Source organism: Schistocerca piceifrons, chromosome 8 (genome assembly GCF_021461385.2).
Source record: "Schistocerca piceifrons isolate TAMUIC-IGC-003096 chromosome 8, iqSchPice1.1, whole genome shotgun sequence".
In the NCBI taxonomy this organism is placed as follows: domain Eukaryota; kingdom Metazoa; phylum Arthropoda; class Insecta; order Orthoptera; family Acrididae; genus Schistocerca; species Schistocerca piceifrons.
The window spans coordinates 481,161,617-481,233,705 of NC_060145.1; positions in this window are offsets into that span (position 1 = coordinate 481,161,617).

The window sequence follows — 72,089 nt, forward strand, 5'->3', positions numbered from 1 at the left end:
TACAGGGGATGACTGCGTGAATAATTAGTGTTTGGATAAGTAACAGCTCGATATTTAATTTTTTTTCATTATCCTTTTGAATACAGATAAATTTACACATTGAGGTGACATTAGATTGCGCTATTGATTGCATTTACTTTCGTTAGCAGGTTGACAAGTGATGTGTGGGAGCGGTGACATATTCTAGAAGAAAATCGCTAGTGCTGCGCGCATAGCATTCTTCACACCGAATGTATCTACGTACAGGGGATGACTGCGTGAATAATTAGTTTTCTGGTAAGAAACAGCTCGATATTTAATTTTTTTTCATTATGCTTTAGAATACAGATAAAATTACACAAGCAGGTGACTTTGGATTGCTCTAATGAATGCATTTTCTTTCGTCAGCAGGTTGACAAGAGATGTGTGGGAGTGGCGACATATTCGGCAATAAAATCGCTAGTGCTGTGCACATAGCATTCTTCACACCGAATGTAACTACGTACAGGGGATGACTGCATGAATAATTCGTTTTTGGGGAGGAAAGAGCTCGATTTTAAAATTTCACTCATTATGCTTTAGAATATAGATACAATTACACATTCAGGTGACTTTGGATTGCACTAATGAATGCATTTTCTTTCGTCAGCAGGTTGACAAGAGATGTGTGGGAGTGGCGACATATTCGGCAATAAAATCGCTAGTGCTGTGCACATAGCGTTCTTCACACCGAATGTACCTACGTACAGGGGGTGACTGCGTGAATAATTAGTGTTTGGATAAGTAACAGCTCGATATTTAATTATTTTTCATTATGCTTTTGAATACAGATAAAATTACACATTCAGGTGACATTGGATTGCGCTATTGATTGCATTTTTTTTCGTTAGCAGGTTGACAAGAGATGTGTGGGAGCGGCGTCATATTCTAGAAGAAAATCGCTATTGCTGTGCACATAGCATTCTTCACACCGAATGTACCTAAGTACAGGGGATGACTGCGTGAATAATTAGTGTTTGGATAAGTAACAGCTCGATATTTAATTATTTTTCATTATGCTTTTGAATACAGATAAAATTACACATTCAGGTGACTATGGATTGCGCTATTGATTGCATTTTTTTTCGTTAGCAGGTTGACAAGAGATGTGTGGGAGTGGCGACATATCCGGCAATAAAATCGCTAGTACTGTGCACATAGCATTCTTCACACCGAATGTACCTACGTACAGGGGATGATTGCGTGAATAATTAGTGTTTGGATAAGTAACAGCCCGATATTTAATTTTTTTTCGTTATGCTTTTGAATACAGATAAAATTACACATTCAGGTCACATTGGATTGCACTAATGAATGCATTTTCTTTCGTCAGCAGGTTGACAAAAGATGTGTGGGATTGGCGACATATTCGGCAATAAAATCGCTAGTGCTGCGCACATAGCATTCTTCACACCGAATGTAACTACGTACAGGGGATGACTGCATGAATAATTAGTTTTTGGGGAGGAAACAGCTCGATTTTAAAATTTCACTCATTACGCTTTAGAATACAGATAAAATTACACATTCAGGTGACTTTGGATTGCACTAATGAATGCATTTTCTTTCGCCAGCAGGTTGACAAGAGATGTGTGGGAGTGGCGACATATTCGGCAATAAAATCGCTAGTGCTGTGCACATAGCATTCTTCACACAGAATGTACCTACGTACAGGGGATGACTGCGTGAATAATTAGTGTTTGGATAAGTAACAGCTCGATAGTTAATTTTTTTTCATTATGCTTTTGAATACAGATAAAATTACACATGCAGGTGACATTGGATTGCGCTATTGATTGCATTTTCTTTCGTTAGCAGGTTGACAAGAGATGTGTGGGAGCGGCGTCATATTCTAGAAGAAAATCGCTAGTGCTGTGCACATAGCATTCTTCACACCGAATGTATCTACGTAGAGGGGATGACTGCGTGAATAATTAGATTTTGGTTAGAAACAGCTCGATGTTTAATTTTTTTTTCATTATGCTTGAGAATACAGATAAAATTACACATTCAGGTGACTTTGGATTACACTAATGAATGCATTTTCTTTCGTCAGCAGGTTGACAAGGGATGTGTGGGAGTGGCGACATATTCGGCAATAAAATCGCTAGTGCTGTGCACATAGCATTCTTCACACCGAATGTACCTACGTACAGGGGATGACTGCGTGAATAATTAGTGTTTGGATAAGTAACAGCTCGATATTTAATTTTTTTTCATTATGCTTTTGAATACAGATAAAATTACACATTCAAGTGACATTGTATTGCGCTAGTGGTTGCATTTTCTTTCGTCAGCAGGTTGACAGGAGATGTGTGGGAGTGGCGACATATTCGGCAATAAAATCGCTAGTGCTGTGCACATAGCATTCTTCACACCGAATGTATCTACGTACAGGGGATGACTGCGTGAATAATTAGATTTTGGTTAGAAACAGCTCGATATTTAAAACTCATTCATTATGCTTTAAAATACACATAAAATTACACATTCAGGTGACTTTGGATTGCACTAATGAATGCATTTTCTTTCGTCAGCAGGTTGACAAGAGATGTGTGGGAGTGGCGACATATTCGGCAATAAAATCGCTAGTGCTGTGCACATAGCATTCTTCACACCGAATGTATCTACGTAGAGGGGATGACTGCGTGAATAATTAGATTTTGGTTAGAAACAGCTCGATGTTTAATTTTTTTTTCATTATGCTTGAGAATACAGATAAAATTACACATTCAGGTGACTTTGGATTACACTAATGAATGCATTTTCTTTCGTCAGCAGGTTGACAAGGGATGTGTGGGAGTGGCGACATATTCGGCAATAAAATCGCTAGTGCTGTGCACATAGCATTCTTCACACCGAATGTACCTACGTACAGGGGATGACTGCGTGAATAATTAGTGTTTGGATAAGTAACAGCTCGATATTTAATTTTTTTTCATTATGCTTTTGAATACAGATAAAATTACACATTCAAGTGACATTGTATTGCGCTAGTGGTTGCATTTTCTTTCGTCAGCAGGTTGACAGGAGATGTGTGGGAGTGGCGACATATTCGGCAATAAAATCGCTAGTGCTGTGCACATAGCATTCTTCACACCGAATGTATCTACGTACAGGGGATGACTGCGTGAATAATTAGATTTTGGTTAGAAACAGCTCGATATTTAAATCTCATTCATTATGCTTTAAAATACACATAAAATTACACATTCAGGTGACTTTGGATTGCACTAATGAATGCATTTTCTTTCGTCAGCAGGTTGACAAGAGATGTGTGGGAGTGGCGACATATTCGGCAATAAAATCGCTAGTGCCGTGCACATAGCATTCTTCACACCGAATGTATCTACGTACAGGGGATGACTGCGTGAATAATTAGACTTTGGTTAGAAACAGCTCGATATTTAATTTTTTCTTCATTATGCTTTAGATTACAGATAAAATTACACATTCAGGTGACTTTGGATTGCACTAATGAATGCATTTTCTTTCGTCAGCAGGTTGACAGGAGATGTGTGGGATGGCGACATATTCGGCAATAAAATCGCTAGTGCTGTGCACATAGCATTCTTCACACCAAATGTAACTACTTACAGGGGATGACTGCATGTATAATTAGTTTTTGGGGAGGAAACATTTCGATTTTAAAATTTCACTCATTATGCTTTAGAATACAGATAAAAGTACACATTCAGGTGACTTTGGATTGCGCTAGTGGTTGCATTTTCTTTCGTCAGCAGGTTGACTAGAGATGTGTGGGAGTGGCGACATATTCGGCAATAAAATCGCTAGTGCTGTGCACACAGCATTCTTCACACCGAATGTACCTACGTACAGGGGATTACTGCGTGAATAATTAGTGTTTGGATAAGTAACAGCTCGATATTTAATTATTTTTCATTATGCTTTTGAATACAGATAAAATTACACATTCAGGTGACATTGGATTGCGCTATTGATTGCATTTTTTTTCGTTAGCAGGTTGACAAGAGATGTGTGGGAGAGGCGTCATATTCTAGAAGAAAATCGCTATTGCTGTGCACATAGCATTCTTCACACCGAATGTACCTAAGTACAGGGGATGACTGCGTGAATAATTAGTGTTTGGATAAGTAACAGCTCGATATTTAATTATTTTTCATTATGCTTTTGAATACAGATGAAATTACACATTCAGGTGACTATGGATTGCGCTATTGATTGCATTTTTTTTCGTTAGCAGGTTGGCAAGTGATGTGTGGGAGCGGCGTCATATTCTAGAAGAAAATCGCTAGTGCTGTGCACATAGCATTCTTCACACCGAATGTATCTACGTACAGGGGATCACTGCGTGAATAATTAGATTTTGGTTAGAAACAGCTCGATATTTAATTTTCTTTTCATTATGCTTTAGAATACAGATAAAGTTACACATTCAGGTGACTTTGGATTGCACTAATGAATGCATTTTCTTTCGTCAGCAGGTTGACAAGAGATGTGTGGGAGTGGCGACATATTCGGGAATAAAATCGATAGTGCTGTGCACATAGCATTCTTCACACCGAATATACCTACGTACAGGGGATGACTGCGTGAATAATTAGTGTTTGGATAAGTAACAGCTCGATATTTAATTTTTTTTCATTATGCTTTTGAATACAGATAAAATTACACATTCAAGTGACATTGGATTGTGCTTGTGGTTGCATTTTCTTTCGTCAGCAGGTTGACTAGAGATGTGTGGGCGTGGCGACATATTCGGCAATAAAATCGCTAGTGCTGTGCACATAGCATTCTTCACACCGAATGTATATACGTACAGGGGATGACTGCGTGAATAATTAGATTTTGGTTAGAAACAGCTCGATATATAAATTTCATTCATTATGCTTTAAAATACAGATAAAATTACACATTCAGGTGACTTTGGATTGCACTAATGAATGCATTTTCTTTCGTCAGACGGTTGACAAGAGATGTGTGGGAGTGGCGACATATTCGGCAATAAAATCGCTAGTGCTGTGCACATAGCATTCTTCACACCGAATGTACCTACGTACAGGGGATGTCTGCGTGAATAATTAGTGTTTGGATAAGTAACAGCTCGATATTTAATTTTTTTTCATTATCATTTTGAATACAGATACAATTACACATTCAGGTGACATTGGATTGCGCTATTGATTGCATTTACTTTCGTTAGCAGGTTGACAAGTGCTGTGTGGGAGCGGTGACATATTCTAGAAGAAAATCGCTAGTGCTGCGGGCATAGCATTCTTCACACCGAATGTATCTACGTACAGGGGATGACTGCGTGAATAATTAGTTTTCTGGTAAGAAACAGCTCGATATTTAATTTTTTTTCATTATGCTTTAGAATACAGATAAAATTACACATTCAGGTGACTTTGGATTGCACTAATGAATGCTTTTCTTTCGTCAGCAGGTTGACAAGAGATGTGTGGGAGTGGCGACATATTCGGCAATAAAATCGCTAGTGCTGTGCACATAGCATTCTTCACACCGAATGTAACTACGTACAGGGGATGACTGCATGAATAATTCGTTTTTGGGGAGGAAACAGCTTGATTTTAAAATTTCACTCATTATGCTTTAGAATACAGATACAATTACACATTCAGGTGATTTTGGATTGCACTAATGAATGCATTTTCTTTCGTCAGCAGGTTGACAAGAGATGTGTGGGAGTGGCGACATATTCGGCAATAAAATCGCTAGTGCTGTGCACATAGCATTCTTCACACCGAATGTACCTACGTACAGGGGGTGACTGCGTGAATAATTAGTGTTTGGATAAGTAACAGCTCGATATTTAATTATTTTTCATTATGCTTTTGAATACAGATAAAATTACACATTTAGGTGACATTGGATTGCGCTATTGATTGCATTTTTTTTCGTTAGCAGGTTGACAAGAGATGTGTGGGAGAGGCGTCATATTCTAGAAGAAAATCGCTATTGCTGTGCACGTAGCATTCTTCACACGGAATGTACCTAAGTACAGGGTATGACTGCGTGAATAATTAGTGTTTGGATAAGTAACAGCTCGATATTTAATTATTTTTCATTATGCTTTTGAATACAGATGAAATTACACATTCAGGTGACTATGGATTGCGCTATTGATTGCATTTTTTTTCGTTAGCAGGTTGACAAGTGATGTGTGGGAGCGGCGTCATATTCTAGAAGAAAATCGCTATTGCTGTGCACATAGCATTCTTCACACCGAATGTACCTACGTACAGGGGATGACTGCGTGAATAATTAGTGTTTGGATAAGTAACAGCTCGATATTTAATTTTTTTTCATTATGCTTTTGAATACAGATAAAATTACACATTCAGGTGACATTGGATTGCGCTATTGATTGCATTTTCTTTCGTTAGCAGGTTGACAAGAGATGTGTGGGAGCGGCGACATATTCTAGAAGAAAATCGCTAGTGCTGCGCGCATAGCATTCTTCACACCGAATGTATCTACGTACAGGGGATGACTGCGTGAATAATTAGTTTTTTGGTAAGAAACAGTTCGATTATTAAATTTCACTCATTATGCTTTAGAATACAGATAAAATTACACATTCAGGTGGCTTTGGATTGCACTAATGAATGCATTTTCTTTCGTCAGCAGGTTGACAAGAGATGTGTGGGAGTGGCGACATATTCGGCAATAAAATCGTTAGTGCTGTGCACATAGCATTCTTCACACTGAATGTACCTACGTACAGGGGATGACTGCGTGAATAATTAGTGTTGGATAAGTAACAGCTCGATATTAAATTTTTTTTCATTATGCTTTTGAATACAGATAAAACTACACATTCGGGTGACATTGGATTGCGCTATTGATTGCATTTTCTTTCGTTAGCAGGTTGACAAGAGATGTGTGGGAGCGGCGTCATATTCTAGAAGAAAATCGCTATTGCTGTGCACATAGCATTCTTCACACCGAATGTATCTACGTACAGGGGATGACTTCGTGAATAATTAGATTTTGGTTATAAAAAGCTCGATATTTAAATTTCATTCATTATGCTTTAAAATACAGATAAAATTACACATTCAGGTGACTTCGGATTGCACTAATGAATGCATTTTCTTTCGTCAGCAGGTTGACAAGAGATGTGTGGGAGCGGCGACTTATTCGGCAATAAAATCGCTAGTGCTGTGCACATAGCATTCTTCACACCGAATGTAACTACGTACAGGGGATGACTGCATGAATAATTCGTTTTTGGGGAGGAAACAGCTTGATTTTAAAATTTCACTCATTATGCTTTAGAATACAGATACAATTACACATTCAGGTGACTTTGGATTGCACTAATGAATGCATTTTCTTTCGTCAGCAGGTTGACAAGAGATGTGTGGGAGTGGCGACATATTCGGCAATAAAATCGCTAGTGCTGTGCACATAGCATTCTTCACACCGAATGTACCTACGTACAGGGGGTGACTGCGTGAATAATTAGTGTTTGGATAAGTAACAGCTCGATATTTAATTATTTTTCATTATGCTTTTGAATACAGATAAAATTACACATTCAGGTGACATTGGATTGCGCTATTGATTGCATTTTTTTTCGTTAGCAGGTTGACAAGAGATGTGTGGGAGAGGCGTCATATTCTAGAAGAAAATCGCTATTGCTGTGCACGTAGCATTCTTCACACGGAATGTACCTAAGTACAGGGTATGACTGCGTGAATAATTAGTGTTTGGATAAGTAACAGCTCGATATTTAATTATTTTTCATTATGCTTTTGAATACAGATAAAATTACACATTCAGGTGACTATGGATTGCGCTATTGATTGCATTTTTTTTCGTTAGCAGGTTGACAAGTGATGTGTGGGAGCGGCGTCATATTCTAGAAGAAAATCGCTATTGCTGTGCACATAGCATTTTTCACACCGAATGTACCTACGTACAGGGGATGACTGCGTGAATAATTAGTGTTTGGATAAGTAACAGCTCGATATTTAATTTTTTTTCATTATGCTTTTGAATACAGATAAAATTACACATTCAGGTGACATTGGATTGCGCTATTGATTGCATTTTCTTTCGTTAGCAGGTTGACAAGAGATGTGTGGGAGCGGCGACATATTCTAGAAGAAAATCGCTAGTGCTGCGCGCATAGCATTCTTCACACCGAATGTATCTACGTACAGGGGATGACTGCGTGAATAATTAGTTTTTTGGTAAGAAACAGTTCGATTATTAAATTTCACTCATTATGCTTTAGAATACAGATAAAATTACACATTCAGGTGACTTTGGATTGCACTAATGAATGCATTTTCTTTCGTCAGCAGGTTGACAAGAGATGTGTGGGAGTGGCGACATATTCGGCAATAAAATCGTTAGTGCTGTGCACATAGCATTCTTCACACTGAATGTACCTACGTACAGGGGATGACTGCGTGAATAATTAGTGTTGGATAAGTAACAGCTCGATATTAAATTTTTTTTCATTATGCTTTTGAATACAGATAAAACTACACATTCGGGTGACATTGGATTGCGCTATTGATTGCATTTTCTTTCGTTAGCAGGTTGACAAGAGATGTGTGGGAGCGGCGTCATATTCTAGAAGATAATCGCTATTGCTGTGCACATAGCATTCTTCACACCGAATGTATCTACGTACAGGGGATGACTTCGTGAATAATTAGATTTTGGTTATAAAAAGCTCGATATTTAAATTTCATTCATTATGCTTTAAAATACAGATAAAATTACACATTCAGGTGACTTCGGATTGCACTAATGAATGCATTTTCTTTCGTCAGCAGGTTGACAAGAGATGTGTGGGAGCGGCGACATATTCGGCAATAAAATCGCTAGTGCTGTGCACATAGCATTCTTCACACCGAATGTACCTACGTACAGGGGATGACTGCGTGAATAATTAGTGTTTGGATAAGTAACAGCTCGATATTTAATTTTTTTTTAATTATGCTTTTGAATACAGATAAAATTACACATTCAGGTGACATTGGATTGCGCTATTGATTGCATTTTCTTTCGTTAGCAGGTTGACAAGAGATGTGTGGGAGCGGCGTCATATTCTAGAAGAAAATCGCTATTGCCGTGCACATAGCATTCTTCACACCGAATGTACCTACGTACAGGGGATGACTGCGTGAATAATTAGTGTTTGGATAAGTAACAGCTCGATATTTAATTTTTTTTCATTATCCTTTTGAATACAGATAAATTTACACATTGAGGTGACATTAGATTGCGCTATTGATTGCATTTACTTTCGTTAGCAGGTTGACAAGTGATGTGTGGGAGCGGTGACATATTCTAGAAGAAAATCGCTAGTGCTGCGCGCATAGCATTCTTCACACCGAATGTATCTACGTACAGGGGATGACTGCGTGAATAATTAGTTTTCTGGTAAGAAACAGCTCGATATTTAATTTTTTTTCTTTATGCTTTAGAATACAGATAAAATTACACATTCAGGTGACTTTGGATTGCACTAATGAATGCATTTTCTTTCGTCAGCAGGTTGACAAGAGATGTGTGGGAGTGGCGGCATGTTGTTTGTTGTTGTTGTTGTGGTCTTCAGTCCTGAGACTGGTTTGATGCAGCTCTCCATGCTACTCTATCCTGTGCAAGCTTTTTCATCTCCCAGTACCTACTGCAACCTACATCCTTCTGAATCTGCTTAGTGTATTCATCTCTTGGTCTCCCTCTACGATTTTTACCCTCCACGCTGCCCTCCAATACTAAATTGGTGATCCCTTGATGCCTCAGAACATGTCCTACCAACCGATCCCTTCTTCTGGTCAAGTTGTGCCACAAACTTCTCTTCTCCCCAATCCTATTCAATACTTCCTCATTAGTTATGTGATCTACCCATCTAATCTTCAGCATTCTTCTGTAGCACCACATTTCGAAAGCTTCTATTCTCTTCTTGTCCAAACTATTTATCGTCCATGTTTCACTTCCATACATGGCTACACTCCATACGAATACTTTCAGAAATGACTTCCTAACACTTAAATCAATACTGGATGTTAACAAATTTCTCTTCTTCAGAAACGCTTTCCTTGCCATTGCCAGCCTACATTTTATATCCTCTCTACTTCGACCATCATCAGTTATTTTGCTCCCCAAATAGCAAAACTCCTTTACTACTTTAAGTGCCTCATTTCCTAATCTAATTCCCTCAGCATCACCCGACTTAATTAGGCTACATTCCATTATCCTTGTTTTGCTTTTGTTGATGTTCATCTTATATCCTCCTTTCAAGACACTGTCCATTCCATTCAACTGCTCTTCCAAGTCCTTTGCTGTCTCGGACAGAATTACAATGTCATCGGCGAACCTCAAAGTTTTTATTTCTTCTCCATGAATTTTAATACCTACTCCGAATTTTTCTTTTGTTTCCTTTACTGCTTGCTCAATATACAGATTGAACAACATCGGGGAGAGGCTACAACCCTGTCTTACTCCCTTCCCAACCACTGCTTCCCTTCCATGTCCCTCGACTCTTATAACTGCCATCTGGTTTCTGTACAAATTGTAAATAGCCTTTCGCTCCCTGTATTTTACCCCTGCCACCTTTAGAATTTGAAAGAGAGTATTCCAGTCAACATTGTCAAAAGCTTTCTCTAAGTCTACAAATGCTAGAAACGTAGGTTTGCCTTTCCTTAATCTTTCTTCTAAGATAAGTCGTAAGGTCAGTATTGCCTCACGTGTTCCAGTGTTTCTACGGAATCCAAACTGATCTTCCCCGAGGTTGGCTTCTACTAGTTTTTCCATTCGTCTGTAAAGAATTCGTGTTAGTATTTTGCAGCTGTGACTTATTAAGCTGATAGTTCGGTAATTTTCACATCTGTCAACACCTGCTTTCTTTGGGATTGGAATTATTATATTCTTCTTGAAGTCTGAGGGTATTTCGCCCTGTCTCATACATCTTCCTCACCAGATGGTAGAGTTTTGTCAGGACTGGCTCTCCCACGGTCGTCAGTAGTTCCAATGGAATATTGTCTACTCCGGGGGCTTTGTTTCGACTCAGGTCTTTCAGTGCTCTGTCAAACTCTTCACGCAGTATCATACCTCCCATTTCATCTTCATCTACATCCTCTTCCATTTCCATAATATTGTCCTCAAGTACATCGCCCTTGTATAGACCCTCTATATACTCCTTCCACCTTTCTGCTTTCCCTTCTTTGCTTAGAACTGGGTTTCCATCTGAGCTCTTGATATTCATACAAGTCGTTCTCTTATCTCCAAAGGTCTCTTTAATTTTCCTGTAGGCGGTATCTATCTTACCCCTAGTGAGATAGGCCTCTACATCCTTACATTTGTCCTCTAGCCATCCCTGCTTAGCCATTTTGCACTTCCTGTCGATCTCATTTTGAGACGTTTGTATTCCTTTTTGCCTGTTTCACTTACTGCATTTTTATATTTTCTCCTTTCATCAATTAAATTCAATATTTCTTCTGTTACCCAAGGATTTCTACTAGCCCTCGTCTTTTTACCTACTTGATCCTCTGCTGCCTTCACTACTTCATCCCTCAAAGCTACCCATTCTTCTTCTACTGTATTTATTTCCCCCATTCCTGTCAATTGCTCCCTTATGCTCTCCCTGAATCTCTGTACAACCTCTGGTTCTTTCAGTTTATCCAGGTCCCATCTCCTTAAATTCCCACCTTTTTGCAGTTTCTTCAGTTTTAATCTACAGGTCATAACCAATAGATTGTGGTCAGAGTCCACATCTGCCCCTGGAAATGTCTTACAATTTAAAACCTGGTTCCTAAATCTCTGTCTTACCATTATATAATCTATCTGATACCTTTTAGTATCTCCAGGGTTCTTCCATGTATACAACCTTCTTTCATGATTCTTAAACCAAGTGTTAGTTATGATTATGTTGTGCTCTGTGCAAAATTCTACCAGGCGGCTTCCTCTTTCATTTCTGTCCCCCAATCCATATTCACCTACTATGTTTCCTTCTCTCCCTTTTCCTACACTCGAATTCCAGTCACCCATGACTATTAAATTTTCATCTCCCTTCACAATCTGAATAATTTCTTTTATTTCATCATACATTTCTTCAATTTCTTCGTCATCTGCAGAGCTAGTTGGCATATAAACTTGTACTACTGTAGTAGGTGTGGGCTTCGTATCTATCTTGGCCACAATAATGCGTTCACTATGCTGTTTGTAGTAGCTTACCCGCATTCCTATTTTCCTGTTCATTATTAAACCTACTCCTGCATTACCCCTATTTGATTTTGTGTTTATAACCCTGTAGTCACCTGACCAGAAGTCTTGTTCCTCCTGCCACCGAACTTCACTAATTCCCACAATATCTAACTTCAACCTATCCATTTCCCTTTTTAAATTTTCTAACCTACCTGCCCGATTAAGGGATCTGACATTCCACACTCCGATCCGTAGAACGCCAGTTTTCTTTCTCCTGATAACGACATCCTCTTGAGTAGTCCCCCGCCCGGAGATCCGAATGGGGGACTATTTTACCTCCGGAATATTTTACCCAAGAGGACGCCATCATCATGTAATCATACAGTAAAGCTGCATGCTACATATTCGGCAATAAAAATCGCTAGTGCTGTGCACATAGCATTCTTCACACCGAATGTAACTACGTACAGGGGATGACTGCATGAATAATTCGTTTTTGGGGAGGAAACAGCTCGATTTTAAAATTTCACTCATTATGCTTTAGAATATAGATACAATTACACATTCAGGTGACTTTGGATTGCACTAATGAATGCATTTTCTTTCGTCAGCAGGTTGACAAGAGATGTGTGGGAGTGGCGACATATTCGGCAATAAAATCGCTAGTGCTGTGCACATAGCGTTCTTCACACCGAATGTACCTACGTACAGGGGGTGACTGCGTGAATAATTAGTGTTTGGATAAGTAACAGCTCGATATTTAATTATTTTTCATTATGGTTTTGAATACAGATAAAATTACACATTCAGGTGACATTGGATTGCGCTATTGATTGCATTTTTTTTCGTTAGCAGGTTGACAAGAGATGTGTGGGAGCGGCGACATATTCTAGAAGAAAATCGCTATTGCTGTGCACATAGCATTCTTCACACCGAATGTACCTAAGTACAGGGGATGACTGCGTGAATAATTAGTGTTTGGATAAGTAACAGCTCGATATTTAATTATTTTTCATTATGCTTTTGAATACAGATAAAATTACACATTCAGGTGACTATGGATTGCGCTATTGATTGCATTTTTTTTTCGTTAGCAGGTTGACAAGTGATGTGTGGGAGCGGCGTCATATTCTAGAAGAAAATCGCTATTGCTGTGCACATAGCATTCTTCACACCGAATGTACCTACGTACAGGAGATGACTGCCTGAATAATTAGTGTTTGGATAAGTAACAGTTCGATATTTAATTTTTTTTCATTATGCTTTTGAATACAGATAAAATTACACATTCAGGTGACATTGGATTGCGCTATTGATTGCATTTTCTTTCGTTAGCAGGTTGACAAGAGATGTGTGGGAGCGGCGACATATTCTAGAAGAAAATCGCTAGTGCTGCGCGCATAGCATTCTTCACACCGAATGTATCTACGTACAGGGGATGACTGCGTGAATAATTAGTTTTTTGGTAAGAAACAGTTCGATTATTAAATTTCACTCATTATGCTTTAGAATACAGATAAAATTACACATTCAGGTGACTTTGGATTGCACTAATGAATGCATTTTCTTTCGTCAGCAGGTTGACAAGAGATGTGTGGGAGTGGCGACATATTCGGCAATAAAATCGCTAGTGCTGTGCACACAGCATTCTACACACCGAATGTATCTACGTACAGGGGATGACTGCGTGAATAATTAGATTTTGGTTAGAAACAGCTCGATATTTAAATTTCATTCATTATGCTTTAAAATACAGATAAAATTACACATTCAGGTGACATTGGATTGCACTAATGAATGCATTTTCTTTCGTCAGCAGGTTGACAAGAGATGTGTGGGAGTGGCGACATATCCGGCAATAAAATCGCTAGTACTGTGCACATAGCATTCTTCACACCGAATGTACCTACGTACAGGGGATGATTGCGTGAATAATTAGTGTTTGGATAAGTAACAGCCCGATATTTAATTTTTTTTCGTTATGCTTTTGAATACAGATAAAATTACACATTCAGGTCACATTGGATTGCACTAATGAATGCATTTTCTTTCGTCAGCAGGTTGACAAAAGATGTGTGGGATTGGCGACATATTCGGCAATAAAATCGCTAGTGCTGCGCACATAGCATTCTTCACACCGAATGTAACTACGTACAGGGGATGACTGCATGAATAATTAGTTTTTGGGGAGGAAACAGCTCGATTTTAAAATTTCACTCATTACGCTTTAGAATACAGATAAAATTACACATTCAGGTGACTTTGGATTGCACTAATGAATGCATTTTCTTTCGCCAGCAGGTTGACAAGAGATGTGTGGGAGTGGCGACATATTCGGCAATAAAATCGCTAGTGCTGTGCACATAGCATTCTTCACACAGAATGTACCTACGTACAGGGGATGACTGCGTGAATAATTAGTGTTTGGATAAGTAACAGCTCGATATTTAATTTTTTTTCATTATGCTTTTGAATACAGATAAAATTACACATTCAGGTGACATTGGATTGCGCTATTGATTGCATTTTCTTTCGTTAGCAGGTTGACAAGAGATGTGTGGGAGCGGCGTCATATTCTAGAAGAAAATCGCTAGTGCTGTGCACATAGCATTCTTCACACCGAATGTATCTACGTAGAGGGGATGACTGCGTGAATAATTAGATTTTGGTTAGAAACAGCTCGATGTTTAATTTTTTTTTCATTATGCTTGAGAATACAGATAAAATTACACATTCAGGTGACTTTGGATTACACTAATGAATGCATTTTCTTTCGTCAGCAGGTTGACAAGGGATGTGTGGGAGTGGCGACATATTCGGCAATAAAATCGCTAGTGCTGTGCACATAGCATTCTTCACACCGAATGTACCTACGTACAGGGGATGACTGCGTGAATAATTAGTGTTTGGATAAGTAACAGCTCGATATTTAATTTTTTTTCATTATGCTTTTGAATACAGATAAAATTACACATTCAAGTGACATTGTATTGCGCTAGTGGTTGCATTTTCTTTCGTCAGCAGGTTGACTAGAGATGTGTGGGAGTGGCGACATATTCGGCAATAAAATCGCTAGTGCTGTGCACATAGCATTCTTCACACCGAATGTATCTACGTACAGGGGATGACTGCGTGAATAATTAGATTTTGGTTAGAAACAGCTCGATATTTAAATTTCATTCATTATGCTTTAAAATACAGATAAAATTACACATTCAGGTGACTTTGGATTGCACTAATGAATGCATTTTCTTTCGTCAGCAGGTTGACAAGAGATGTGTGGGAGTGGCGACATATTCGGCAATAAAATCGCTAGTGCTGTGCACATAGCATTCTTCACACCGAATGTATCTACGTACAGGGGATGACTGCGTGAATAATTAGACTTTGGTTAGAAACAGCTCGATATTTAATTTTTTTTTCATTATGCTTGGGAATACAGATAAAATTACACATTCAGGTGACTTTGGATTACACTAATGAATGCATTTTCTTTCGTCAGCAGGTTGACAAGAGATGTGTGGGAGTGGCGACATATTCGGCAATAAAATCGCTAGTGCCGTGCACATAGCATTCTTCACACCGAATGTATCTACGTACAGGGGATGACTGCGTGAATAATTAGACTTTGGTTAGAAACAGCTCGATATTTAATTTTTTCTTCATTATGCTTTAGATTACAGATAAAATTACACATTCAGGTGACTTTGGATTGCACTAATGAATGCATTTTCTTTCGTCAGCAGGTTGACAGGAGATGTGTGGGAGTGGCGACATATTCGGCAATAAAATCGCTAGTGCTGTGCACATAGCATTCTTCACACCAAATGTAACTACTTACAGGGGATGACTGCATGTATAATTAGTTTTTGGGGAGGAAACATTTCGATTTTAAAATTTCACTCATTATGCTTTAGAATACAGATAAAAGTACACATTCAGGTGACTTTGGATTGCGCTAGTGGTTGCATTTTCTTTCGTCAGCAGGTTGACTAGAGATGTGTGGGAGTGGCGACATATTCGGCAATAAAATCGCTAGTGCTGTGCACACAGCATTCTTCACACCGAATGTACCTACGTACAGGGGATTACTGCGTGAATAATTAGTGTTTGGATAAGTAACAGCTCGATATTTAATTATTTTTCATTATGCTTTTGAATACAGATAAAATTACACATTCAGGTGACATTGGATTGCGCTATTGATTGCATTTTTTTTCGTTAGCAGGTTGACAAGAGATGTGTGGGAGAGGCGTCATATTCTAGAAGAAAATCGCTATTGCTGTGCACATAGCATTCTTCACACCGAATGTACCTAAGTACAGGGGATGACTGCGTGAATAATTAGTGTTTGGATAAGTAACAGCTCGATATTTAATTATTTTTCATTATGCTTTTGAATACAGATAAAATTACACATTCAGGTGACTATCGATTGCGCTATTGATTGCATTTTTTTTCGTTAGCAGGTTGACAAGTGATGTGTGGGAGCGGCGTCATATTCTAGAAGAAAATCGCTATTGCTGTGCACATAGCATTCTTCACACCGAATGTACCTACGTACAGGGGATGACTGCGTGAATAATTAGTGTTTGGATAAGTAACAGCTCGATATTTAATTTTTTTTCATTTTGCTTTTGAATACAGATAAAATTGCACATTCAGGTGACATTGGATTGCGCTATTGATTGCATTTTCTTTCGTTAGCAGGTTGACAAGAGATGTGTGGGAGCGGCGACATATTCTAGAAGAAAATCGCTAGTGCTGCGCGCATAGCATTCTTCACACCGAATGTATCTACGTACAGGGGATGACTGCGTGAATAATTAGTTTTTTGGTAAGAAACAGTTCGATTATTAAATTTCACTCATTATGCTTTAGAATACAGATAAAATTACACATTCAGGTGACTTTGGATTGCACTAATGAATGCATTTTCTTTCGTCAGCAGGTTGACAAGAGATGTGTGGGAGTGGCGACATATTCGGCAATAAAATCGTTAGTGCTGTGCACATAGCATTCTTCACACCGAATGTACCTACGTACAGGGGATGACTGCGTGAATAATTAGTGTTGGATAAGTAACAGCTCGATATTTAATTTTTTTTCATTATGCTTTTGAATACAGATAAAACTACACATTCAGGTGACATTGGATTGCGCTATTGATTGCATTTTCTTTCGTTAGCAGGTTGACAAGACATGTGTGGGAGCGGCGTCATATTCTAGAAGAAAATCGCTATTGACGTGCACACAGCATTCTTCACACCGAATGTATCTACGTACAGGGGATGACTTCGTGAATAATTAGATTTTGGTTATAAAAAGCTCGATATTTAAATTTCATTCATTATGCTTTAAAATACAGATAAAATTACACATTCAGGTGACTTTGGATTGCACTAATGAATGCATTTTCTTTCGTCAGCAGGTTGACAAGAGATGTGTGGGAGCGGCGACATATTCGGCAATAAAATCGCTAGTGCTGTGCACATAGCATTCTTCACACCGAATGTACCTACGTACAGGGGATGACTGCGTGAATAATTAGTGTTTGGATAAGTAACAGGTCGATATTTAATTTTTTTTTAATTATGCTTTTGAATACAGATAAAATTACACATTCAGGTGACATTGGATTGCGCTATTGATTGCATTTTCTATCGTTAGCAGGTTGACAAGAGATGTGTGGGAGCGGCGTCATATTCTAGAAGAAAATCGCTATTGCCGTGCACATAGCATTCTTCACACCGAATGTACCTACGTACAGGGGATGACTGCGTGAATAATTAGTGTTTGGATAAGTAACAGCTCGATATTTAATTTTTTTTCATTATCCTTTTGTATACAGATAAAATTACACATTGAGGTGACATTAGATTGCGCTATTGATTGCATTTACTTTCGTTAGCAGGTTGACAAGTGATGTGTGGGAGCGGTGACATATTCTAGAAGAAAATCGCTAGTGCTGCGCGCATAGCATTCTTCACACCGAATGTATCTACGTACAGGGGATGACTGCGTGAATAATTAGTTTTCTGGTAAGAAACAGCTCGATATTTAATTTTTTTTCATTATGCTTTAGAATACAGATAAAATTACACATTCAGGTGACTTTGGATTGCACTAATGAATGCATTTTCTTTCGTCAGCAGGTTGACAAGAGATGTGTGGGAGTGGCGACATATTCGGCAATAAAATCGCTAGTGCTGTGCACATAGCATTCTTCACACCGAATGTAACTACGTACAGGGGATGACTGCATGAATAATTCGTTTTTGGGGAGGAAACAGCTCGATTTTAAAATTTCACTCATTATGCTTTAGAATACAGATACAATTACACATTCAGGTGACTTTGGATTGCACTAATGAATACATTTTCTTTCGTCAGCAGGTTGACAAGAGATGTGTGGGAGTGGCGACATATTCGGCAATAAAATCGCTAGTGCTGTGCACATAGCGTTCTTCACACCGAATGTACCTACGTACAGGGGGTGACTGCGTGAATAATTAGTGTTTGGATAAGTAACAGCTCGATATTTAATTATTTTTCATTATGCTTTTGAATACAGATAAAATTACACATTCAAGTGACATTGGATTGCGCTATTGATTGCATTTTTTTTCGTTAGCAGGTTGACAAGAGATGTGTGGGAGCGGCGTCATATTCTAGAAGAAAATCGCTATTGCTGTGCACATAGCATTCTTCACACCGAATGTACCTAAGTACAGAGGATGACTGCGTGAATAATTAGTGTTTGGATAAGTAACAGCTCGATATTTAATTATTTTTCATTATGCTTTTGAATACAGATAAAATTACACATTCAGGTGACTATGGATTGCGCTATTGATTGCATTTTTTTTCGTTAGCAGGTTGACAAGTGATGTGTTGGAGCGGCGTCATATTCTAGAAGAAAATCGCTATTGCTGTGCACATAGCATTCTTCACACCGAATGTACCTACGTACAGGGGATGACTGCGTGAATAATTAGTGTTTGGATAAGTAACAGCTCGATATTTAATTTTTTTTCATTATGCTTTTGAATACAGATAAAATTACACATTCAGGTGATTGCGCTATTGATTGCATTTTCTTTCGTTAGCAGGTTGACAAGAGATGTGTGGGAGCGGCGACATATTCTAGAAGAAAATCGCTAGTGCTGCGCGCATAGCATTCTTCACACCGAATGTATCTACGTACAGGGGATGACTGCGTGAATAATTAGTTTTTTGGTAAGAAACAGTTCGATTATTAAATTTCACCCATTATGCTTTAGAATACAGATAAAATTACACATTCAGGTGACTTTGGATTGCACTAATGAATGCATTTTCTTTCGTCAGCAGGTTGACAAGAGATGTGTGGGAGTGGCGACATATTCGGCAATAAAATCGCTAGTGCTGTGCACATAGCATTCTTCACCACCGAATGTACCTACGTACAGGGGATGACTGCGTGAATAATTAGTGTTTGGATAAGTAACAACTCGATATTTAATTTTTTTTCATTATGCTTTTGAATACAGATAAAATTACACATTCAAGTGACATTGGATTGCGCTAGTGGTTGCATTTTCTTTCGTCAGCAGGTTGACTAGAGATGTGTGGGCGTGGCGACATATTCGGCAATAAAATCGCTAGTGCTGTGCACATAGCATTCTTCACACCGAATGTATCTACGTACAGGGGATGACTGCGTGAATAATTAGATTTTGGTTAGAAACAGCTCGATATTTAAATTTCATTCATTATGCTTTAAAATACAGATAAAATTACACATTCAGGTGACATTGGATTGCACTAATGAATGCATTTTCTTTCGTCAGCAGGTTGACAAGAGATGTGTGGGAGTGGCGACATATCCGGCAATAAAATCGCTAGTACTGTGCACATAGCATTCTTCACACCGAATGTACCTACGTACAGGGGATGATTGCGTGAATAATTAGTGTTTGGATAAGTAACAGCCCGATATTTAATTTTTTTTCGTTATGCTTTTGAATACAGATAAAATTACACATTCAGGTCACATTGGATTGCACTAATGAATGCATTTTCTTCGTCAGCAGGTTGACAAAAGATGTGTGGGATTGGCGACATATTCGGCAATAAAATCGCTAGTGCTGCGCACATAGCATTCTTCACACCGAATGTAACTACGTACAGGGGATGACTGCATGAATAATTAGTTTTTGGGGAGGAAACAGCTCGATTTTAAAATTTCACTCATTACGCTTTAGAATACAGATAAAATTACACATTCAGGTGACTTTGGATTGCGCTATTGATTGCATTTTCTTTCGTTAGCAGGTTGACAAGAGATGTGTGGGAGCGGCGACATATTCTAGAAGAAAATCGCTAGTGCTGCGCGCATAGCATTCTTCACACCGAATGTATCTACGTACAGGGGATGACTGCGTGAGTAATTAGTTTTGTGGTAAGAAACAGTTCGATTATTAAATTTCACTCATTATGCTTTAGAATACAGATAAAATTACACATTCAGGTGACTTTGGATTGCACTAATGAATGCATTTTCTTTCGTCAGCAGGTTGACAAGAGATGTGTGGGAGTGGCGACATATTCGGCAACAAAATCGCTATTGCTGTGCACATAGCATTCTTCACACCGAATACACCTACGTACAGGGGATGACTGCGTGAATAATTAGTGTTTGGATAAGTAACAGCTCGATACTTAATTTTTTTTCAATATGCTTTTGAATACAGATAAAATTACACATTCAAGTGACATTGGATTGCGCTAGTGGTTGCATTTTCTTTCGTCAGCAGGTTGACTAGAGATGTGTGGGCGTGGCGACATATTCGGCAATAAAATCGCTAGTGCTGTGCACATACCATTCTACACACCGAATGTATCTACGTACAGGGGATGACTGCGTGAATAATTAGATTTTGGTTAGAAACAGCTCGATATTTAAATTTCATTCATTATGCTTTAAAATACAGATAAAATTACACATTCAGGTGACATTGGATTGCACTAATGAATGCATTTTCTTTCGTCAGCAGGTTGACAAGAGATGTGTGGGAGTGGCGACATATCCGGCAATAAAATCGCTAGTACTGTGCACATAGCATTCTTCACACCGAATGTACCTACGTACAGGGGATGATTGTGTGAATAATTAGTGTTTGGATAAGTAACAGCCCAATATTTAATTTTTTTTCGTTATGCTTTTGAATACAGATAAAATTACACATTCAGGTCACATTGGATTGCACTAATGAATGCATTTTCTTTCGTCAGCAGGTTGACAAAAGATGTGTGGGATTGGCGACATATTCGGCAATAAAATCGCTAGTGCTGCGCACATAGCATTCTTCACACCGAATGTAACTACATACAGGGGATGACCGCATGAATAATTAGTTTTTGGGGAGGAAACAGCTCGATTTTAAAATTTCACTCATTACGCTTTAGAATACAGATAAAATTACACATTCAGGTGACTTTGGATTGCACTAATGAATGCATTTTCTTTCGCCAGCAGGTTGACAAGAGATGTGTGGGAGTGGCGACTTATTCGGCAATAAAATCGCTAGTGCTGTGCACATAGCATTCTTCACACAGAATGTACCTACGTACAGGGGATGACTGCGTGAATAATTAGTGTTTGGATAAGTAACAGCTCGATATTTAATTTTTTTTCATTATGCTTTTGAATACAGATAAAATTACACATTCAGGTGACATTGGATTGCGCTATTGATTGCATTTTCTTTCGTTAGCAGGTTGACAAGAGATGTGTGGGAGCAGCGTCATATTCTAGAAGAAAATCGCTAGTGCTGTGCACATAGCATTCTTCACACCGAATGTATCTACGTAGAGGGGATGACTGCGTGAATAATTAGATTTTGGTTAGAAACAGCTCGATGTTTAATTTTTTTTTCATTATGCTTGAGAATACAGATAAAATTACACATTCAGGTGACTTTGGATTACACTAATGAATGCATTTTCTTTCGTCAGCAGGTTGACAAGGGATGTGTGGGAGTGGCGACATATTCGGCAATAAAATCGCTAGTGCTGTGCACATAGCATTCTTCACACCGAATGTACCTACGTACAGGGGATGACTGCGTGAATAATTAGTGTTTGGATAAGTAACAGCTCGATATTTAATTTTTTTTCATTATGCTTTTGAATACAGATAAAATTACACATTCAAGTGACATTGTATTGCGCTAGTGGTTGCATTTTCTTTCGTCAGCAGGTTGACAGGAGATGTGTGGGAGTGGCGACATATTCGGCAATAAAATCGCTAGTGCTGTGCGCATAGCATTCTTCACACCGAATGTATCTACGTACAGGGGATGACTGCGTGAATAATTAGATTTTGGTTAGAAACAGCTCGATATTTAAATTTCATTCATTATGATTTAAAATACAGATAAAATTACACATTCAGGTGACTTTGGATTGCACTAATGAATGCATTTTCTTTCGTCAGCAGGTTGACAAGAGATGTGTGGGAGTGGCGACATATTCGGCAATAAAATCGCTACTGCTGTGCACATAGCATTCTTCACACCGAATGTATCTACGTACAGGGGATGACTGCGTGAATAATTAGACTTTGGTTAGAAACAGCTCGATATTTAATTTTTTTTTCATTATGCTTGAGAATACAGATAAAATTACACATTCAGGTGACTTTGGATTACACTAATGAATGCATTTTCTTTCGTCAGCAGGTTGACAAGCGATGTGTGGGAGTGGCGACATATTCGGCAATAAAATCGCTAGTGCCGTGCACATAGCATTCTTCACACCGAATGTATCTTCGTACAGGGGATGACTGCGTGAATAATTAGACTTTGGTTAGAAACAGCTCGATATTTAATTTTTTCTTCATTATGCTTTAGATTACAGATAAAATTACACATTCAGGTGACTTTGGATTGCACTAATGAATGCATTTTCTTTCGTCAGCAGGTTGACAGGAGATGTGTGGGAGTGGCGACATATTCGGCAATAAAATCGCTAGTGCTGTGCACATAGCATTCTTCACACCAAATGTAACTACTTACAGGGGATGACTGCATGTATAATTAGTTTTTGGGGAGGAAACATTTCGATTTTAAAATTTCACTCATTATGCTTTAGAATACAGATAAAAGTACACATTCAGGTGACTTTGGATTGCGCTAGTGGTTGCATTTTCTTTCGTCAGCAGGTTGACTAGAGATGTGTGGGAGTGGCGACATATTCGGCAATAAAATCGCTAGTGCTGTGCACACAGCATTCTTCACACCGAATGTACCTACGTACAGGGGATTACTGCGTGAATAATTAGTGTTTGGATAAGTAACAGCTCGATATTTAATTATTTTTCATTATGCTTTTGAATACAGATAAAATTACACATTCAGGTGACATTGGATTGCGCTATTGATTGCATTTTCTTTCGTTAGCAGGTTGACAAGAGATGTGTGGGAGAGGCGTTATATTCTAGAAGAAAATCGCTATTGCTGTGCACATAGCATTCTTCACACCGAATGTACCTAAGTACAGGGGATGACTGCGTGAATAATTAGTGTTTGGATAAGTAACAGCTCGATATTTAATTATTTTTCATTATGCTTTTGAATACAGATAAAATTACACATTCAGGTGACTATGGATTGCGCTATTGATTGCATTTTTTTTCGTTAGCAGGTTGACAAGTGATGTGTGGGAGCGGCGTCATATTCTAGAAGAAAATCGCTATTGCTGTGCACATAGCATTCTTCACACCGAATGTACCTACGTACAGGGGATGACTGCGTGAATAATTAGTGTTTGGATAAGTAACAGCACGATATTTAATTTTTTTTCATTTTGCTTTTGAATACAGATAAAATTACACATTCAGGTGACATTGGATTGCGCTATTGATTGCATTTTCTTTCGTTAGCAGGTTGACAAGAGATGTGTGGGAGCGGCGACATATTCTAGAAGAAAATCGCTAGTGCTGCGCGCATAGCATTCTTCACACCGAATGTATCTACGTACAGGGGATGACTGCGTGAATAATTAGTTTTTTGGTAAGAAACAGTTCGATTATTAAATTTCACTCATTATGCTTTAGAATACAGATAAAATTACACATTCAGGTGACTTTGGATTGCACTAATGAATGCATTTTCTTTCGTCAGCAGGTTGACAAGAGATGTGTGGGAGTGGCGACATATTCGGCAATAAAATCGTTAGTGCTGTGCACATAGCATTCTTCACACGGAATGTACCTACGTACAGGCGATGACTGCGTGAATAATTAGTGTTGGATAAGTAACAGCTCGATATTTAATTTTTTTTCATTATGCTTTTGAATACAGATAAAACTACACATTCAGGTGACATTGGATTGCGCTATTGATTGCATTTTCTTTCGTTAGCAGGTTACCAAGACATGTGTGGGAGCGGCGTCATATTCTAGAAGAAAATCGCTATTGCTGTGCACACAGCATTCTTCACACCGAATGTATCTACGTACAGGGGATGACTTCGTGAATAATTAGATTTTGGTTATAAAAAGCTCGATATTTAAATTTCATTCATTATGCTTTAAAATACAGATAAAATTACACATTCAGGTGACTTTGGATTGCACTAATGAATGCATTTTCTTTCGTCAGCAGGTTGACAAGAGATGTGTGGGAGCGGCGACATATTCGGCAATAAAATCGCTAGTGCTGTGCACATAGCATTCTTCACACCGAATGTACCTACGTACAGGGGATGACTGCGTGAATAATTAGTGTTTGGATAAGTAACAGCTCGATATTTAATTTTTTTTTAATTATGCTTTTGAATACAGATAAAATTACACATTCAGGTGACATTGGATTGCGCTATTGATTGCATTTTTCTTTCGTTAGCAGGTTGACAAGAGATGTGTGGGAGCGGCGTCATATTCTAGAAGAAAATCGCTATTGCCGTGCACATAGCATTCTTCACACCGAATGTACCTACGTACAGGGGATGACTGCGTGAATAATTAGTGTTTGGATAAGTAACAGCTCGATATTTAATTTTTTTTTCATTATGCTTTTGAATACAGATAAAATTACACATTGAGGTGACATTAGATTGCGCTATTGATTGCATTTACTTTCGTTAGCAGGTTGACAAGTGATGTGTGGGAGCGGTGACATATTCTAGAAGAAAATCGCTAGTGCTGCGCGCATAGCATTCTTCACACCGAATGTATCTACGTACAGGGGATGACTGCGTGAATAATTAGTTTTCTGGTAAGAAACAGCTCGATATTTAATTTTTTTTCATTATGCTTTAGAATACAGATAAAATTACACATTCAGGTGACTTTGGATTGCACTAATGAATGCATTTTCTTTCGTCAGCAGGTTGACAAGAGATGTGTGGGAGTGGCGACATATTCGGCAATAAAATCGCTAGTGCTGTGCACATAGCATTCTTCACACCGAATGTAACTACGTACAGGGGATGACTGCATGAATAATTCGTTTTTGGGGAGGAAACAGCTCGATTTTAAAATTTCACTCATTATGCTTTAGAATACAGATACAATTACACATTCAGGTGACTTTGGATTGCACTAATGAATACATTTTCTTTCGTCAGCAGTTTGACAAGAGATGTGTGGGAGTGGCGACATATTCGGCAATAAAATCGCTAGTGCTATGCACATAGCGTTCTTCACACCGAATGTACCTACGTACAGGGGTGACTGCGTGAATAATTAGTGTTTCGATAAGTAACAGCTCGATATTTAATTATTTTTCATTATGCTTTTGAATACAGATAAAATTACACATTCAAGTGACATTGGATTGCGCTATTGATTGCATTTTTTTTCGTTAGCAGGTTGACAAGAGATGTGTGGGAGCGGCGTCATATTCTAGAAGAAAATCGCTATTGCTGTGCACATAGCATTCTTCACACCGAATGTTACCTAAGTACAGGGGATGACTGCGTGAATAATTAGTGTTTGGATAAGTAACAGCTCGATATTTAATTATTTTTCATTATGCTTTTGAATACAGATAAAATTACACATTCAGGTGACTATGGATTGCGCTATTGATTGCATGTTTTTCGTTAGCAGGTTGACAAGTGATGTGTGGGAGCGGCGTCATATTCTAGAAGAAAATCGCTATTGCTGTGCACATAGCATTCTTCACACCGAATGAACCTACGTACAGGGGATGACTGCGTGAATAATTAGTGTTTGGATAAGTAACAGCTCGATATTTAATTTTTTTTCGTTATGCTTTTGAATACAGATAAAATTACACATTCAGGTCACATTGGATTGCACTAATGAATGCATTTTCTTTCGTCAGCAGGTTGACAAGAGATGTGTGGGCGTGGCGACATATTCGGCAATAAAATCGCTAGTGCTGTGCACATAGCATTCTTCACACCGAATGTATCTACGTACAGGGGATGACTGCGTGAATAATTAGTGTTTGGTTAGAAACAGCTCGATATTTAAATTTCATTCCTTATGCTTTAAAATACAGATAAAATTACACATTCAGGTGACTTTGGATTGCACTAATGAATGCATTTTCTTTCGTCAGCAGGTTGACAAGAGATGTGTGGGAGTGGCGACATATTCGGCAATAAAATCGGTAGTGCTGTGCACATAGCATTCTTACACCGAATGTATCTACGTACAGGGGATGACTGCGTGAATAATTAGACTTTGGTTAGAAACAGCTCGATATTTAATTTTTTTTTCATTATGCTTGAGAATACAGATAAAATTACACATTCAGGTGACTTTGGATTACACTAATGAATGCATTTTCTTTCGTCAGCAGGTGGACAAGAGATGGTGTGGGAGTGGCGACATATTCGGCAATAAAATCGCTAGTGCCGTGCACATAGCATTCTTCACACCGAATGTATCTACGTACAGGGGATGACTGCGTGAATAATTAGACTTTGGTTGGAAACAGCTCGATATTTAATTTTTTCTTCATTATGCTTTAGATTACAGATAAAATTACACATTCAGGTGACTTTGGATTGCACTAATGAATGCATTTTCTTTCGTCAGCAGGTTGACAGGAGATGTGTGGGAGTGGCGACATATTCGGCAATAAAATCGCTAGTGCTGTGCACATAGCATTCTTCACACCAAATGTAACTACTTACAGGGGATGACTGCATGTATAATTAGTTTTTGGGAGGAAACATTTCGATTTTAAAATTTCACTCATTATGCTTTAGGAATACAGATAAAAGTACACATTCAGGTGACTTTGGATTGCGCTAGTGGTTGCATTTTCTTTCGTCAGCAGGTTGACTAGAGATGTGTGGGAGTGGCGACATATTCGGCAATAAAATCGCTAGCGCTGTGCACACAGCATTCTTCACACCGAATGTACCTACGTACAGGGGATTACTGCGTGAATAATTAGTGTATGGATAAGTAACAGCTCGATATTTATTTTTTTTCATTATCCTTTTGAATACAGATAAAATTACACATTCATATGACATTGGATTGCGCTATTGATTGCATTTTCTTTCGTTAGCAGGTTGACAAGAGATGTGTGGGGAGCGGCGTCATATTCTAGAAGAAAATCGCTAGTGCTGTGCACATAGCATTCTTCACACCGAATGTATCTACGTACAGGGGATCACTGCGTGAATAATTAGATTTTGGTTAGAAACAGCTCGATATTTTTTTTTTTTTTCATTATGCTTTAGAATACAGATAAAATTACACATTCAGGTGACTTTGGATTGCACTAATGAATGCATTTTCTTTCGTCAGCAGGTTGACAAGAGATGTGTGGGAGTGGCGACATATTCGGGAATAAAATCGATAGTGCTGTGCACATAGCATTCTTCACACCGAATGTACCTACGTACAGGGGATGACTGCGTGAATAATTAGTGTTTGGATAAGTAACAGCTCGATATTTAATTTTTTTTCATTATGCTTTTGAATACAGATAAAATTACACATTCAAGTGACATTGGATTGCGCTAGTGGTTGCATTTTCTTTCGTCAGCAGGTTGACTAGAGATTGTGTGGGCGTGGCGACATATTCGGCAATAAAATCGCTAGTGCTGTGCACATAGCATTCTTCACACCGAATGTATATACGTACAGGGGATGACTGCGTGAATAATTAGATTTTGGTTAGAAACAGCTCGATATTTAAATTTCATTCATTATGCTTTAAAATACAGATAAAATTACACATTCAGGTGACTTTGGATTGCACTAATGAATGCATTTTCTTTCGTCAGAAGGTTGACAAGAGATGTGTGGGGAGTGGCGACATATTCGGCAATAAAATCGCTAGTGCTGTGCACATAGCATTCTTCACACCGAATGTACCTACGTACAGGGGATGACTGCGTGAATAATTAGTGTTTGGATAAGTAACAGCTCGATATTTAATTTTTTTTCATTATCCTTTTGAATACAGATAAAATTACACATTCAGGTGACATTGGATTGCGCTATTGATTGCATTTACTTTCGTTAGCAGGTTGACAAGTGCTGTGTGGGAGCGGTGACATATTCTAGAAGAAAATCGCTAGTGCTGCGGGCATAGCATTCTTCACACCGAATGTATCTACGTACAGGGATGACTGCGTGAATAATTAGTTTTCTGGTAAGAAACAGCTCGATATTTAATTTTTTTTCATTATGCTTTAGAATACAGATAAAATTACACATTCAGGTGACTTTGGATTGCACTAATGAATGCTTTTCTTTCGTCAGCAGGTTGACAAGAGATGTGTGGGAGTGGCGACATATTCGGCAATAAAATCGCTAGTGCTGTGCACATAGCGTTCTTCACACCGAATGTAACTACGTACAGGGGATGACTGCATGAATAATTCGTTTTTGGGGAGGAAACAGCTTGATTTTAAAATTTCACTCATTATGCTTTAGAATACAGATACAATTACACATTCAGGTGACTTTGGATTGCACTAATGAATGCATTTTCTTTCGTCAGCAGGTTGACAAGAGATGTGTGGGAGTGGCGACATATTCGGCAATAAAATCGCTAGTGCTGTGCACATAGCATTCTTCACACCGAATGTACCTACGTACAGGGGGGTGACTGCGTGAATAATTAGTGTTTGGATAAGTAACAGCTCGATATTTAATTATCTTTCACTATGCTTTTGAATACAGATAAAATTACACATTCAGGTGACATTGGATTGCGCTATTGATTGCATTTTCTTTCGTTAGCAGGTTGACAAGAGATGTGTGGGAGAGGCGTCATATTCTAGAAGAAAATCGCTATTGCTGTGCACATAGCATTCTTCACACCGAATGTACCTACGTACAGGGGATGACTGCGTGAATAATTAGTGTTTGGATAAGTAACAGCTCGATATTTAATTTTTTTTCATTATGCTTTTGAATACAGATAAAATTACACATTCAGGTGACATTGGATTGCGCTATTGATTGCATTTTCTTTCGTTAGCAGGTTGACAAGAGATATGTGGGAGCGGCGACATATTCTAGAAGAAAATCGCTAGTGCTGCGCGCATAGCATTCTTCACACCGAATGTATCTACGTACAGGGGATGACTGCGTTAATAATTAGTTTTTTGGTAAGAAACAGTTCGATTATTAAATTTCACTCATTATGCTTTAGAATACAGATAAAATTACACATTCAGGTGACTTTGGATTGCACTAATGAATGCATTTTCTTTCGTCAGCAGGTTGACAAGAGATGTGTGGGAGTGGCGACATATTCGGCAATAAAATCGTTAGTGCTGTGCACATAGCATTCTTCACACCGAATGTACCTACGTACAGGAGATGACTGCGTGAATAATTAGTGTTGGATAAGTAACAGCTCGATATTTAATTTTTTTTCATTATGCTTTTGAATACAGATAAAACTACACATTCAGGTGACATTGGATTGCGCTATTGATTGCATTTTCTTTCGTTAGCAGGTTGACAAGAGATGTGTGGGAGCGGCGTCATATTCTAGAAGAAAATCGCTATTGCTGTGCACATAGCATTCGTCACACCGAATGTATCTACGTACAGGGGATGACTTCGTGAATAATTAGATTTTGGTTATAAAAAGCTCGATATTTAAATTTCATTCATTATGCTTTAAAATACAGATAAAATTACACATTCAGGGGACTTTGGATTGCACTAATGAATGCATTTTCTTTCGTCAGCAGGTTGACAAGAGATGTGTGGGAGCGGCGACATATTCGGCAATAAAATCGCTAGTGCTGTGCACATAGCATTCTTCACACCGAATGTACCTACGTACAGGGGATGACTGCGTGAATAATTAGTGTTTGGATAAGTAACAGCTCGATATTTAATTTTTTTTTAATTATGCTTTTGAATACAGATAAAATTACACATTCAGGTGACATTGGATTGCGCTATTGATTGCATTTTCTTTCGTTAGCAGGTTGACAAGAGATGTGTGGGAGCGGCGTCATATTCTAGAAGAAAATCGCTATTGCCGTGCACATAGCATTCTTCACACCGAATGTACCTACGTACAGGGGATGACTGCGTGAATAATTAGTGTTTGGATAAGTAACAGCTCGATATTTAATTTTTTTTCATTATCCTTTTGAATACAGATAAAATTACACATTGAGGTGACATTAGATTGCGCTATTGATTGCATTTACTTTCGTTAGCAGGTTGACAAGTGATGTGTGGGAGCGGTGACATATTCTAGAAGAAAATCGCTAGTGCTGCGCGCATAGCATTCTTCACACCGAATGTATCTATGTACAGGGGATGACTGCGTGAATAATTAGTTTTCTGGTAAGAAACAGCTCGATATTTAATTTTTTTTCATTATGCTTTAGAATACAGATAAAATTACACATTCAGGTGACTTTGGATTGCACTAATGAATGCATTTTCTTTCGTCAGCAGGTTGACAAGAGATGTGTGGGAGTGGCGACATATTCGGCAATAAAATCGCTAGTGCTGTGCACATAGCATTCTTCACACCGAATGTAACTACGTACAGGGGATGACTGCATGAATAATTCGTTTTTGGGGAGGAAACAGCTCGATTTTAAAATTTCACTCATTATGCTTTAGAATACAGATACAATTACACATTCAGGTGACTTTGGATTGCACTAATGAATGCATTTACTTTCGTCAGCAGGTTGACAAGAGATGTGTGGGAGTGGCGACATATTCGGCAATAAAATCGCTTGTGCTGTGCACATAGCGTTCTTCACACCGAATGTACCTACGTACAGGGGGTGACTGCGTGAATAATTAGTGTTTGGATAAGTAACAGCTCGATATTTAATTATTTTTCAATATGCTTTTGAATACAGATAAAATTACACATTCAGGTGACATTGGATTGCGCTATTGATTGCATTTTCTTTCGTTAGCAGGTTGACAAGAGATGTGTGGGAGCGGCGTCATATCCTAGAAGAAAATCGCTATTGCTGTGCACATAGCATTCTTCACACCGAATGTACCTAAGTACAGGGGATGACTGCGTGAATAATTAGTGTTTGGATAAGTAACAGCTCGATATTTAATTATTTTTCATTATGCTTTTGAATACAGATAAAATTACACATTCAGGTGACTATGGATTGCGCTATTGATTGCATTTTTTTTCGTTAGCAGGTTGACAAGTGATGTGTGGGAGCGGCGTCATATTCCAGAAGAAAATCGCTATTGCTGTGCACATAGCATTCTTCACACCGAATGTACCTACGTACAGGGGATGACTGCGTGAATAATTAGTGTTTGGATAAGTAACAGCTAGATATTTAATTTTTTTTCATTATGCTTTTGAATACAGATAAAATTACACATTCAGGTGACATTGGATTGCGCTATTGATTGCATTTTCTTTCGTTAGCAGGTTGACAAGAGATGTGTGGGAGCGGCGACATATTCTAGAAGAAAATCGCTAGTGCTGCGCGCATAGCATTCATCACACCGAATGTATCTACGTACAGGGGATGACTGCGTGAATAATTAGTTTTTTGGTAAGAAACAGTTCGATTATTAAATTTCAGTCATTATGCTTTAGAATACAGATAAAATTACACATTCAGGTGACTTTGGATTGCACTAATGAATGCATTTTCTTTCGTCAGCAGGTTGACAAGAGATGTGTGGGAGCGGCGACATATTCGGCAATAAAGTCGCTAGTGCTGTGCACATAGCATTCTTCACACCGAATGTACCTACGTACAGGGGATGACTGCGTGAATAATTAGTGTTTGGATAAGTAACAGCTAGATATTTAATTTTTTTTCATTATGCTTTTGAATACAGATAAAATTACACATTCAGGTGACATTGGATTGCGCTAGTGGTTGCATTTTCTTTCGTCAGCAGGTTGACTAGAGATGTGTGGGCGTGGCGACATATTCGGCAATAAAATCGCTAGTGCTGTGCACATAGCATTCTTCACACCGAATGTACCTACGTACAGGGGGTGACTGCGTGAATAATTAGTGTTTGGATAAGTAACAGCTCGATATTTAATTTTTTTTCATTATGCTTTTGAATACAGATAAAATTACACATTCAGGTGACATTGGATTGCGCTATTGATTGCATTTACTTTCGTTAGCAGGTTGACAAGAGATGTGTGGGAGCGGCGACATATTCTAGAAGAAAATCGCTAGTGCTGCGCGCATAGCATTCTTTACACCGAATGTAACTACGTACAGGGGATGACTGCGTGAATAATTAGTTTTCTGGTAAGAAACAGCTCGATATTTAATTTTTTTTTCATTATGCTGTAGAATACAGATAAAATTACACATTCAGGTGACTTTGGATTGCACTAATGAATGCATTTTCTTTCGTCAGCAGGTTGACAAGAGATGTGTGGGAGTGGCGACATATTCGGCAATAAAATCGCTAGTGCTGTGCACATAGCATTCTTCACACCGAATGTAACTACGTACAGGGGATGACTGCATGAACAATTAGTTTTTGGGGAGGAAACAGCTCGATTTTAAAATTTCACTCATTATGCTTTAGAATACAGATAAAATTACACATTCAGGTGACATTGGATTGCGCTATTGATTGCATTTTCTTTCGTTAGCAGGTTGACAAGAGATGTGTGGGAGCGGCGTCATATTCTAGAAGAAAATCGCTATTGCTGTGCACATAGCATTCTTCACACCGAATGTACCTACGTACAGGGGATGACTGCGTGAATAATTAGTGTTTGGATAAGTAACAGCTCGATATTTATTTTTTTTTCATTATGCTTTTGAATACAGATAAAATTACACATTCAGGTGACATTGGATTGCGCTATTGATTGCATTTTCTTTCGTTAGCAGGTTGACAAGAGATGTGTGGGAGCGGCGACATATTCTAGAAGAAAATCGCTAGTGCTGCGCGCATAGCATTCTTCAAACCGAGTGTATCTACGTACAGGGGATGACTACGTGAATAATTAGTTTTTTGGTAAGAAACAGCTCGATTATTAAATATCACTCATTATGCTTTAGAATACAGATAAAATTACACATTCAGGTGGCTTTGGATTGCACTAATGAATGCATTTCCTTTCGTCAGCAGGTTGACTAGAGATGTGTGGGAGCGGCGACACATTCTTGAAGAAAATCGCTAGTGCTGTGCACATTGCATTCTTCACACCGAATGTATCTACGTACAGGGGATGACTGCATGAATAATTAGATTTTGGTTAGAAACAGCTCGATATTTAAATTTCATTCATTATGCTTTAAAATACAGATAAAATTACACATTCAGGTTACTTTGGATTGCACTAATGAATGCATTTTCTTTCGTCAGCAGGTTGACAAGCGATGTGTGGGAGTGGCGACATATTCGGCAATAAAATCGCTAGTGCTGTGCACATAGCATTCTTCACACCGAATGTACCTACGTACAGGGGATGACTGCGTGAATAATTAGTGTTTGGATAAGTAACAGCTCGATATTTAATTTTTTTTCATTATGCTTTTGAATACAGATAAAATTACACATTCAGGTGACATTGGATTGCGCTATTGATTGCATTTTCTTTCGTTAGCAGGTTGACAAGATATGTGTGGGAGCGGCGTCATATTCTAGAAGAAAATCGCTATTGCTGTGCACATAGCATTCTTCACACCGAATGTATCTACGTACAGGGGATGACTGCGTGAATAATTAGATTTTGGTTAGAAACAGCTCGATATTTAAATTTCATTCATTATGCTTTAAAATACAGATAAAATTACACATTCAGGTGACTTTGGATTGCACTAATGAATGCATTTTCTTTCGTCAGCAGGTTGACAAGAGATGTGTTGAAGTGGCGACATATTCGGCAGTAAAATCGCTAGTGCTGTGCACTTAGCATTCTTCACACCGAATGTAACTACGTACAGGGGATGACTGCATGAATAATTAGTTTTTGGGGAGGAAACAACTCGATTTTAAAATTTCTCTCATTATGCTTTAGAATACAGATAAAATTACACATTATGGTGACTTTGGATTGCGCTAATGATTGCATTTTCTTTCGTTAGCAGCTTGACAAGAGATGTGTGCGACCGGCCACAAATTCTAGAAGAAAATCGCTAGTGCTGCGCGCATAGCATTCCTCACACCGAATGTATATACGTACAGGGGATGACTGCGTGAATAATTGGTTTTTTGGTAAGAAACAGCTCGATTATTAAATTTCACTCATTATGCTTTAGAATACAGATAAAATTACACATTCAGGTGACTTTGGATTGCACTAATGAATGCATTTTCTTTCGTCAGCAGGTTGACTAGAGATGTGTGGGAGCGGCGACACATTCATGAAGAAAATCGCTAGTGCTGTGCACACTGCATTCTTCACACCCAATGTATCCACGTACTGCGGATGACTGCATAAATAATTAGTTTTTTGGTAAGAAACAGCTCGATTGTTAAATTTCTCTCATTATGCTTTAGAATACAGATAAAATTACACATTCAGGTGACTTTGGTTTGCGCTAATGATCGCAATTTCTTTCGTTAGCAGGTTGACAAGAGATGTGTGGGAGTGGCGACATATTCGGCAATAAAATCGCTAGTGCTGTGCACATAGCATTCTTCACGCCTAATGTAACTACGTACAGGGGATGACTGCATGTATAATTAGTTTTTGGGGAGGAAACAACTCGATTTTAAAATTTCTCTCATTATGCTTTAGAATACAGATAAAATTACACATTATGGTGGCTTTGGATTGCGCTAATGATTGCATTTTCTTTCGTTACCAGGTTGACAAGAGACGTGTGGGAGCGGCAATATATTCTTGAAGAAAATCGCTAGTGCTGAGCACATAGCATTCTTCACACCGAATGTATCTTCGTACAGCGGATGACTCCATGTATAATTAGTTTTTTTGGTAAGAAACAGCTCGATTTTTAAATTTCTCTCATTATGCTTTAGAATACAGATAAGATTACTCATTCAGGTAACTTTGGATTGCGCTAATGATTGCATTTTATTTCGTTAGCAGGTTGACAAAAGACGTGTGGGAGCGTCGACATTTTCGACAATTAAATCGCTAGTGCTGTCACATAGCCTTCTTCACACCGAACGTACCTACGTACACGGGATGTCTGCGTGAATAATTAATTTTTGTTGAAGAAACAGCACGATATTTAATTTTTTTCATTATGCTTTAGAATACAGATAAAATTACAGATTCAGGTGACAATGGATTGCGCTATTGATTGCATTTTCTTTCGTTAGCAGGTTGACAAGAGATGTGTGGGAGCGGCGACATAATCTAGAAGAAAATCGCTGGTGCTTTGCACATAGCTTTCTTCACACCGAATGTATCTACATAGAGAGGATGACTGCGTGAATAATTAGTTTTTGGATAAGTAACAGCTCGATATTTAATTTTTTCATTATCCTTTAGAATACAGATAAAATTACACATTCAGGTGACTTTGGATTGCGCTAATGATTGCATTATCCTTCGTTAGCAGATTGACAAGAGATGTGTGGGAGCGGCGACATATTCCAGAAGAAAATCGCTAGTGCTGTGCGCATAGCATTTTTCACACCGAATGTATCTACGTACAAGGGGTTGACTGCGTGAATAATTAGTTTTTGGGGAAGTAACAGTTCGACATTTAATTTTTTTTTCATTATGCTTTAGAATACAGATAAAATTACACATTCAGGTGACTTTGGTTGGCGCTAATGATTGCATTTCTTTCGTTAGCAGGTTGACAAGAGATGTGAGTGAGCGCCGACATATTTTAGAAGAAAATCGCTAGTGCTGTGCACATAGCATTCTTGACACCGAATGTATCAACGTACAGGGGATGACTGCATGAATAATTAGTTTTTTGGTAAGAAACAGCTCGATTTTTAAATTTCTCTCATAATGCTTTAGAATACATATAAAATTACACATTCAGGTGACCTTGGATTGCGCTAATGATTGCATTTTCTTTCGTTAGCAGGTTGACAAGAGATGTGTATGAGCGGCGACATATTCTTGAAGAAAATCTCTAGTTCTGTGCACATAGCATTCTTCACACCGAATGTATCCACGTACAGCGGATGACTGCATTAATAGTTAGTTTTTTGGTACGAATCAGCTCGATTTTTAAATATCTCTCATTATGCCTTAGAATACATATAAAATTACACACTCAGGTGACTTTGGATTGCGCTAATGATTGCATTTTCTTTCGTTAGCAGGTTGGCAATGATCTGTGGGAGGGGCGACATATTCGACAATAAAATCGCTAGTGCTGTGCACATAGCATTGTTCACACCGAATGTACCTACGTACAGGGGATGACAGCGTGAATAATTATATTTTGGGGAAGTAACAGCTCGATATTTAATTTTTTCCCATTATGGTTTGGAATACAGATAAAATTACACATTCTGGTGACTTTGGATTGCGCTAATGATTGCATTTTCTTTCGTTAGCAGGTTGACAAGAGATGTGAGTGAGCGCCGACATATTTTAGAAGAAAATCGCTAGTGCTGTGCACATAGCATTCTTGACACCGAATGTATCAACGTACAGGGGATGACTGCATGAATAATTAGTTTTTTGGTACGAATCAGCTCGATTTTTAAATATCTCTCATTATGCCTTAGAATACATATAAAATTACACACTCAGGTGTCTTTGGATTGCGCTAATGATTGCATTTTCTTTCGTTAGCAGGTTGACAAAAGATGTGTGGGAGCGGCGTCATATTCGACAATTATATCGCTAGTGCTGTGCACATAGCCTTCTTCACACCGAATGTACCTACGTACAGGGGATAACTGCGTGAATAATTAGTTTTTGGGGAAGTAAAAGCAAGATATTTAATTTTTTTCATTATGCTTTAGAATACAGATAAAATTACACATTCTGGTGACCTTGGATTGCGCTAATGGTTGCATTTTCTTTCGTTAACAGGTTGACATGGGATGTGGGGGAGCGGCGATATATTCTAGAAGAAAATCGCTAGTGCTGTGCACATAGCACTCTTCACACCGAAAGTATCTACGTACAGTGTATCACTGCATGAATAATAAGTTTTTTATTATGTAACAGGGCGATGTTTGAGTTTTTTTCATTATGGTTTAAAATACAGATAAAATTACACATTCTCGTGACTTAGGAGTGCGCTAATGTTTGTTTTTTCAATCGTTATCAGGTTGACAAGAGATGTGTGGGAGCGGCTACATATTTTACAAGAAAATCGATAGGGCTTTGCACATAGCATTCTTCACACCGAATGTATCTACGTACATTGGATGACTGCATGAATAATAAGTTTTTTGGTAAGTAACAGGTCGATGTTTTAAGTTTTTTCATTTTCGTTTAAGAAGACAGATAAAATTACACAATCTGGTGACTTAGGAATGCACTAACGATTGCATTTTCTTTCGTTAGCAGGTTGACAAGAGATGTGTGAGAGCGGTGATATATTCTAGAAGAAAATCGCTAGTGCTGTGCACATAGCAATCTTCACATCGAATCTGTCTACCTACTGTGGATGACCGAGTTAATATTTCCTTTTTAGGATAGTTACGTTTCTATGTTGCTTTCGGTTAGAACATTCACACAGTCTACTGGCACCAATAGGCAAACTTGGTAGCTGGTTAGTCGGTAAGTATATCAAGTAGAACGAAGTGGAAATTGTATAACGTTAGAAATAGTCACAATCGAGTTCCAATAGCCCATTACAGACAGTACTCCAAGGTACTTAAAAATGTTATAAATAACGCAAGAAGCATGTGGTATGAAATTAGAACAGCTATTCTCAAGATTAGATAAAAACCATATAGTTACCAGTGTAGGAAGTGTGTGGTCAGCAGCACTAGAACGAAGACATAAAGTCTATACGTAGTAAAAATCATTGTGTTATTGATAAATCATATATCTGTACAGTATTTGACAAGCTCTTTCTCGATACAGGAGGTGAATTAAATAACAAATTCAGCTATACAGGGAACCGCATAACTCTCTTAGAAAATAGCTTTACAAGACTGCTATATGAGATACAACTTCGTGATAATCAGGAGGAGAAAAGTAAGTCACAAACACTGAAGATCACGGGATCTCATGGATATGACGGGGTACCTTGCAGACCACTAAGGCAGTCTGCTGCATATGGTAGCTCAGTACGTAGCCATATTTGTAATTTTTCGCTTAGGAATGGTCAGTTTTCTGAAGGATTGAAGTATTTAGTAGTGAATCGGCTATATGAAAAAGAAGGGAGAAGGTACAAAATTTTAAATTTATTTCTGTGCCACCGGTGTTTGCTAAAATTATTGAATAGGCTGTGTATATAAAGGTAATTGATCAGTGCGGTTCACGTAATTTGCTGTCAACATAGTTCGTTTTGAGAAAAGGTTTAATAACTGAAAATGCTATATTCTCTTTTCTCCGTGAGACACTGGACGAAATAAATAAAATGTCCCGAACAGTAGATGTATTATTTGGTTTAACTAAGACGTTTGATTTGTTGATCATAAAGTATTACTGCAGAAGTTGCACCATTACGGAATAAGAAAAGTATCTCACAACTGATTTCTCTTCAAGGACAGACCGCTCCAGGTCATTCTCCATAGCAATGACAATGGCTACGACTTGGCTGCAGGTGCACGGGTAAGTTGCGAGGGGGGAAAGGAACTGATCTTAAACCACAATAAGATTCAGTGTTCGTAATTTCTAACACACAATTCAACTAAAATGCCATTTCGACTACACGGAGTGGGCATCTAACTAGTGAATCTGAACAATCCAAATTCCTCGGTGTTGAGGTAATAGTAAGCTATCATGGAAATACCGTGTTCACGACCTTCTCCAGAAGCGTAATGCTGCTGTAACTTCCGTCAGAACAATACCTGAAGAAGGTGACAGCACAATACCGAAATTAGTTTACTTTCCTTATTTACATTCGCCTATCACATGCGGTATTACGTTTTGGGGTAACTCTATCCATTACCAAAGGTTATTTTTGGCTGAGAAAAGGCCAGTTCCAGCAATATGTGGTGTACGTTAGCGAGCATCTTGTCTTCCCCTGTTCAGGAGTATGGGAATTCTGACTTGAGTCTCTTAAAATATATTTTGTATAATGTCGTTTGTTGTTAACAGTATATGCTTATTCCGAAGAATTAGCAGCTTTCCCACAGTTAGTACTAGGCGGAAATCCAACCGGCGTTTGAGCAGCATTTCCTTGACTCTTGTGCAGAAAGGCGTGCAGTATTCCGCTGCATTCATTTTCAATAAGCTGCCACAAGAATTAAAACTTCTTAACACTAACCCCCGCACTTTCAAGGCTAAACTGAAGAATTTCCTCATGGCTCACTCCCTCTCAACTAGTGGAAAGTTCCAGGACAAACATTAATTAAATTCATATGTTATATTGTTGATTACTCTAGTTTTTACTCATCATCTTGTCACATGAATGCGTTTCGAGTAAATTTTGTCTTAACTGTTACTAACGTTTCTGATGTTATTTTCATTTACTGATTTGCTCCACGATCATGGACATTTGCTCCTCAGTTTGGTCCTACTGAACTAGACCTGTCAAGTGAAATGAAAATAAATAAATAGCTTTGATTATATTCACGTACGGAAAGGGTTGTCTCGATTGATCGCGTTTTCTATTTTTATTTATTTTCTTTCGTATTTTAATGTTTCCTTATTTCTTGCCTTTGGCCGCCACGGACATTATTCTCGCCATCGTCGCCCCGGGCGCCAGAGCCCGTTTACCCCTCGGTTATTACCACCAGTGGAGTCCGCCTGCCTAGCTGGGTGGTAACGTGCTTGCCTCACGTGCACTGGGCACGGGTTAGATTCCCGGCCAGGTATGAGATTTTCTCCGCTCATGGACTGGGTGTTATGTTATCCTCATCATCGGCCGCAAGTCGCCCAATGTGGCGGCCGAACCCGAAAGGGACAACCCGGCCAACAATGCCATACTATCGTTTCAATCACCAGTGGATAGTTTTTTTAATTGTACGGTGATAATTGTCCTCATACCCTCTTCGAGCCGACCGCTGTGGCCAAGCTGTTCTAAGAGCTTCAGTCCGGAACCGCACTGCTGCTACGGTCGCAGGTTCGAATCCTGCCTCGGGCATGGATGTGTGTGATGTCCTTAGGTTAGTTAGGTTTAAGTAGTTCTAAGTCTAGAGGGCTGATGACCTCAGATGTTAAGTCCCACAGTGGTTAGAGCCACTAGAGCCATCCTCTTAGACCAAACGAGTGATCGGCTATCGGCTTCCATTAGCATTCGATACTCTCCTCTCACAAGATTTCAAGAGCCCAAACCGGAGATTTACAAAAACATGTCATTCTATGGATGATTCATTATATTTACTGCTATAATTAAAAAAAAATGATTTATCGACGGATAATGCCTTCATATAAGAGCGCTGTCATAGGAGAGAGTTGTTATCGGCAACAATTTACAAATTAAGAATGAAACACACTTGTTTCATAATTTGTAGTATCCCATTTCAATGTAACGGTGCATTGAAAATATAACATAAACACTGCACCATTATCATTAAATGTCACTTAATAATGCATCAACGATACAAGCCTGCAAAATCGAATATGATAACAAAGACCATAGTTAAAAATCGCATGAATGACGTTGCGGTATCTGGTTTTGAGTGGTACTTAAGATAAGTAAATAAATTATTGAAATCAAAGTGAAGTAAAAATTAGGAAATAAATGTTAAACCTAGTTTACTTTAGAAGAATTACACACTAGCAAACAGCGGGCAGAGCAGCAGAGCAGAAGAGACAATGACCGTGAAGTCAGCAAGTTCAGAAGCCATGGCCCTCCCCACATAAGCGGACGCTGTCGATTCAGCCGTCAGGGCATCGCCCGACCGGCTCACGTGTTTCTCAATTGTCACATGTGAGCAAAGGCCCTCGCCTACATTCCAAGAGCCAATGATCGACGTTAAGAAGATTCTTCGAGAAGCTTTTCAACATGACAGAAGAGGCAATGACTGTAAAGTTGTTCACCTCCAGTAAACTGAAGTGAATAAATACGCGAGACGCAATAGGCCCGACAGACGAAGGAAGAAGAGGAGAGTAGCAGTAGTTTTCAGTTAGTTTCGGTGCTGAAGACCGTCTTGCAAGAAGAGACTACATCATGCACAGACGCACCAAGTCCGCCACTGTAATGGAATACCAAGCAGCAGCCTCGGCGCCGGAAAACAGAAGTTAAAAGGTATTTGAAGACTGATTTTTACGTACCCGGGTGACTCGTGAGGATGGGAAGGAGACGGCCTCACATCAGCAGTCACCTGTGAGCTGGGATGAAGATCTGACAGCCGAAGACTGGCAAAGGGGAGTCCGTTGTTCGAGTTCGGGACACTGGCCTTCCCCCGCTGCGCCGCTCCGCTGGCCGACGCACAACACACGCGGCCGCTTAGAGAAGAGAAAGACTGGGACGCCACATCCAAGGTATCACCATCCGATGCACGACTTCGCTCGCAATAATTAAATGGGCCACCTCGCGCTGCGCGTCTCTAGTCAACTGGGCGAGACGGTGACACGAGATACGCACTGCCACGCGTAATCAGACGCCGCCGCTGCCGCAGCAGAAGGCTTCGCAAACGACACAGCTGCCGTTCTCCGAGACAGAACATCGAGTAAGGAAACAGTTGTACGAAACTTGCAATAAAAGTTATCTTACGTAAAAATGCTGTTTCATTCTACCTCATACCCGAGCCAAGAAAGAACCCACCCTGACCACATGTTGTTAAGAGAGAAAAATTAATTAATTTAGTATTTTCACCCTGACAGAATGCTTTAGAATCAAATGCCCTTTGCAGTAATGCTCATCCTGACAATTGACTAGCATCAAAAGAGAAAACACAGTTACATTTAGTGTCAGAACTTTTACACTGGAGTCGAAAGCTGTTACATGGATTTTTTTCATACTAGCGTTGTTAAAACATTCTGTTACTTTCTTATGATTGTAATACAAGTGTGTTCTGCAATACTGGTTGTTATTTATATTGAGTGTGATTTGAGAACGATTGATGAAATAAATATTTAGCTATTTCCGAGTGTGTGGTCAGGCAGAACCGTAGGGGGACAGCTTAAATTGCTGCGACTGAAATGAGCACTAATAAAATTCATATTCTTCCTTCTTGCAAATATTTGGTTCCTTATTTCCGAATATGGCCGCCTTTCGAGTACGTGGTTAGCCAGGAACATAAGAGGACACGAGTGAAATGAGGAGCATTAACATTCATACTCTCCCTTGTCAACAATATTTCGCTGTTTATTCACGATTGTGTGGCGTTTCCCGAGTGTGTGGTTAGGAAGGAACCTAGGAGGACGGCTTAAATTGCTGCGAGTCGATCGAGGAGCAATAATATTCATATTCTTCGTTGAAACAAAGATGATAGCCGCTCATGCGCTCATCGATAATGCGCGTGACGTCAAAATGACGTCACGTTTGCGGGAATTTTTGTGAAAAGAGCATCGCCATTCTTCAAGGCCCTGTGACGTTGCTTAGAAACAGTCCGAGTCGAGTCGAAAGGCGAGCAACACGAATGTTCGTGTCCCGTTCAGCAACATCGTAAGAAACCGCGAGCTGCAGTAAGGGCACGCAGCAGCGATGGTGGTCTTTGGTGAGCCGCCAACCAGCATCTGAATTCTGCCAATCCGGATTCCGCCCGTCAGCTTCAACGAGTGACGTCCTGTGTAACGTCACGAGTTTACGATGTGAATGATGTAAGTGGCGTGTTATTAAATATTATCTGCGGTGGTCGTAGCAACTGATGTAAATTAACTGTTTATTACAAATATGTCGCGATTACTGAGACTGTAGTTAGGGAGGAATCCGAGAGGGCAGCCTAAATCGCTGCGACTGGAACGATTAGCTAACGTATTTATCATCTTGCTTTTCAAAAACATTTGGCTGCTTATTTACCAAGAAGAAGTTGAGCGGTAACATAAGCTTGCGTTGATGTTAATGAAACGATCTGCAATAATATTTATAATCTAGGTTCTCGCATTTTTTTCCGAATGTGGCACGATTTTCAAGAGTGAGGTTTGGCAGGAAATGTCATTTTTAGTTCTCCATGCCACTATTGGTTATTTTTGGTGACATACCATTAAGTGTGTGTTCTTATTTTCTAGGATTTATTTTGTTGGTTTTTGCTTTTGCACTTGAGCTATGTAAGTCACTTCTAGTTGTCGATTCCAGATTTTGTTATTTTTTGCGTTTTTGCGGTAGCATAGAGAGCGATACGAAAAAGTTAAATCCTTAACGAAATTACTCACAGCCAGTAAAAATCACGAAAAATAACGGAACGTGGAATCAATAATTAGATTGATTCTGTGCGTGACAGTTACCAAAGAGTGCACAGTACACACTGCTGCGTATTACAGAAAGCACACACAAAAATAGCAGAAATCCTGTAACAAACCAGTCCACTCGCCTACTGTGCATTCTTTCAGAATTTTCAGGTGCGGTATCACCCTAATGGTGAGCTCCTCGTTCTTTTATTATGAGATTTTCATCTGATGTGGGTTGTTAATTCTGTAAGGACTTAACTGTGTCGTATCACTTCCACTACTGCAGCAAAAACGCGATAAATATCTAACCTTGGAATCAACAGCTAGAATTGACCTATACAAGTCCATTGTAGTTACCAATTCCAAGATTTGTTATTTATCGCAGTAGTACAGAAAACAAAACCAAAATAGAAATCCTGTAATAAAGAACACTGCAAAAACACTGAAAATTATCAACCTTGAAATCGATAACTATGATTGACCTTAGAGAGTCATTTCCAGTTACAGATTACAAGATTTATATTCTATGGTGCATTTTCTCTTAGGAATTTTTTGTTGCCATCTCCTTATTTCCTTCTTACGTCTTTCTTACGTTTCCTGTATGTTACTGTTTATTTCATTTGGCGGTTGTTGTATTAGATTTTAGTTTGTTCCGGCCCAAAACTCCCATTTCTCAGCGGTAGTCCTATAGACTCGGTACTTATTATTAAGAATTACCGCTATTCTATAATATTACGAGTTTACTGTGCGTAATATTGGAGTGCACTTTAAAGATCGTCTGTTGTTTTTTTCACTTACTCGAGTAAACTATGATTACTTCAATTTCTGGACGATATAACTCGTGACTATGTACTTAATCGGTTGAATTGCGATGGTATTTTACCGAATGTATGTGTATTTTCTTTTATTCTGGTACATTCTCTTGTCTAGGAATAAGCCTCGTCTCCAGAATCTAAATGCTGTGCTAAGACTATGCTCGTTGCCTTCATATCGCCTCCATGTAGCTTCTTTGGCTTAGATATGAGGTCATTGGTCAAAGCCGGCAGGTGGAATTGGACAAAAGAATTTATTTGTGCTTTCTGAATTCGCTCGGAAAGAGTAGTACAACACGATGGTGTCTTGAAACATGTTTTCCATAGAGCTATCGTAAGAAAGTCTAAGAATTTATAACGGATTATAGAAGGATTTCAGGCTTTAAGTTCTGTGTTTGACAATATACTGATTTGCGTCGTAAACCATCAGTGTGTTATTTGAGGAATGAAATGTGTTTTGAAATGGTTTTTTCTGCTTACGTAGTTATGATCAAATAAGGTGGGTCTGTATTATCGTCTTCGTGCCCGGTCAATTAATATCCTCACTGTCACTTCAGTGCTCCCACACTTTCTTGGCTTTTCACCTCCTTAGTACTAAATTGGTTGAGGTCGCTCGAATTCGAGCTGTAATGCACAGATTTTATTTCGCTGGCAACTTCGGTCGTCGTTGCTCGTGTTTCATTTCGGTGATACGTAAGTTATAGCCCTGAACGTCATTCATACGTGACCTACGCCGCTGTGTATCTCGTGATCTGGCGTTAGTTGTTCTTTCGACAACGAGCTCATTAATTACCCCCACACACGAGCTGGCATTGTCGCGAGCAATAATGGCCTGCAGTCGGTTACAACACGCTAGCGATTAGATAGCAATTTCAATAAGTATTTCGAATGACTCTTTGTCTGGATTTTATGTTATCGAAAATTATCTGCTATGTTTAGCAAAATGTCATATGTTGACATACTCGTAAAAAGCAAAAGTTGAAATGCATTAAACATGTTTTGGAATGTTTTCAGTTGGAAAATGTAACGTTTTAATTAGGATGGTGTTCGGATTAAATTATCTGCTCTTCTCAGTCCTGGCCGTCATCTCGTATCTCCAGAGACCGGAACGCTAATCATCTGCGTTTCCATGTTAGTGATACAGAGTGGCAGGATGGATTTTGTGTTGCCATCGTCCCCCCACCCCCCTCCTTCCCCGACCCTCTTTTGAGAGGGTTGGGAGATGCAGGAAAAAAAAAGGCGCAGGATTACCTCAGTATGGCTCTGTCTAAATGGGCCAATAAAATGTAGAACATGCACGTCTTGTATCAAAATTTAACCAGTGCAAATTGTTGTTCGTTAATTTTTCTCAAATTTGCAATGGGTCGAGTTATTCAAGACAAATCAAACCCATCCGTGCAAAATAAGAAATACAGAAAACATTATAAACAGAAGTTTATGGCAAATTTTTTGTTCCAAAAAATGTATTCAGATTTCTTTAGCCGAAATTTCCATCGGAAAAGGGATACACGAGGGAAAAATGATTTTGCCGTGATTTCACCCAGTTTCTTCAACATGGGGACGCGCACACACGCGCTCGAGTGTCGAGAACTTTGATTTTACAACAGGGGACCAGTTCATATAACGGTTTAAAGGACTGGAACTATCGCCGTAATTCCGATCAAAGAACACTAATTGCACTGGCATATTCATTTGCATAGGTCAGTTATATTCTAGTGAAAAGAACTAACGCAAATAATATCATGCCAGACTCAATTCACACTACAGAATATATTTCACGGTACTATTCTACCACTTGAGCATCACCAGTAAGACTTCAAGGCAGTCATTTCATTTACCACAGCGTTTTCAAATTCAGTTCATTAGCATATCACACAATTTATAATGATCATATAGTTAAATTCTTTCCAGATATTTCCTGTCTGTCACATTGGTAAACCGGAAGCTATTCGAAATGAATGAAAAGGCACGCTTTTACGACATTAATTACAATGCTCCTAAATTTTACCTGTTGTGAAGCACAATCAGTAAACAGAAACACACTCCAGTTACTTTCTTGGTCCTGCTTTTGGGTGATTCTGACAGCTAACTACTGTGAAAGAAAGAAAACCGTAAAAACTGTTTGCGTTTAGAGCACATGTTTGATTCATACATGTTAACTATCGTAATGTAAGTCCCAGGAACTAGGTGTGGGCATTTAATCACATTTCCCAGCTTACCTGAAACGAAGTTCAAAAGTCTCGCAACTGCTACTGACCACAATCACAGCTGAGTGCGCTCTCTTACTGACTGGTGCATGTTATTCTTACCTTTGCGTCAAGGAACCTTCCTCGTGTACACCGAAATCGGAAAATCGAATCTCATGTTACTGATCTCTTTAAAAGGAAACTAGTAATTTCGACTTCACCTCTTATGCACCTGTTGATAACAGAACAACCAAGGTATTGCCGAAAAGGCGTAGCTAGAGTTATTATGTGTTTGTCCACAGTCTAGTCCACGTCTAGTCTGATATATTCAGTCACGACACTGCTGCTCAATGTTGATACCCACTGCCACGACAGACCTCCAAGCTCGCAGTAAGCTACACTTTTGATTACGATATCGGATGAACGCGAACGGCATCGTTTATATTGATTTCCAACATAGTTTTTACGAAAGGTAGCGTGTGTATTGCATTAAAAACTGGCATTAACCTAAGAAATTATACCGCATTTGTCTTTCTTAGTTTTCTAAGGACCCTGCGATGTATAAAACGATACCTCACAGGCCAGTTTATTTACGAGTCTCTTGTAACGTACAGATATTTATATAGGACGACGCTTTCCTTGAAGAATAAAATATGACTACTAAACAGTAGAACAGCTGACTTTTCGCTAAAAGACCTTTTATGACCATCTGACGACATGATTCGCTACACTGCCAACCAAATCAGTGAATGTGGAACATAGGAAACTTCTATGGAATGGAGTATCCACTTTATCTGACGCACCAAATAATCCATCACAAGTGTTATCGAGGAAACCGCACAGAAAACGTCAAAAGCTATCAAACTGTTCCCCCTAACACAGAAGAATCTGATACTGCAATTGTTTCTGTCTCTGAGCCACACACAGCAAGGATCTTCAAAACAGTCGTCTTCTGAAGAAAAAATAAATACATTTACATAATATTGGTATGTTAGAAAGCCGATTGAAGTGTAGAAAGCGCGAATCATTACACTCCGTACAAAATTGTCACGTGTCAAGGAAAGCGGCTATTGTAATAAGAACAGACAGTAGCAGAAACATACGCTTCTCTTGCAGGATCAGCGCTCCGGCACCCTCCAGGGAAATGTTTTTGAACTGACTAGAAAAAGTAGGCACCACAAATTTAAAATTATACACGTCTAATTAAATCACAAAGTAACTACAATTTGTTGCTGTGCCGGCACCAATGAACGTGACAGTGGTTGACGTAATGAAGTTCGTGTTCAAATGTGTTGGTTATTTGTAGTATTGAATATGAACTTGGATCAATTCAGTTGCAATACAACTCACTGAGTAGAAGACAAACGACATTTAAAACATTTACTAAACACGTAGCTCCGTGTCCCAGTCAAATCGTTTTTCTTTTCCTAGCTCTTTGAGAGTTCGGAATTGTACGTGACCCCGATGGGCTATGAATATCTTCATCGTCATTGATCGCTAAGTGCTCATTAATTGGATACTCGACTCTAGAAAGGTGCGAAGTGCCAAACTTATGAGCAGAAGTTATTACAAAAAACTGTCTGTAGCACAGTGTTTTATTCCTGAAACATTTCCAAGATACAAATGAGAGTCTACTATCACACATTAGTGGCAATTTCATGACAGATTCGGAATGTTTTGGTCCTGAAGGCAATTCAGACATAGACATTTATTTTAGGTGCCACGTCCAATGCAATTGTTCTAGGTGCCATGTTCTCAGTCATTTTCCACAGAGCTGTATTCCTTTCCATCTAACGCATCATAGCCTTTAAATCTTTCTTATTTTCATCTGTAATTGTGTCCGATTGTGTCCAAAATTGAAGCAACAAACGGCAGTTTTGCAAGATTGCGCGTATTTTTCCACGCAACAATACAAACAGGTGATAGTAAAGTAGAAACAATGTGAAGAATGCAGAACGTAAACAACTGCTATAGGCATAACGGTAGACAACAATGTTCTTTGTTTTTTTTTCAGCTTAACGGATTTCCACACAGATTACGACAACTGGTTAATGTGCTCAGTCAGTATGGGGTGTGAACTGTCCACCTCTGGCAGCAGTACAGACCCGATAATATGAATTATGTCATCAATCTCATGTTGAGGCAATAACGCCCGTTCTGCCTGCAGAGCTGCTCGCAAGTCTTGGAGAATAGTTGATGGATGCTAACGTGATGGAACCTGTCTCCATAGTGCATCCCACACATGCTCTAGGGATTCAAACCGGGGGAACGAGCAGGCCACGCCATGCGTGCAACATTTTCCGTTACCCAGGAAAACAATAACCATTTGTTCTCTATGAAGTAGAGCATTATCGTCCATCAATACGAAGTCTGGGTCCACACCACCTCGCAACAACCGCACTTGAGATACCAAGATCTCTTCACCACGGTTTACAGCAGGTAAACGTTGCCGAATCACCCGTAGAATTTCATGAAGAGATATTACAGTGGTCAACATAATCCCTTCCCTGCATCATTACGGATCCTCCTCGATACAGGTCTCTTTCCACAATGCTTTCACTTCCCTTCCAGCTGCGAATAATTGGAAAATTACTCTCCAAACCTGATCGGGACTGATCTGTAAAAACATTTGCCCACTGTCGACGTCCAGGTGGTATGCTGGCGACTCCACGATAGACGTTCCGTTCTGTGAAGACGCATCAGAGGTAAATGTACAGCAGGTCAAAGCTTGAATGCTAAAGAAATTGAACTATTTATGGAAATTACTATGAAAGGGATCGGCTGGTAGGACATGTTCTGAGGCATCAAGGGATCACCAATTTAGTATTGGAGGGCAGCGTGGAGGGTAAAAATCGTAGAGGGAGACCAAGAGATGAGTACACTAAGCAGATTCAGAAGGATGTAGGTTGCAGTAGTTACTGGGAGATGAAGAAGCTTGCACAGGATAGAGTAGCATGGAGAGCTGCATAAAACCAGTCTCAGGACTGAAGACCACAACAACAACAACTATCAAAGGTTTAAAAACTTTTGCTTCCTCGAGCATTTTGCTAAGGTCACTGAGTGCAAATTGCTTTGTCACTAACTTCGTTCTCAGTATCAAGAAAAACTAAGTCACAGGGAAGGAAGCTGCGCCCACTAACAACAAACCGTTGTTCTATTGTTGTGAACATTTCCCACCAGGAAAAGAAAGAGAATTACCATCATTCGATTCTTGTTTTGCGCAACACGGCTATCACTTAAAAAAAGAGGGTTTTTCTTCATTGCTATCCCGTATTATTTCTCGTTCTTGTTAAATGTTCGAGTATAATATTAATTGTGTGCTGCCTGACACGTCGATTAAATATCTCGTCGTAACGTTGCAAAGCAATATGTAATGGAGTGAGCATGTGAGAATTGTAGTGTGGAAGACGAATAGTCGACTTCGGTTTATTGGCAGAATTTTAGGAAAGTGTGGTTCATCTGTGAAGCAGACCGCATGTAGGACACTGGCGCGACTCATTATTCAGTACTGTTCTAGTGTCTGGGATCTGTACCAGACCGCATTGAAGAAAGACATCGAAGGGGTTCAAAGGCAGACTGCTAGATTTGTTACTGATAGGTTCGAATAACACGCAAGTATTACAGATATGTTTCGGGAACTGAAATGCGAATCACTGGAGGGAAGTTCTTTTCGGGGAGCGCTATTGACAAAATTTAGAGAACTGGCATTTGAGGCTGACTGCAGAACGATTCTATTGCCGCCAACGTACATTTCGAATAAGGTCCATAAAGACAAGAGTAGAGGAGGTTAGGCCGAGTACGTGGGCATATAGTCATTGTTCCACAGCTCTGTTTGCGAGTGGAACTGGATAGGAAACGACTGCTAGTGGTACAGGGCACCCTCCGCCACGCACCATACGTTGGCTTGCGGATTATGTGTGCAGATGTTCATATAGATTTAGACAGAGCACATACACTGAACATGAAGGTCAGGAAATCAATAAGAGGCATTAGTAGACCGGCACTAAGAGTCATTTGAAGTTATTGAGGTGCAGTTGGGCAAACAAATCAGAAAAATGTCAGTTGTGAATAATGCGGACTGAAACAAAGGTAAAGTGAAATAAACGGTTCTTTTGCGTGCATGTTTATCTAGTTGTATGACTATCTGTCAGCTGTAAATATCAAGCTGCACCGTGATGTTCTTTGTTCTATATTATCGTCTCGAGTCCCGTAATCGGTAAAATGTTTACAGTACACACATGCAAGAAGCAGTCACCAAATGAACTGAATAAGCTAAGCGTAACAGCAACTGAATAGCGGAAACGAAGAGCCTCAGTTTGATGCACTATCATGTGTGATCAACTGCATAGAGCCGGCTGGAGTGGCCCAGCGGTTCTAGGCGCTAGAGTCCGGAACCGCGCGACCGCTACGGTCGCAGGTTCGAATCCTGTCTCGGGCATGGATGTGTGTGATTTCCTTAGGTTAGTTAGGTTTAAGTAGTTCTAAGTTATAGGGGACTGATGACCACTGCAGTTAAGTCCCATAGTGCTCAGAGCCATTTGAACCATATTTTTGAACCGCATAGAACAAATGAAAGAGCGACTCCTTAGTCAAAATAGTAGCTGCCAGATTCTGCTGCATGTGTGTTCCGTTTAAGTGAATTAACGTTGTTGTTTGTCAGCTGAAACACTCCTTATCTCAGGATACGAAACACAATACGGGAAACGCTGTACGTAATTCGCCCTCCGTTGGAATCACAAGTTAGAATATTGAATAATATATATTTATAATAAGCGTCTTATTAATTGCTGAAAATAACTGAGAGAATATTTCTGTAAACATACAGGTTTAGGGCAACCAGAGCTGCTATTTGCAGAACAATACATTGTATCAGTTTTTATTTGAGCTCGTCTCAAAATTCAGATCGACTGATCCGTTCGCTGCGAGATTGTTTTTCCCGCCACGTATTATTTACACTCTGTTTTCCCGCGACAAATAATTGTTCTTTGAAAGGCGTATACGAGAATGCTTGTTTGATCTGCCTTACATACACAGGCTAATTCGATACTCCCAGTTAGAGATCAGTAACAGAGGATTTTATTTTCGGTTCCCAACGTCCAGCAGAAAGTTTCCTTGTCCTAAAGGTACAAGATTTTCAACTTTCTTGGCGCAATATTAGACCGACGCCTGGTCAGTAGTGTTTGTGTTCAGAGATAGTCGCGCAAATTTGTAATGTGTCTTCTTCGGCAATATGAAGAAATGCTTGTGCTAAGTTTGTTGCTTTTGGATTAGATGCAACAACAAATATGCGCTCAATGTGCATGCAGTTTTCGTGCTCTGTCGCTTCACAACAGTAAAAATATCGCGATCACCCATGGCAGTATCCACACGGTAACTGAAATACTATCCATGTTTGTTGTCAGTGGCTTGTAAAAGATAGCAAGCTAGCTGTGTGTCATTGATACAGTAAGTCCATAGTAAGCTTCTAGTCAGTTTTACATTTATAATTTATTGTGCGACAACCTTATGACTACTTTGTAAACATTCTGGTGGTGGAACAGAATATCGTCTGTCCATTTAGTAACACTTAACTGGTGCAATTTTACATGGAATGCGTTTAATCAATCCGATTATCATTCACCGCGCGGGATTAGCCTTTCTAATGGTCCAGGTCTCACATCCATACATCACAATTGGAAAGACCATAGCCCTCACAATACGGATCTTTGTTGCTAGTATTATATCTCTGGACCTTATAACCTTGTCAAAGTTTGACATCGCCTGTCTACCGAGCAACAGGCGTCTCCGGATTTCGTGGCTGCAGTCGCCATCAGCAGAGATCTGGGAACCGAGATAGCTGAATGTGGTCACTACCTCCATGGTTTATCCTGCTATATCCCACGAATTGGTAGGTGTAGTTACCATAATTTTCGTTTTCTTCACATTCAGTATAAGACCGGCCTTTTCACTTTCGTCTTTCACCTTCAGTAAGAGTGTTTTCAATTTTTCTTCACTTTCTTCCAACAGGATCGTATCATCCGCGTACCTGAGGTTGTTTACATTTATTCCAGCTTTTTTAATTCCTGTTAGTAAGTTTTTTTTATTTTTCTCGTTTGGGACATACCGGTAAAGCAGCTGCCACTTGATTTCTCTCCCAATGCGCAAATACAGGTCAACACTTTACTGACAGCAGATCTTACAGAGTTTCTCTCCTATTCTTCCGCAGGGTACCTACTACTGTGTGTCAATAGCTTACAATTCGTTCGCGACTGCTATAGAAACAAAATAGTTGTCCATCATCGCCACGTCTCTGTCAGTGTTGTCAGTGGGTCTAATTAGCAGTAACACCGCGTTCCCTGCATCAATGGGTATTTGACGTGGACCAGCAGGTCGTTTATCTGCATATACGTCCATATTTAGGGTGTAAAAAATTATACCATCGCAGATTGCGCAATCTTTTATACCGTATTTTGCCGAATTAATTGGAATGCACTATCTGACATCACAACCTTCACAAAATTCTTTCAACTTCTCGACTATTGATGTCAATCTTCCTGCACATCCACTAACTCATAGGATATTTAATTGGCGTCACATTATCTGCGGCCTTCCTCTGCGCCCTGCTAGACTTGTTGACAGTATCAATGTTCCATAATCATCCGAACTGTGATACTGTGTACTTTTCACTCCAGCAGCGTATAAAACACCAAGAGAAGCAAATAATTCTTCACTATCTGTATGTGCGCAGTCTCGAGAACTTTGAGAATAAGCTTCTGTCATTCGTCTAGTTCTTCGTTTGTGTATTTTACAGTGCTGTCTGTTACACTGTCTGGGAAAAATAATGTACCAAATTCTGCGGAGCAGTTTTTGCTGGAGGGGCCCTGTGCTTGAACCATTGTGTTTTTTCATCCATGCCTAGATACATGTTAGCCCAGGGAAACTAGGAAAACTGGGAAAATAATTTATAAAGTTTTGAAATATTGGGAAACACTCATAGGGGATGTAGCAATAAGAAACAGAAAAGTTCCCACCCATCCCCCCTACCCAGAGCAGGTAAACATTCGCCTCGCGCCAACCCTTAATACATTTTTTTTACCTTTTTCCATTTTTACAAAAAACAGTTCGCTTTCCGAAGTCTATTACGATGAAAATATGTGTACTTAAATTCTTCTTAAAGGAGGTCATGCGCATCTTTAAGCAAGGAAACCAGTTTTCGAAAAATTATATTTGGAAGAGTAAAAATTAATTATTCTATGAGTCTGGCATAATTTTAAGCTTTTTTCCTTTGCGTCTGCACAACCACTTGCCTTTTTTTATGTGTAGAAAGATGTGTGTAACAGATACACTTCAATACTAAAATGTGAAGATAAAAAAAGGAGGGAGTGAAATTCCTTTTAAAACTGACATCTATTGATTCAGAACAATTCTGCTGTACATTATTTTGCTCAGTGTTACGCACGGTACTGAAAGTAGTATGAAATGATCGTGTGGCAGGGAGGCCCCATCTACGGTTTTCCAGCTGCTTAGTGCAAGTCTTTTTATTTGATGCCACATCGGCGACTTGCTCCTCGATGATGTTGAAATGGTGATAACGACAACACAACGCCCAGTCCCTAACCGGAAACAACGTTCGACCCAAGCGGGAATCGAGCCAGTGTCCTCTGAATGGTAGTCAGCAGCAGTATCCACTCAGCAATAGTGAGACCTAAGTATTTATATTACGATCTAAATCATTGGTCGTGAGAATGAAGAATTAGTATAGAATTCATCAACAGTAAGAGTTTATATAAGACGTTTAAAATCATCATATTTGCAACAACTTCACAACTAAAATGCCACAATATGTATTGAACATTATACAATTATTTACAGAAAACCATCCTCCAAATTTTCTGGCAAATCACTGGGAGTACGTTAATGCAGTTCGCCCTCGACAGTTTTTACACATTGTTGCATAGCGTAAGTCAGCCCTCATACACTTGCATTCTCTTCCACATCGTTCCGTGTGAAATCAGTAGTAATACACGTATCCTGTGCGGAGCGGCGGTCGTTTCACGGCAAGGGGAATAGTTTGATCCACGGCAAGCCCATTTTCTGGGCTCCAAGCTGTTCTGCAACCGCGGCTACAACTGTAGATGTACTCAGCAGGAGTGGAAGCTTACTGCGTCAGCAGTATATGACGAACGAGAAACTATGACAGCATTACTTGCCTGAAACACAAGTACATTTAGACGCCGGAATCTGATATTCACGCTACTGTAGGAAGAGCAGAAACCCATATTAGAGACAGTTTCAACGATGTTTTTTGATCCCATCTTAGAAAACAAGTACACTGCAAGCCCCATGTTGCAATGAGGAGGTGAATGTACGAGACCTCGAAGCTGACACAGACGTTTGGGATATTGCTGTACGTTTTCTCAAGTGGGAATGTTCACTAATTTCTTCTTCGAGACAATCAGAACCGTTATAAATTCTTGTAAATTTTCAAAAACCGTTACGTCACGATTCCCGGACAAGTCAGTGGTATCTGTATAAGCAGCACTATGAAGAGGACTACATCACCGAAGTGATCAGCCAATTTGTTTTTCAAATTTCTTATCATCAAGGTATCTCCTTCTGGAAGACACATAGATTTTCCGCAGTAAATCAAACTGTAAAAATAAACATTCCTCTAAACAATCTACAAAACTGCATACTTCCTGGAATACAACGGACTTCCGCAGATACTAAATTCAAAATGCAGCACTGTTGTTGCGTTCTGCAACCTTTCTACCGACATCACCATCTCGTTTCTCTAGTTTCTGAAGCAGGGTGTGTTTCAGAATTAAAACATTGCTAGTGCAATGCATATAGTAATCTTCACACCGAATGTATCTACAGTGGATGACTGCGTGGATATTCCAATTTTGTAAGTAACAGCTCGATATTTAAATACTTTTATGTTATACTTTAAGAATACAGATAAAAATACACACTCTGGCGACTTTAAAGTCCGCTAGTGTATACATTTTCTTTAGTTAGCAAGTTGACAAGAAATGTGTGGTAGCGGCGACATATTCTATAAGAAAATCGCTAGTGCTGTGCACATAGCATTCTTCACACGGAATGTGTCTACGTACAGGGGATGACTGCATGAATAATTAGTTTTTTGGTAAGAAACAGCTCGATTTTTAAATTTCTCTCATTATGCTTTGGAATACAGATAAAAATACACATTCGGGGGACATTGGATTGCGCTAATGATTGCATTTTCTTTCGTTAGCAGCTAGACAAGAGATGTGTGAGAGCGGCAACATATTCTAGAAGAAAATCGCTAGTGGTGTGCACATAGCATTCTTCACACGGAATGTATCTACGTACAGGGGATGGCTGCATTAATTACTAGTTTTTTGGTAGGAAACAGCTCGATATTTAATTTTCTCTCAATATGCTTTAGAATACAGATAAAATTACTCATTCAGGTGACTTTGGATTGCGCTAATGATTGCATTTTCTTTCGTCAGCAGGTTGACAAAAGATGTGTGGGAGCGGCGACATATTCGACAATAAAATCGCTAGTGCTGGACACATAGCATTCTACACACGGAATGTATTTACGTACAGGGGATGACTGCATGAATAATTAGTTTTTTGGTAAGAAACAGCGGGATTTTTAAATGTCTCTCATTATGATTTAGAATACAGATACAATTACACTTTCAGGTGACTTTGGATTGCGCTAATGATTGCATTTTCTTTAGACAGCAGGTTGACAAAACATGTGTTAGAGCGGCGACATATTCGACATTAAAATCGCTAGTGCTGTGCTCATAGCATTCTTCACACGGAATGTTCTACGTAAAAGGGATGACTGCGTGAATAATTAGTTTTTTGGGAAGTAACAGCTCGTTTTATAATTTTTTTCACTATGCATTAAAATAGAGATAAAATTACACATTGGAATGACTTTGGATTGCGCTAATGATTGCAGTTTCTTTCGTAAGCAGCTTGACAGGAGATGTGTGGCAGAGGCGACTTATTCTAGAAGAAAATCGCTAGTGCTGTGCACATAGAATTCTTCACCCCGAATGTAGCTACGTGCAGAGGATGACTGCGTGAATAATTAGTTTTTGGGAAAGTAACAGATCGATATTTAATTTTTTTTCATTATGCTTTAGAATACAGATAAAATTACACATTCTGGTGACTTTGGATTCCGCTTGTGACTGCATTTTCTTTCATTAGCAGGTTGACAAGAGATGTGTGGGAGCGGCCACATATTCCAGAAGAAAATCGCTAGTGCTGTGCACATAGCATTCTTCCACTGAATGTATCTACGTACAGGAGATGACTGCGTCAATAATTAGTTTTTTGGGAAGTAACAGCTCGTTTTCTAAATTTTTTTCATTATGCTTTAGAATACAGATAAAATTAAAAATTGTGGTGACTTCTGATTGCGCTACTGATTGCATTTTCTTTGGTAAGCAGCTTGACAAGAGATGTGTGGGAGCGGCGACATATTCTATAAGAAAATCGCTAGTGCTGTGCACATAGCATTCTTCACATCGAATGTATATACGAACAGGGGATGACTGCATGAATAATTAGGTTCTTCGTAAGAAACAGCTCGATTTTTAAATTTCTCTCATTATGCTTTAGAATACAGATAAAATTACACATTGTGGTGACTTCGGTTTGCGCTAATGATTGCATTTTCTTTCGTCAGCAGGTTGTCAAAAGATGTGTGGGAGCGGCGACATATTCTAGAAGAAAATCGCTAGTGCTGTGCACATAGCATTCTTCACACCGAATGTACCTACGTAATGGGGATGACTGCGTGTATAATTAGTTCTTGGGGAAGTAACGGCTCGATATTTAATTTTTTTTCATTATGCTTTAGAATACAGATGAAAGTACACATTCTGGTGACTTTGGATTGCGCTAATGATTGCATTTTCTTTCGTTAGCAGGTTGACAAGACATGTGTGGGAGCTTCGACATATTCTAGAAGCAACACGCTAGTGCTGTGCACATAGCATTCTTCACACCGAATGTATCTACGTACAGGGGATGACTGCGTGAATAAGTAGTTTTTTGGGAAGTAACAGCTCGTTTTTTAATTTTTTTTTCATTATGCTTTAGAATACAGATAAAATTACACATTGTAATGACTTTGGATTGCGCTGATGTTTGCATTTTCTTTCGTAAGCAGCTTGACAGGAGATGTGTGAGAGCGGCGACGTATTCTAGAAGAAAATCGCGTGTGCTGTGCACATAGCATTCTTCACACCGAATGTACCTACGTAATGGGGATGACTGCGTGTATAATTAGTTCCTGGGGAAGTAACGGCTCGATATTTAATTTTTTTTCATTATGCTTTAGAATACAGATGAAAGTACACATTCTGGTGACTTTGGATTGCGCTAATGATTGCATTTTCTTTCGTTAGCAGGTTGACAAGTGATGTGTTGGAGTGGCGACATATTCTAGAAGAAAATCGCTAGTGCTGTGCACATAGCATTCTTAACACCGAATGTATCTACGTACAGGGGATGACTGCGTGAATAATTTTTTTTTGGGGAAGTGACTGACGATGTATAATTTTTTTTCACAATTGTTTAGAATACAGATAAAAATACACATTAAGGTGAATTTGGATTGCGTTAATGATTGTATTTTCATTCGTTAGCAGGTTGACAAGGGATGTATGGGAGCGGCGACGTATTCTAGAAGAAAATCGCTAGTGCTGTGCACATAGTATCCTTCACACCGAATGTATCTACGTACAGGCGATGACTGCGTGTGTAATTAGTTTTTTGGTAACAAAAAGCTCGATTTTTAAAATTCTCTCATTATGCTTTAGAATACAGATAAAATTACACAGTCAGGTGACTTTGGATTGCGCTAATGATTGCATTTTCTTTCGTCAGCAGGTTGACAAAAGATGTGTGTGAGCGGCAACACATTCTAGAAGAAAATCGCTAGTGCAGTGCACATAGCATTCTTCACACCGAATGTACCTACGAGCAGGTGATGACTGCGTGAATAATTAGTTTTTGGGGAAGTAACAGCTCGATATTTAATTTTTTTTCATTATGCCTTAGAATACAGATGAAATTACACATTCTGGTGTCTTTGGATTGCGCTAATGATCGCATTTCCTTTCGTCAGCAGGTTGACAAGAGATGTGTGGGAGCGGCGACATATTCTAGAAGAAAATCGCTAGTGCTTTGCGCATAGCTTTCTTCACACCGAATGTATCTACGTACATTGGATGACTGCGTGAATAATTAATTTTTGGGGAAGTAACAACTCGATATTTAATTTTGTTTCATTATGCTTAAAAATACAGATAAAATTACACATTCAGGTGACTTTTGGATTGCGCTAATGATTGCATTTTCTTTCGTTAGCAGGTTGACAAGAGATGTGTGGGAGCGGCAACATATTCTAGAAGAAAATCGCTAATGCTTTGCACATAGCTTTCTTGACACCGAATGTATCTACGTACGGGGGATAACTGCATGAATAATTAGTTTTTGGGGAAGTGACAGCTCGATATTTAATTTTGTTTCATTATGCTTTAGAATACAGATAAAATTACACATTCAGGTGACTTTTGGATTGCGCTAATGATTGCTTTTTCTTTCGTTAGCAGGTTGACAAGAGATGTGTGGGAGCGGCGACAAAATCTAGAAGAAAATCGCTAGTGCTGTGCACATAGCATTCTTCACACCGAATGTATCTACGTACAGGGGATGACTGCGTGAATAATTAGTTTTTGGGGAAGTGACAGCTCGATATTTAATTTTTTTTCACTATTGTTTAGAATACAGGTAAAATTACACATTCAGGTGACTTCGGACTGCGCTAATGATTGCGTTTTCTTTCGTTAGCAGGTTGACAAGAGATGTGTGGGAGCGGCAACATATTCTAGAAGAAAATCGCTAGTGCTTTGCACATAGCTTTCTTCACACCGAATGTATCTACGTACGGGGGATGACTGCGTGAATAATTAGTTTTTGGGGAAGTAACGGCTCAATATTTAATTTTTTTTCTTTATGCCGTAGTATACACATGAAACTACACATTCAGGTGACTTTGCATTCCGCTAATGATTGCATTTTCTCTCGTTAGCAGGTTGACAAGAGATGTGTGGGAGAGGCGACATATTCTAGAAGAAAATCGCTTGTGCTGTGCACATAGCATTTTTCACACCGAATGTATCTACGTACAGGGGATGACTCGATGAATAGTTAGTTTCTTGGTAAGAAACAGCTCGATTTTTAAATTTCTCTCATCATGCTTAAGAATATAGATAAAATTACACATTCAAGTGACTTTGGATTGCGCTAATGATTGCATTTTCTTTCGTTAGCAGGTTGACAAGAGATGTGTGGGAGCGGCGACATATTCTAGAAGAAAATATCTAGTGCACTGGGCATAGCATTCTTCACACCGAATGTATCTACGTACTGGGGATGACTGCAAAAATAATTAGTTTTTTGGTAAGAAGCAGCTCGATTTTTAAATTTCTCTCATTATGATATACAATACAGTAAAAATTGCACATTCAGGTGAATTTGGATTGCGCTAATGATTGCAATTTCTATCGTTAGCAGGTTGACCAGTGATGTGTGGGATCGGCGACATATTCCAGAGGAAAATCGCTAGTGCTGTGCACATAGCATTCTTCACACCGAATGTACCTACGTACTGGCTATGACTGCGTGAATAATTAGTTTTGGGGAAGTAACAGCTCGATATTTAATTTCTTTTCATTATGCTTTGGAATACAGATAAAATTACACATTCTGGTGCCTTTGTATTGCGTTAATGATTGCATTTCCTTTCATTACCAACTTGACAAGAGATGTGTGAGAGCGGCGACATATTCTAGAAGAAAATCGCTAGTGCTGTGCTTTTTGCATTCTTCACAAAGAATGTATCTACGTACAGGGGATGACTGCATGAATAATTAGTTTTTTGGTAAGAAACAGATCGATTTTTAATTTTCTCTCATTATGCTTTAAAATACAGATAAAATTACACATTCAGCTGACTTTTAATTGCGCTAATGATTGCATTTTCTTTCGTTAGCAGGTTGACAAGAGATGTGTGGGAGCGGCAACATATTATAGAAGAAAATCGCTAGTGCTGTGCACATAGCATTCTTCACACCGAATGTATCTACGTACAGGGCATGACTTCGTGAATAAATGGTTTTTTGGTAAGAAACAGCTTGATTTTTAAAGTTCTCTCATTATGCTTTAGAATACAGATAAAATTACACATTCAGGTGACTTTGGATTGCGCTAATGATTGCATTTTCTTTCGTTAGCAGGTTGAGAAGAATTGTGTGGGAGCGGCGACGTATTCTAGAAAATAATCGCTAGTGCTGTGCACATTGCATTCTTCACACCGATTGTATCTACGTACAGGGGATGACTGCGTGAGTAATTAGTTTTTTGGAAAGAAACAGCTCGATTTTTAATTTTCTCTCATTATGCTTTAGAATACAGATAAAATTACACATTCAGGGACTTTGGATTGCGCTAATGATTGCATTTTCTTTCGTTAGCAGGTTGACAAGAGATGTGTGGGAGCGGCGACATATTCTAGAAGAAAATCGCTAGTGCTGTGCACAGAGCATTCTTCACACCGAATGTATCTACGCACGGGGGATGACTGCAAGAATATTTAGTTTTTTGGTAAAAAACAGCTCGATTTTTAAATTTCTTTGATTATGCTTTTGAATACAGATAATATTACACATTTAGGTGACTTTGGATTGCGCTAATGATTGCAATTTCTTTCGTTAACAGGTTGTCAAAAGATGTGTGGGAGCGGCGACATATTCGACAGTAAAATCGCTAGTGCTGTGCACATAGCATTCTTCACACCGAATGTACCTACGTACAGGGGATGACTGCGGGAATAATTAGCTTTTGGGGAAGTAATAGCTCGATATTAAATTTTTTTTCATTATGCTTTAGAATACAGATAAAATTACACATTCTGGTGACTTTGGATTGCAGAATTGATTGCATTTTCTTTCGTTACCAGCTTGACAAGTAATGTGTGAGAGAGGCTACATATTCTACAAGAAAATCGCTAGTGCTGTGCACATAGCATTCTTCACACCGAATGTATCTACGTACAGGGGATGACTGTATGAGTAATTAGTTTTTTGTTAAGAAACAGCTCGATTTTTAAATTTTTCTCATTATGCTTTAGGATACAGATAAAAGTATACATTCAGGTGACTTTGGATTGCGCTAATGATAGCATTTTCTTTCATCAACAGGTTGACAAAAGATGTGTGGGAGCGGCGACATATTCGACATTAAATTCGCTAGTGCTGTGCACATAGCATTCTTCACACCGAATGTATCTACGTACTGGGGATGACTGCAAGAATAATTAGTATTTTGGTAAGAAGCAGCTCGATTCATAAATTTCTCTCATTATGCTGTAGAATACAGATAAAATTACACATTCAGGTGACATTGGATTGCGCCAATGGTTGCATTTTCTTTCGTCAGCAGGTTGACAGGAGATGTGTGGGAGCGGAGACATATTCTAGAAGAAACCCGCTAGTGATGTGCACATAGCATTCTTCACACCGTATGTACCTATGTACAGGGGATGACTGCGTGAATAATTGGTTTTTGGAAGTGACAGGTCGATATTTAATTTTTTTCATTGTGCTTTAAAATACAGATAAAATTACACATTCTGGTGACTTTGGATTGCGCTAATGGTTGCATTTTCTTTCGTCAGTGGGTTGACAAGAGATGTGTGGGAGCGGAGACATATTCTAGAAGAAACCCGCTAGTGATGTGCACATAGCATTCTTCACACCGAATGTATCTACGTACAGGGTATGACTGCGTCAATAATTAGTTTTTTGGTAAGAAGCAGCTCGATTACTAAATTTCACTCATAATGCTATAGAATACAGATAAAATTACACATTCAGGTGAGTTTGGATTGCGCTAATGATTGCATTTTCTTTCGTTAGCTGGTTGACAAGAGGTGTGTGGGAGTGGTGACATATTCTAGATGAAAATCGCTAGTGCTGTGCACATAGCATTCTTCTTACAGAATGTATCTACGTACAGGGGATGACTGCATGAATAATTAGTTTATTGGTAAGAAACAGCTCGATTTTTAAATTTCTCTCATTATGCTATAGAATACAGATAAAATTACACATTTAGGTGAGTTTGGATTTCGCTAATGATTGCATTTTCCTTCGTTAGCTGGTTGACAAGAGATGTGTGGGAGCGGCGACATAATCTAGAAGAAAATCGCTAGTGCTGTGCACTTAGCATTCATCACACAGAATGTATATAAGTACAAGGGATGACTGCTTGAATAATTAGTTTTTTGGTGAGAAACAGCTGGATTTTTAAATTTCTCTCATTATGCTTTAGAATACTGTTAAAATTACACATTCAGGTGAGTCTGGATTGCGCTAATAATTTCATTTGCTTTCGTTAGCAGGTTGACAAGGGATGTGTGGGAGCGGCGACATATTCTAGAAGAAAATCGCTGGTGCAGTGCACATAGCATTCTTCGCACCGAATGTACCTACGTGCAGGGGATGACTGCGTGAATAATTAGATTTGGGGAAGTAACAGCTCGATATTTAATTTTTTTTCATTATGCTTTAAAATACAGATAAAATTACATATTCTGGTGACTTCTGATTGCACTAATTATTGCATTTTATTTCGTTAGCAGGTTGACATGAGGTGTGTGAGAGCGGCGACATATTCTAGAAGAAAATCGCTAGTGCTGTGCACATAGCATTCTTCACACCGAATATATCTACGTACTGGGGATGACTGCAAGAATAATTAGTATTTTGGTAAGAAACAGCTGGATTTTTTAATTTATCTCATTATGCTTTAGAATATAGATATAAATACTCATTCAGGTGACTATGGATTGCGCTAATTATTGCATCTAATTTCGTTAGCAGGTTGACAAGAGATGTTTGAGAGCGGCGACATATTCTAGAAGAAAATCGCTAGTGCTGTGCACATTGCATTGTTCAGTCCGAATGTATCTACGTACTGGGGATGACTGCATGAATAATTAGTTTTTTGGTAAGAAATAGCTCAATTTTTATATTTCTCTCATTATGCTTTAGAATACACATAAAATTACAAATTCAGGTGACTTTGGATTGAGCTAATGTTTGCATTTTCTTTCGTCAGCAGGTTGGCAAAAAAAGTGTGGGAGCGGTGACATATTCTAGATGAAAATCACTAGTGCTGTGCTCATAGCATTCTTCACACCGAATGTATCTACATACAGGGCATGACTGCGTGAAGAATTAGTTTTTGAGGAAGTAACAGCTCGATATTTAATTTTTGTCGTCATTCTTTAGAATAAAGGTAAAATTACACATTCATGTGACTTTGGATTGCGCTAATGATTGCATCTTCTTTTGTTAGCAGGTTGACAAGGTATGTGTGGGAGTCGCAACATGTTCTAGATGAAACACGCTAGTGCTGTGCACATAGCATTCTACACACCGAATGTATTTACGTACAGGGTATGACTGCGTGAAGAATTTGTTCTTGGGGAAGTAACAGCTCGATATTAAATTTTTGTCATTAGTCTTTAGAATAAAGGTAAAATTACGCATTCAGGTGACTTTGGATTGCGCTAATGATTGCATTTTCTTTCGTTAGCAGGTTGACAAGATATGTGTGGGAGCGGCAACATATTCTACATGAAACACGCTAGTGCTGTGCACATAGCATTCTTCACACCGAATGTATTTACGTACAGGGTATGACTGCGTGAAGAATTAGTTTTTGTGGAAGTAACAGCTCGATATTTAATTTTTGTCATTATTCTTTAGAATAAAGATAAAATTACACATTCAGGTGACTTTGGATTGCGATAATGATTCCATTTTCTTTCGTTAGCAGGTTGACAAGATATGTGTGGGAGCATAGACATATTCTAGAAGAAACACGCTAGTGCTGTGCACATAGCATTCTTCACACCGAATGTATTTACGTACAGGGTATGACTGCGTGAAGAATTAGTTTTTGGGGAAGTAACAGCTCGATATTTAATTTTTTTTCATTATGCTTTAGAATACAGATATATTACACAATCTGGTGACTTTGGATTGCGCTAGTGATTGCACTTTCTTTCGTTAGCAGGTTGACAAAAGATGTGTGGGAGCGGCGACATAATTTAGAAGAAAATCGCTAGTGCTGTGCACATAGCATTCTTCATACAGAATGTATCTACGTACAGGGGATGACTGCATGAATAATTAGTTTATTGGTAAGAAACAGCTCGATTTTTAAATTTCTCTCATTATGCTATAGAATACAGATAAAATTACACATTCAGGTGAGTTTGGATTACGCTAATGATTGCATTTTCTTTCGTTAGCTGGTTGACAAGAGATGTGTGGGAGCGGCGACATAATCTAGAAGAAAATCGCTAGTGCTGTGCACATAACATTCATCACACAAAATGTATCTACGTACAGGGGATGACTGCGTGAATAATTAGTTTTTTGGTGAGAAACAGCTGGATTTTTAAATTTCTCTCATTATGCTTTAGAATACAGTCAAAATTACACATTCCGGTGAGTCTGAATTGCGCTAATAATTTCATTTGCTTTCGTTAGCAGGTTGACAAGAGATGTGTGGGAGCGGCGACATATTCGACAGTAAAATCGCTACTGCTGTGCACATAGCATTCTTCACACCGAATGTACCTACGTACAGGGGATGACTGCGTGAATAATTAGATTTGGGGAAGTAACAGCTCGATATTTAATTTTTTTTCATTATGCTTTAAAATACAGATAAAATTACACATTCTGGTGACTTTGGAATGCGCTGATGATTGCATTTTCATTCGTTAGCAGGTTGACAAGTTATGTGTGGGATCGGCGACATATTCTAGAAGAAAATCGCAAGTGCTGTGCACATAGCATTCTTCATACCGAATGTATCTACGTACTATGGATGACTGCAAGAATAATTAGTTTTTTTTAAAAAACAGCTCGATTTTTTAATTTCTCTCATTATGCATTAGAATACAGATAAAAAAACACATTCAGGTGACTATGGATTGCGCTAATGATTGCATTTTCTTTCGTTAGCAGGTTGACAAGAGATGTGTGGGAGCGGCGGCATATTCGACAGTAGAATCGCTAGTGCTGTGCACATAGCATTCTTCACACCGAATGTACCTACGTACAGGGGATGACTGCGTGAATAACAAGTTTTTGGGAAGTAACAGCTCGATATTTTATTTTTTTCACTATGCTGCGGAATACAGATAAAATTACACATTCAGGTGACTTTGGATTGCGCTAATGATTGCATTTTCTTTCGTTAGCAGCTTGACAAGAGATGTGTGAGAGCGGCAACATATTCTACATGAAACACGCTAGTGCTGTGCACATAGCATTCTTCACACCGAATGTATCTACGTACAGGGCATGACTGCGGGAAGAATTAGTTTTTGAGGAAGTAACAGATCGATATTTAATTTTTGTCGTCATTCTTTAGAATAAAGGTAAAATTACACATTCATGTGACTTTGGATTGCGCTAATGATTGCATCTTCTTTCGTTAGCAGGTTGACAAGATATGTGTGGGAGCGGCAACATATTCTAGAAGAAACACGCTAGTGCTGTGCACATAGCATTCTTCACACCGAATGTATTTACGTACAGTGTATGACTGCGTGAAGAATTAGTTTTTGGGGAAGTAACAGCTCGATATTAAATTTTTGTCATTATTCTTTAAAATAAAGGTAAAATTACACATTCAGGTGACTCTGGATTGCGCTAATGATTGCATTTTCTTTCGTTAGCAGGTTGACAAGATATGTGTGGGAGCGGCAACATATTCTACATGAAACACGCTAGTGCTGTGCACATAGCATTCTTCACACCGAATGTATTTACGTACAGGGTATGACTGCGTGAAAAATTAGTTTTTGGGGAAGTAACGGCTCGATATTTAATTTTTGTCATTATTGTTTAGAATAAAGATAAAAATACACATTCGGTGACTTTGGATTGCGCTAATGATTCCATTTTCTTTCGTTAGCAGGTTGACAAGATATGTGTGGGAGCGGCAACATATTCTAGAAGAAACACGCTAGTGCTGCGCACATAGCATTCTTCACACCGAATGTATTTACGTACAGGGTATGACTGCGTGAAGAATTAGTTTTTGGGGAAGTAACAGCTCGATATTTAATTTTTGTCGTCATTCTTTAGAATAAAGATAGAATTACACACTCAGGTGACTTTGGATTGCGCTAATGATTGCATTTTCTTTGGTTAGCAGGTTGATAAGATATGTGTGGGAGCGGCAACATATTCTAGAAGAAACCCGCTAGTGCTGTGCACATAGCATTCTTCACACCGAATGTATTTACGTACAGGGTATGACTGCGTGAAGAATTAGTTTTTGGGGAAGTAACAGCTCGATATTTAATTTTTGTCATTATTCTTTAGAATAAAGATAAAATTACACATTCAGGCGACTTTGAATTGCGCTAATGATTGCATCATCTTTCGTTAGCAGGTTGACAAGATATGTGTGGGAGCGGCTACATATTCTAAAAGAAACACGCTAGTGCTGCGGACATAGCATTCTTTACACCGAATGTATGTACGTACAGGGTATGACTGCGTGAAGAATTAGTTTTTGGGGAAGGAACAGCTCGATATATAATTTTTGTCCTTATTCTTCAGAATAAAGATAAAATTACACATTCAGGTGACTTTGGATTGCGCTAATGATTGCATTTTCTTTCGTTAGCAGGTTGACAAGATATGTGTGGGAGCGGAAACATGTTCTAGAAGAAACTCGCTAGTGCTGTGCACATAGCATTCTTCACACCGAAAGTATTTACGTACAGGGTATGACTGCGTGAATAATTAGTTTTTTGGTAAGAAACAACTTGATTTTTGAATTTCTTTCATTATACTTCAGAATACAGATAAAATTACAGATTCTGGTAATTTTGGATTGCGTTAACGATTGCATTTTTTTTCGTTAGCGGGTTGACAAGTGATGTGTGAGAGCGGCGACATATTCTAGAAGAAACACGCTAGTGCTGTACACATAGCATTCTTCACACCGAATGTATTTACGTACAGGGTATGACTGCGTGAAGAATTAGTTTTTGAGGAAGTAACAGCTCGATTTTTAAATTTTGTCATTATTCTTTAGAGTAAAGATAAAATTACACATTCAGATGACTCTCGAATGCGCTAATGATTGAATTTTCTTTCGTTAGCAGGTTGACAAGGGATGTGTGAGAGCATCGACATATTCTAGAAGAAACACGCTAGTGCTGTGCACATAGCATTCTTCACACCGAATGTATTTACGTACAGGGTATGACTGCGTGAAGAATTAGATTTTGGGGAAGTAACAGCTCGATATTTAATTTTTGTCCTTATTCTTTAGAATAAAGATAAAATTACACATCCAGGAGACTTTGGATTGCGCTAATGATTGCATTTTCCTTCGTTAGCAGCTTGACAAGATATGTGTGGGTGCTTCGACATATTCTAGAAGAAACACGATAGTGCTGTGCACATTGCATTCTTCACACAGAATGTATTTACGTACAGGGGATGACTGCGTGAATAATTAGTTTTTTGGTAAGAAACAGCTTGATATTTGAATTTCTTTCATTATGCTTTAGAATACAGATAAAATTACAGATTCTGGTGACTTTGGAATGCGTTAATGATTGCATTTTCTTTCGTTAGCAGGTTGACAAGAGATGTGTGAGAGCATCGACATATTCTAGAAGAAACACGCTAGTGCTGTGCACATGGCATTCTTCACACCGAATTTATTTACGTACAGGGTATGACTGCGTGAAGAATTAGTTTTTGGGGAAGTAACAGCTCGATATTTAATTTTTGTCATTATTCTTTAGAATAAAGATTAAATTACACATTCAGGTGACTTTGGAATGCGCTAATGATTGCATTTTCTTTCGATAGCAGGTTGACAAGATATGTGTGGGAGCTTCGACATATTCTAGAAGAAAATCGGTAGTGCTGTGCACATAGCATTCTTCACATCGTATGTATTTACGTACAGGGTATGACTGCGTGAAGAATTAGTTTTTGGGGAAGTAACAGCTCGATATTTAATTTTTGTCATTATTCTATAGAGTAAAGATAAAATTACACATTCAAGTGACTTTGGATTGCGCTAATGATTGCATTTTCTTTCGTTAGCAGGTTGACAAGAGATGTGTGAGAGCGGCAACATATTGTAGAGGAAAATCGCTAGTGCTCTGCACATAGCACTCTTCACACCGAATGTATTTTCGTACAGGGGATGACTGCATGAATAATTAGTTTTTTGGTAAGAAACAGCTCGATTTTTGAATTTCTTTCATTATGATTTTGAAAACAGATAAAATTACACATTCAGGTGACTTTGGATTGCGCTAATGATTGCATTTTCTTTCGTTAGCAGGTTGACAAGATATGTGTGGGAGCTTCGACATATTCTAGAAGAAACTCGCTAGTGCTGTGCACATAGCATTCTTCACACCGAATGTATCTACGTACAGTGGATGACTACATGATTAATCAGTTTTTTGGTAAGAAACAGCTCGATTTTTAAATTTCTCTCATTATGCATTAGAATACAGATAAAAAAAACACATTCAGGTGACTTTGGATTGCGCTAATGATTGCATTTTCTTGCGTTAGCAGGTTGACAAGAGATGTGTGGGAGCGGCGACATATTCGACAGTAGAATCGCTAGTGCTGTGCACATAGCATTCTTCACACCGAATGTACCTACGTACAGGGGATGACTGCGTGAATAACAAGTTTATTTTTTTCACTATGCTTCGGAATACAGATAAAATTACAGATTCAGGTGACTTTGGATTGCGCTAATGATTGCATTTTCTTTCGTTAGCAGCTTGACAAGAGATGTGTGAGAGCGGCGACATATTCAAGAAGAAAATCGCTGGTGCTGTGCTCATAGCATTCTTCACACCGAATGTATCTACGTACAGTGGATGACTACATGATTAATCAGTTTTTTGGTAAGAAACAGCTCGATTTTTAAAATTCTCTCATTATGCATTAGAATACAGATAAAAAAACACATTCAGGTGACTTTGGATTGCGCTAATGATTGCATTTTCTTTCGTCAGCAGGATGACAAAAGGTGTGTGGGAGCGGCGACATATTCGACAATAAAATCGCTAGTGCTGTGCACATAGCATTCCTCACACAGAATGTATCTACGTACAGGGCATGACTGCGTGAAGAATTAGTTTATGAGGAAGTAACAGCTCGATATTTAATTTTTGTCGTCATTCTTTAGAATAAAGGTACAATTACACATTCATGTGACTTTGGATTGCGCTAATGATTGCATCTTCTTTCGTTAGCAGGTTGACAAGTTATGTGTGGGAGCCGCAACATGTTCTAGATGAAACACGCTAGTGCTGTGCACATAGGATTCTTCACACCGAATGTATTTACGTACAGGGTATGACTGCGTGAAGAATTAGTTCTTGTGGAAGTAACAGCTCGATATTTAATTTTTGTCGTCATTCTTTAGAATTAAGCTAAAATTACACATTCAGGTGACTTTGGATTGCGCTAATGATTGCATTTTCTTTCGTTAGCAGGTTGACAAGATATGTGTGGGAGCAGCAACATATTCTAGAAGAAACACGCTAGTGCTGTGCACATAGCATTCTTCACACTGTATTTATTTACGTACAGGGTATGACTGCGTGAAGAATTAGTTTTTGGGGAAGTAACAGCTCGATGTTTAATTTTTGTCATTATTCTTTAGAATAAAGATTAAATTACACACTCAGGTGACTTTGGAATGCGCTAATGATTACATTTTCTTTCGATAGCAGGTTGACAAGATATGTGTGGGAGCTTCGACATATTCTAGAAGAAAATCGCTAGTGCTGTGCACATAGCATTCTTCACATCGAATGTATTTACGTACAGGGTATGACTGCGTGAAGAATTAGTTTTTGGGGAAGTAACAGCTCGATATTTAATTTTTGTCATTATTCTTTAGAATAAAGATAAAATTACACATTCAAGTGACTTTGGATTGCGCTAATGATTGCATTTTCTTTCGTTAGCAGGTTGACAAGAGATGTGTGAGAGCGGCAACATATTGTAGAAAAAATCGCTAGTGCTGTGCACATAGCACTCTTCACACCGAATGTATTTTCCTACAGGGAATGACTGCATGAATAATTAGTTTTTTGGTAAGAAACAGCTCGATTTTTGAATTTCTGTCATTATGATTTTGAAAACAGATAAAATTACACATTCAGGTGACTTTGGATTGCGCTAATGATTGCATTTTCTTTCGTTAGCAGGTTGACAAGATATGTGTGGGAGCTTCGACATATTCTAGAAGAAACACGCTAGTGCTGTGCACATAGCATTCTTCACACCGAATGTATCTACGTACAGGGGATGACTGGATGTATAATTAGTTTTTTGGTAAGAAACAGCTTGATTTTTGAATTTCTTTCATTATGCTTTAGAATAAAGATAAAATTACAGATTATGATGACTTTGGAATACGTTAATGATTGCATTTTCTTTCGTTAGCAGGTTGACAAGAGATGTGTGAATGCGGCGACATATTCTAGAAGAAAATCGCTAGTGCTGTGCACATAGCATTCTTCACACCGAATGTATCTACGTACAGGAGATGACTGCATGTATAATTAGTTTTTTGGTAAGAAACAGCTTGATTTTTGAATTTCTTTCACTATGCTTTAGAATACAGATAAAATTACAGATTGTGGTGACTTTGGATTGCGTTAATGATTGCATTTTCTTTCGTTAGCAGTTTGACAAGAGATGTGTGAGAGCGGCGACATATTCTAGAAGAAAATCGCTAGTGCTGTGCACATAGCATTCTTCACACCGAATGTGTTTACGTACAGGGTATGACTGCGTGAAGAATTAGTTTTTGTTTAAGTAACAGCTCGATATTTAATTTTTGTCATTATTCTTTAGAATAAAGATAAAATTACACATTCAGGTGACTTTGGATTGCGCTAATGATTGCATTTTCATTCGTTAGCAGGTTGACAAGTTATGTGTGGGATCGGC